We start from the raw sequence: 72089 nt of genomic DNA, 5'->3' as shown, positions 1-72089 counted from the left end.
GGTAGGGAAATTGGGACTGCATTGTTTAAAGATACAAACTTGGAACTGGTAGATAAATCCTGAAGATCTAATGCACTGCATACTGATTAGAAAACAATACTGTATTATAAACTTCAAAGCTGCTAAGAGATTAGATTTTTTTTTAAGTTAAAAAAATTATTTATTTTTGGCTGCACTTGGTCTTCATTGCTGCTCATGGGCTTTTTCTAGTTATGACAAGCGGGGGCTTCTCTTTGTTGCAGTGCAAGGGCTTCTCCTGCTGCCGAGCACAGGCTCTGGGCACATGGTCTCTAGAGCACAGGCTCAGAAGTGGCGCTCGGGCTTAGTTGCTCAATGGCATGTAGAGTCTTCGCGGACCAGGGATTGAACCCATCTCCCCTGCACTGGCAGGTGGATTCTTTATCCACTGTGCCACTAGGGAAGTCCTGAGACTAGACCTGAATTGTTCCCACTATAAAAAAGAAATGATAATCATGTGAAGTGATAGAGGTGTTACTTAGCTAAATATTCATATTTAGCAACATCCTCCTGAAAAGCATCAGAGAGGTTGTCAGGATTTATAGGTCAAGCGATAAAAAGGGTCAGGTTGTTCCCAAGTTTACCTGTAGGTGACACTGTAAGAGTAGTCAAGGAAAGACCTACATTAACCTACCAGGCTTATTATAGTGATCACAGTCAACCATCAGGATGTTGTCATTGTCATCTTCATCACTGTGGTCATCTTTACAGCCATCATTAGGATTGTTCATTTAGGAACTCATTGCACGTGGCATAGACCTCTATTCCATATTCCACCATTCTGTAGTCACGGACCTCTGCTCCAAGGGAGGTTTATCTCGCACATGTATGCATTTAGCTCTGGGAGTCTCATCTCTGAACCTTGGCTCCGGTGAAATCTCTTGGCTGGGATGTCCCACCATGCCCCTCCCTGCATTTTTATGAGAAGGTGTTCATCATGAGTCATCACTGCTCCACTCTGGTTCCTGAGATCCAGCTCAGAGAGGGCTTCTGTCAACCATACAACCTTCATCTAAGAAACTGTCCTGCTTCCCTATTTCTTATCTTAGTAAGGTCTTTGCATCTCCCTTCTAAAGTTGGAGTTCACTTCACACTGGTCAGAATGGCCATCATTAACAAATGCTGGAGAGAGTGTGGAGAAAAGGCAGCCCTCCTATATTATTGGTGGGAATGTAAATTGGTACAGCTAGTAGGGAAAACAGTATGGAGGCTTCTCAAAAAGAATCAAATAATGCCATTTGCAAGATCATAGATGGACCTAGAGGTTATCACACTAAGCGGAGTAAGTCAGAAAGAGAAAGACAATTACCATATGATATCACTTATAGGTGGAATCTAAAATATGACACAAATCAACATATCTATGAAACAAAAACAGACTCATAGAGAACAGACTTGTGGCTGCCAAAGTGTGAGTGGGGCATGGGAGGGAAGGATTGGGAGTTTGGGATTTGAAGATGAAAGCTAGTTTGTATAGGATGGATAAACAGCAAGGCCCTAGTGTATAGCACAGGGAACCATATTGAATATCCTGCGATAAACCATAATGAGAAATAATATGAAAAATATATAACTGAGTCACTTGGCTGTACAGAAGGCATTAACACAACATGGCAAGTCAATTATACTTCAATAAAATTTTTTAAAAAGTCAACATCTAAAATAAGTTGTCAGCAACTGTCTCCTGGGGCTTCCTTTTCTCCACCCAGCTCTCCAGAGTGGAAGCTACCTCCTGGCCACCTTTGCCCATTCTTTGACTGCAGTCACCTGCCCTTCCTCCATACACAGAGTGCTTTCTATGGTCGCTCACTTGATATCAGTTGTGAGCTTCTAGAATTCAGGGACTTTGTCTTTTTATTTTTGGTTATATCTCCAGTTGGACACATGTTAAATTCTCCACACATATTTGGTGAATGAATGAATGAAAGCAGGAGAAGATTGGGTAAAAAGCCCCATAATGCACTTTCTTAAAGGCAGGGATGCAGAGAGGAATAGAAATTTCCAGTCTTCCTCTCACTAAAAAGTTTTACCTTAACTTTGAAGATCTCTTGGGGGAAGGAGGGAGAAGCTACAAGAAAGCCTCTTTCTAGAAAAGAATGTTATTAATATATTATCCTCTCTAGAGCTAGGCATTTTGGATAACAGCCCTCAGAAATTCCCACCCTTCTCTTTGTTGTTAGAGCTCTGAATTTGTGGGTCCATCCTGATCCCAGATGTCAATCATGATGAATTTAAGTGACAGTCTCAATCACACTACTAGGGAATGGTTTAGGCTTGAATTCTGGCTAATGAGATCTGAGGTATCCTACATGGAGAGTCTGTGAAAGATTTTCCTCACTGAAGAAAACTGTGGAGGAAAAACACTTAGTCTTGACTAGATGTTGCTGTTGCTGGATTAGTGTGTGACATCTGGAACATCTGCAGCCATCTTGTCGCCCAGAGGAGAGACTTCACTCTCATGCCTGTGAAATGCAAGGCCCCTGACTTTTGAGGACATCATGGATTTACCTAGAAACATCTCCCCTCTCCCTCTCCAGACTTACTGTAAAATAGTAAATCCCTATTTTAACTTCTATCAGTTGGGTCTACTATTTCTTATAGTCCAAAATATCATAATTGACACAGCTCACAATCCAATTTTAGTATATGTGCTGCCGAAGCGAGCACTCACAATCCTTCTATAGTATTTTTCTTGTGGAATGTGCTGGATAGCTTCCCTTTGCCCTTTCAGGTAAACTTTCAACTCCTGCTTTCCATCCCGCTTTCTGCTCTGAAAGTGAAAGGAAAGTGAAGTCTCTCAGTCGTGTCCGACTCTTTGCGACCTCATGGACTGTAACCTACCAGGCTCCTGCGTCCATGGGATGTGCTGGATAGCTTCCCTTTGCCCTTCCAGGTACACTTTCAACTCTTTTCCATCCTGCTTTCTGCTCTGAAAGTGAAAGTGTTAGTCATTCAGTCATGTCCAACTCTTTATAACCTCATGGACTGTAGCCCATCAGGCTCTGCTGTCCATGGGATTTTCCAGGCAAGAATACTGGAGTGGGTTGCCATTTTCTTCTCCAGGGGATCTTCCCGACCCAGGGATCGAATCTGGGTTTCCTGTATTGCAGGCAGATTCTTACTGTCTGAGCCACCAGGGAAGCCCAGGCTGACCTCTATCTACTGTCTCTGTCCTCTCATCTTATCAACAAGGATAATAACCAGCATCTTTTTGAGTTTGCAAATTATATCAACATATTATTTCTTCCAAAAAACTTCTCATCAAATATCATGTTACCTACAGTTTTCTTTTTAATTTTGTCCAAGGTTGAATCCGAACTCTGTGACTTATAATTTGATTCCATGTGCCAGTCAGGGTCCTAACAAGACACAGATGGTTTACTCAGATTTGGGTAATTTGGGGAAGTTTATTTTACAAAGGTGTGGGTGGGTGGTGGCAACCATAAGGCTAGTCAGAGTTAGTCAGCCACATTCTGTGCCTGAATCCACTCAAGCAGATTTAATCCAAAATCAGTTAGAAGCCTAATTCTTTGCAGAAGAACATTTGTTGGATCAAATGTTGCCTTCTCCATCAACACCTCCTCTCAGCCAAATTTTCTTTTTCTTCTAGAAGGATTTCAGGTTACACTTTTTTGGGAAAGCTTCCCTGTTCTTGACTAAGCAACACTTCCTGAGCCTTTACTTAGAATTACATCCCATTGTTATTAATGTTTAGAATATATATTGGAGTTCCTTGAGAACAGAGAACACACCTAATGCTTATAAAACCTATCTCTAAACTGAGTAATACCACTGTGACACATTTCACACTTTATGATTGCTTTTATTTTGGTAAAATACATGCAGCATAAAATTTACCATTTTTACCAGTTTTATGTGTGCATTAGGTGGCTCAAGTAGTTAAGAATCTGCCTGTCAATGCAGGAGGCTCAAGAGAGACAGGTTTGATCCCTGGGTTGGGAAGATCTCCTGAGAAGGACATAGCAGCCTGCTCCAGGATTCTTGGCTGAAGAACCCCATGGACAGAGGAGCCTGGCAGGCTAAAGTCCATGGAGTCACAAAGAGCTGGACGTGACTGAGCACGTGGGCATGCAGCAGCATTAAGTACATTCACTTCGTTGGGCCACTGTCACCACTGTTCATCTCAAGAACTTTTTATCATCCTCAACTGAAACTCTTTGCCCGTTAAACAATAACTCCCATCCCGCTCCAGCCTCAGCTGGAGCCTCAGCCTCCTGCTTTCTGTAGTCCATACTTTATTCACATTTCCTCAGTTTTTATCTAATGATATTTTTCCTGCTCTAGAATTACATCTAGGGTACCACAGTATATTTATTTGTCATGTCTCTTTAGGTGCCTCTTGGTTGTGATGTTTAGACTCTTCTTCTTTTTGATGACCTTGACAGTTTGGAAGAGTACTGGCATTTTGGAGGATGCCCTTTTATTGGAATTTGTGAAACACCAGTGTAATTTTTATAATTGTTTTTTGTTTTGATTTTTTTTGTCACAGACTTTAAGGAGTTAGTAGAGTTATAAGTTATAAAAACATTATTTATAAGTTACAAAAATAGGTCTTTTTTTTTTCCTCTAGTAAACTAAGAAAAGGGCTATGATGAAATGATTAGTCTATGCATGTAAATAGAACAAATGCATTTGTTAAAAAATGCAAAACTTATTTTTTTGTGTGTGATTATTCTCTTCTGATATTATTTCGATCTCCAAGGAATGTTTTTAGATAATTTTTGTTTGCCTTCCCAAAGATGGTCTTTAAGCTAGAGATATGAGGAAAACTGCTGTATGAAATTTTAAAACTTCAAGTATTCTTGCAATAGTGATGAAATGAGCACATCTTTTTAGCCTGGATGGAACAAAGCCACATGACCATTGATTTATACTACGCACTGCCATAACCATCGAGAGCTCTGGAAGCACTCCTGGTGTTGAAGGATGCGGCAGATGGGGTGTCCTAAAGAACAACTAGAGAGTTTATTTTGGCCTCAAAGCTGGTTACTATTATAAGAGACAGCAAACTGGGCAATAGCAAGCTGCAGCAGAAGGGCCTCAACAGATGAGCCTGATATATTATTTTAAGAACTTTCCTCCAAAGTCATAACACCTTATTGCTTTATTTGCAATAGAAAACATGTTTTTTATTATAGGACTTGCTTTCCTTGAAAATGGCAAAAGTAAATTGCAAAAACTTAGATCTTATATAAAAATGGTGGAGCTCTTGATTCAATGATATGATGAAACATTACATCTTTGTTGTGTACCCTGTTGGTACAGCCATCTCTCTACACAAGTATCATTCCTTAACTGGTCCCTGGTTCATTTTATACATTCAGTTGTATGGCGAGCCAGCAGTATTCAACAGATAATTCCATGGCCACCGCTAATTCTCAACCCCCCTTATAACTGAGTTGGGACCAGGTGCCTAGATTAAGGCCAGTGGGTCATGAGCTAAAGGGACTTTGGTCACTTTTGGTCAAGGGAGTTAAAGAAGTCTAGGTTTTCATAATCTTCTTCCTTTTGGTGGTGAGTATTTTGACATGGAGGAGTCACAGAGGGAGGTGGTCTCTATTACTGAGTCACCATGTCAGGACAGCAGCTCTATTAGACATTTTGTAAATAGGAAAGAAACTTTGGATTTGAGAAGTCACTAAAATTTTGGCATCTGTTTGTTACTGTAGTTCAGTCTAGTGTGATGCTGATTCTTTTAAGTCCTGCAACCATGAGAGAATTGGGAACTACTAACCCATTCACTGGAGAAGGCGATGGCACCTCACTCCAGTACTCTTGCCTGGAAAATCCCATGGATGGAGGAGCCTGGTGGGTTGCAGTCCATGGGGTCGCTGAGAGTCGGACACGACTGGGTGACTTCATTTTCACTTTTCACTTTCATGCCTTGGAGAAGGAAATGGCAACCCACTCCAGTGTTCTTGCCTGGAGAATCCCAGGGACGGGGGAGCCTGGTGGGCTGCCGTCTATGGGGTCGCACAGAGTCGGACACGACTGAAGTGACTTAGCAGCACCAGCAGCAACCCATTCACCACTTGCAGTGTTGAGATAATCCCAGAGGTGGGAAGGTTGATATCTGACGTGGACCTGGGCACATGGTGGAGTTCCTGGGGGCCCTCTTTAGGGTTTGCTCATTTGCTGCCACACTCTTACTGCACGAGGAACTTTGACAACAGAAACAACAACAACATGATCTTAGCCATGAATCAGTTAAGTCCAAGGATGAGTAACACACACGTTTTCCCCCCAGTAAACTTGCAGCCTGGTAGGAGAGCTTTAGAACAGATACCAAGTAATTAAAATCCAAGGTAGAGTGATAACGTTTTCTAGACTTGGGGAGATTATAAATTGTACATTATAACTTAGCTAGTGAAGACATGTCACCCACCTTAACTCAATGGAAGAAAACAGCATGCAGTCCTATGTATTCATGCATGTGTTTGCATGTGCTAGGACATAGTCGCAGTATGGGAATTTGGAGAGTAAAGATAGTGTTATGGGGTTGAGTCTATTTGAAGGGTAATTTGTATTTTTTATGTACAGAAAAGTTCAGTTCAGTTCAGTCGCTCGGTCGTGTCCGACTCTTTGTGACCCCATGAATCGCAGCACGCCAGGTCTCCCTGTCCATCACCAACTCCCGGAGTTCACTCAGACTCACGTCCATCGAGTCAGTGATGCCATCCAGCCATCTCATCCTCCGTCGTCCCCTTCTCCTCCTGCCCCCAATCCCTGCTAGCATCAGAGTCTTCTCCAATGAGTCAACTCTTCGCATGAGGTGGCCAAAGTACTGGAGTTTCACCTTTAGCATCATTCCTTCCAAAGAAATCCCAGGGCTGATCTCCTTTAGAATGGACTGGTTGGATCTCCTTGCAGTCCAAGGGACTCTCAAGAGTCTTCTCCAACACCACAGTTCAAAAGCATCAATTCTTCAGCGCTCAGCTTTATTCACAGAAAAGTTAACATTGTGCTTTTATCCCAGTTTGGTGGTAAAATCTTTAGCCCTTCCCTTTCCATCTTGGCAATGAGAGCCACAGATAATTTTTGGACCTGTGATATTGCCTCACAGTGATGGCAGATCTCCACGTATCCGTCATCATAACTGGTCCTGAAAGCTTCCACCAGCTTAGCCAGAGCTCCTCTGTCTTCTAGGTTAACCTGTGCAAAGTGTCTTTCTTTAGACGTGACATCCTAGTCTGGTTTATCCCTTGAGAATGAACTTGGGAACTCCTCTTTTAAGGCCCAAGGCAGGCAGGCCACTAAGGGTGGTGGCGTGCATCTGTGTGCCATTTCCACCAGCTGAGCCTTCTTGTTCTTCAGAAGGTGGGGACAGTGTTAACACCTGCTTGATGGACCGGCAGGCTCAGTGGGGTCTTCCCCTTTGTGCGCAGCTTTCTTCTCGCTGGGACAACAGCTTCTGCTTTTGTTTTGACTCTGGGCTGGGACTGTAGGTAGCTGAAGCAGTTGAATAGCTCTTTGGCTTCCCCAAGGCCTGGGTGAACTGGTGGGGAGCCTTTCAGATAATCACAGAGGCGAGCCTTTGCCCCTGACGATGCAGATGGCATGGGTGGTTAAGTGCCCTATTTTGCAGGAAATGATAATTGCCTTTTGATTTAGACACTTTAAGATTTTGATAGTGTTTAAAGATTCCGTCAACATAATACATGGACATGTTTTATTTTATTTTTATTGGAGTATAGTTGCCCATGTACATGTTTTAAATCAGCAAGCCCTATGTCAGGCCTTTGGCCACCCTGAATCACATGATGGTTTACACTTGTACAGGGATTTTTCAGATTATTCCTAGAGCAATAAATCTGACCAGTCAAGGGCAGGCTAAGTCTGTACTTCTTGAATTCAACATTTGTAATAAATGACTGCAATATTGAGTGTTTCCGCCATAGTAAATTTTTTTCTTAGAAGGAATAGATCAATTTTTATCATTTTTTTTTGCTGAGAAAAAATGAATTTTTCATGTGCTCTAAAGACAGCACCAGCCCATTTGTCCCTTCTTGACTAAAGGTATGATGTTAGCTATATTATGAAATTTATCCTCAGGATTCTGTAAATAATTATAGTAAAAGACTGGTCTTTTGCCTCTGTTTCATTTAGCTCTATTGCTATCTCTTACCCCAAATTTTATTACTCTACTAATGAAGAGATAGAAAAGAATAAAAATTGGGTTACTAGACCGTATGTATGTAATATAAATATACATATATATAATCTACCTATCTATTTATATGTGTGTATATAAATATTTATCTACATAATATATATGTATATATAAAAATCTGTCTAATATGCTTTTCATAAAAATTGTTGTTACAGGATTGTTTTAAGTGTCCATTATATACCCTTTGAACCAAATTCTCTAGTTTTTATTATATTTTCTCCTGGAAAGATAGATGAGGCACTGCATAGTGGAATAAAAAACAGATTTGGCTTTTGGGAGTTGGGAAAGTTCTGGTGAAATGCCAAGTGCTGAGCTGCAGGTTTTCAAAATTGTTTATTTTCAAATCTACAGATGTAGGAAAATATCACATAGAGCCTCATGTCATTGCTGCTGACAGGGAAATAGGTCAGCTGCCCAGGTGGCATCTAAGGGAAAAAACCCATGGAAATAGGTAATGTGTAAATCTTGTTTTCAGCTCAGGCTCTTTTTGCTTTGTAAGAGGCTCTGTAGGATTGAAAATCATACGTACCATTCCCTGTTTATTGTCTCTTAGTCTTGTGGTCTGACTTTTATGATTGTGGTCATAGTTCTTTGAAAGATTTTTTTTTTTTAACTTTGGACATTCTAAATTAATTTAGTCCTGATATATTCATGGAAGCCTGTAAAAGTAACTCTTGTTCCCAAGGGGCACAGGCCTAGATTCTTTCTAATAGGAAATCAGTGTGGAATTCTAAATACCATTATTCCAGCTTCAGTTCATATGATGAATGAACTGAGTGCCCATCATGTGGGAAGCGGTAGCGGTACACCCATAGGGAGGGATGAAGATTTTTAGATCTAAAAGATGCTGAGTAGAAAAGCATGGGAGGAACTCTGGGAAGCATGAATCCCCCACACTTCCCCAGAGATGGAGGAAAAGCTACCTTGGTTGTTTTTTCCCCAGTAGGGAAAACGCATTTCATTAGCAGAACTGGTGGTAGCTAAATGTTCTTTTATCTTGTAGATGGATGATGTGCTGTGAGGTGAATTTGCTAGAGATGGGAAATGACACTGATTTTGGAACCACTCTAATTCATAATAAGTAGTCATGGGGGAAGTCACTGTAGTCAGGAGGTGCCCCAACCATCAGGTATCTGGAGGAGAACGAGGTCAGAGAGGCAGTGGGGGTAGATTCTAAAGGAGATTCTGGGGTCAAAGAACATCTAGGGTTGACCCTGAAAAGGTAAGTCCTCAGTACATAGGGAAAGGGTTTCTGCAGACAAGTCTCTTGCCCCATCTACAAAGCTACCTAAAGTGCCCTGATAAGCTACAGTTTGGAGTTCGATATGTCTGTTTGGAACTCCATTCAAACACACATTTTACTCCAGGGGAGGCAAAGCTTGAGAGCCTAGTATCTTAGTGATTTAAACTAAAGTGTCAGAAACTTCTTAGACTTTATGTTTCAGAATACAGTCTATATTCAAAATATAGAAGTTAAAAAAGGGGAAATGTTCACAATGAAAGAAATCTCATTAATTATAAAGGAATCTACCAACACAATTAGTGCATAGGCTAGCCTAGGCTAGAATGCTACATCACATATTCTAAATATTCCTCACAACATCCAAATGTTTTTGAATGCTAGCAGGATTTTGTTCACAAATTCTTATGGCTCAGATGAGGCACAGAAAATTCTCATTCTTTTTACAAGTCAACTAACTACAGCTCAGAAGGATCTGCAGAAGAAAAGACTGTCCCATGTTATAAGATAAAATGAAAAATAAAAGATTAAAAATAGATTTAACTGCATTATGCTTTGCATAACATTTAAAAATGGCCAACTGTTTTTGTTTTAGAAATGTGTCCCCATTGAGTATATCAGGTAATTCTCCAAACTAAAGATGCTTCAAGGGAAAAGAGATAAGAGAGAAAATCAAGCAGATTTTATCTTAAATTTTTGTCTGATTTCAATTTTTTTAAAAAGCTTACTGGTACTAATATTAATAATTTTTTGTTTTTTAAATTGAGGCGTAACTTATATAACACCAAAGAATACAAATCTTAAGTGATTAGCTCAGTGAATTTTATACACCTATGTAACCACCACCTAGATTAAGTTGGGACTATTTCCGGCATACTAGACAGCTTTCTGTCTTTGTGTCAGTCAGCTATCGCTGCCTAACAACCTCAAAATCTCAATGTCACACAGCGATAAACATTTATTTCTTGCTCATGAATTTGAGGCAGCTGAGTCAACTGTTTTATGTTCCAGCTCAGTGAGGATATCTCTGCACCAAATGGCTCTCATCCTTCTGAGATCAGCCAAGGCCCGTTACCTATCAGTGATGGAAGAATAGAGAACAGGCTTCAATAGGTAACCACATGTCTAGTTCCTACTAATATCTCTTTAGCTAAAGCAAGTCACATGGTCACATAGAATGTCAAGGGGTGGGGAAGTTCACACCACCTTTTGTGTAGCAGTAACTTCAAAATCACATGACAAAGGGCATAGATATAGGGATGAAGGAAGAGTTAGGACCAATAGTTTTATCCACTGCATTCTTGTACGCTAAGCCTTTTGGTTGTCATGCATATATGGTATGTACCAGAATCCATCTAGATTATATAAGGTTCCAGCAAAAGGTATAGTGTAGTCTTTTTCTGTTTCTTCAGAATAAATTACTTTTCATAAGTATAGTAGGGTCACAAATTCTGCTCACACTGTTCTCAGATGTTTCTTAATTTTCTTCTATAGCTATCTAGTCTTTCTCATAAATATCACCACATTAAGGAGGAGAGGAAAAACATGGTCTAATCTAGTAAATGTAAACAGGTTCTTTAGTAAGTCAGTGTTTTAGAGTGTGTAGCAAGTTGGTGTTGCTTGTGTTTTTGCTGTTGTTTATTTCAGTGCTGTTCTCTGCCATCTAAGATGGCTTCTGGATACATGGAGCATGGATAGTGACTAATACAGCTTGCTCAGGTGTAAGTTTCCCTGGTGGCTCTGGTTGCCACACACCCTCCTGGCATCTGCATCTACAGTCTTGGTGGGAACTAATGTGTTAAGTTGTTCTCACAAATAACATAGAGCCTAGTAGCCCTCCCCTGTGACCTGGCCTTGGTTCTTACTGGTGTTCTAAGCTCTGCTTTATTGACTATGCCAAAGCCTTTGACTATGTGGATCACAATAAACTGTGGAAAATTCTGAAAGAGATGGGAATATCAGACCACCTGACCTGCCTCTTGAGAAACCTATATGCAGGTCAGGAAGCAACAGTTAGAACTGTATGTGGAACAACAGACTGGTTCCAAATAGGAAAAGGAGTATGTCAAGGCTATATATTGTCACCCTGCTTATTTAACTTATATGCAGAGTACATCATGAGAAACGCTGGGCTGGAAGAAGCACAAGCTGGAATCAAGATTGCCAGGAGAAATATCAATAACCTCAGATATGCAGATGACACCATCCTTATGGCAGGAAGTGAAGAGGAACTAAAAAGCCTCTTGATAAAAGTGAAAGAGGAGAATGAAAAAGTTGGCTTAAAGCTCAACATTCAGAAAACGAAGATCATGGCATCTGGTCCCATCACTTCATGGGAAATAGATGCGGAAACAGTGGAAACACTGTCAGACTTTATTTTTGGGGGTCCAAAATCACTGCAGATGGTGATTGCAGCCATGAAATTAAAAGACGCTTACTCCTTGGAAGGAAAGTTATGTCCAACCTAGATAGCATATTCAAAAGCAGAGACATTACTTTGCCAACAAAGGTCCTTCTAGTCAAGGCTATGGTTTTTCCAGTGCTCATGTATGGCTGTGAGAGTTGGACTGTGAAGAAAGCTGAGTGCCGAAGAATTGATACTTTTGAACTGTGGTGTTGGAGAAGACCCTTGAGAGTCCCCTGGCCTGCAAGGAGATCCAACCAGTCCATTCTGAAGGAGATCAGCCCTGGGTGTTCTTTGGAAGGAATGATGCTAAAGCTGAAACTCCAGTACTTTGGCCACCTCATGCGAAGAGTTGACTCATTGGAAAAGACTCTGATGCTGGGAGGGATTGAGGGCAGGAGGAGAAGGGAATGACAGAGGATGAGATAGCTGGATGGCATCATCGACTCGATGGACATGAGTTTGAGTGAACTCTGGGAGTTGGTAATGGACAGGGTGGCCTGGCGTGCTGCAATTCACGGGGTCTCAAAGAGTCGGACACAACTGAGCGACTGAACTGAACTGAACTGAAGCACACTGCATCTCTGCATTGGCTCCCTGGTCGGGAGTCCACCCCAGGCCTCTGTTTCTCATTGTTCCTCTTCTTACCATGGCAGGCCCATGGCTGCTTTTAACTCAGCTGCCTTTTGAGTCCTCAACGTAGGGACTGTAGGAACTTCTTGGTTCTACCTACGCCCCTGGAAGCCACAAGAAGCTTGGGGAAGCAAAGTACCAGGGTGCTATTTTGGTGAACCATTCTATCAGCCAGGGTTCTCCAGAGAAACTGAACCAAGAGGAGACAATCCTCATGTACAAAGGGAGATTCATTACAAGGAACTGGCTCACAGGCTTGCTGCCGGCAAGCTGGAGGCTCAGGAAAGCTAGTGGTATAACTCAGCTAAGTCTGAAGATCTGAGAGCCATGGTGTAAACCCCAAGTCCAAGAGTGGAATAAGATTAGATGAAGGGTCCCAGTTCAAGCAGTGAGGCAGGAAAAAAAGCGGGGGGGGGGGGGCTATTCTTCTTTTCCTACTTTTTGTTTTCTTCAGGACCTCAGTGGATTTGATGATGGCCACGTGCATTGGGAAGGATGATCTGTGTCACCGAGTCCACGGATTCAAACACTCATCTCATTTGGAGATAGCCCACAGACACATCAGAACTGCTTTTAATCTCCAGGGAAGATCCCCTGGAGCAGGGCATGGCAACCCACTCAGGAGCCTGGCGGGCTACAGTCCATGGGGTCGCAAAGAGTCAGACATGACTGAGTGACTAAGCACCCCATGACCAGTGAAGTTGACATTAACCATCGCAACCATGTTGTTCTTCCAGTTTCACTCTTGTGTCCACACCCCAGGCTAATGCAGGACAACTTGTTCAGTGGCCACTTTTCACTGTTCAGAATGAAGTAAAGGGGTAACCTTCGCCCTACCCTGCCTCCTGCGACCTCTACAGGAGACCTCAGTGAGTCATCCCCAGAATGGAGGGGGGACTCCCATTCTCCCCGTGCCCTGGGGGGACGTGTGTGGCAGCCCTGGTCAGCAGTTCTAGGCAAAGGCAACTGGAGACTCCATTCAGGCCTCTGGGATGTGCTTCAGCTAATTTAGTTTTCCCCAGAGAGCCTTGCCTTTGGGACGTTGCTGGGCATTGTCCAAGACATTCATAAAGCTGATATTTTGACGGTTGGTTCTTTCTGTGATTTAGGTTGGATCACTCAAATGCTGACATTCAACCATTTTTTTGAGCTAAGAATAACAGCAATTCCATATGGTTCAAGCCACGCGTCAACGGATGGAATCCCCTGAAGAGATGGAGAGTGACGCGTAGGGCCCCCAATGTCCCCTGACCCTGTCACATTTCACATTCAGAAGGTCTGGGAAATTGCTGGCAAAGGATGTTTTAACAGAGCCTGGAGGAAAATGGAACAAGCCGAATGCTGTCAGAATTGCTGATGCGAGCAGCGCAGGGTCTGTAAGAGAGTTGGTGCATTGACCCTCGGCTCCATGAGCCGCAAGACCTCCCTGCATGTGCCCCGTGGCCTGGGGGTATTCAGGTGGGAAGAAGGCCCTCCAGCGCCATCCAGGAGGCCTGGCTTCCCCTCGGGGTGGAGGTGACACACTGCTTTTCAAGTTTGGAGGGTGCAGACCATGGCGTGTGGTGTGCCAGTGCGCATGCGCACGTAGGGTAGATGGTGGGCCGTCCTGAAAAGCAAAAGCCCCCTGCTCCCCGACTCCCTGCCCACAGACCTTAGTGCCTGCTTGATTCGCTCCAAGGTTTTGAGGACTCAAGGCCCCAGCGCAAACCCAGTTTCAAAGATAGCTCCGGGCGGTCAGGGGGAGGGAAGGTGGGTCAGGGCACGTCTGTCCTCCAAGGAGGAGCTGAAATATCTCCCATCCCTGCCCGGTGATGACGTAAGAGAGAGAAGCGGAGCAGACACGCTCCTTTTTTTAGTTCTTTCTCAGAGGGTTTTCAGGTCTGGGAATTACAGTTTCTAAGAGAAACAGTGCCGTGGCTTGTTGCCATCCAATACAGCTGCTGAGGTGTCTCTATGTAGTGTCCAACAGCGCTTGATCTGCAGCTCACAGTGACAGAGGGCAGGAACACCTAGCTCAGCGGGGGCGTGGAGAGGCCAGGGAGACCTTGTCTTCATTCTGAACAACAGACTGTCTTATAGGAGGTGCAGTGTGTAGTGGTTTGTTTTTCAGGGTTACAGAGAGACTTGGGCTGTGCCCAGAGCCACTGTGAGTAGAGGGCTTGTTGCACCTTCTCCCCACTTCCCTGCTGTGAAAACTGCTCTGGCACTGAGGGTGGGACGGTGGGCCACAGGTCCACCCTTCACCCATGGCACCACCTGGATTCCCTTGACTGGTGGCTGCTGGTGGAGGCCAGCAGGGAGAGAGGGAGGGAGAGAGCGATGGGGGAGGGAGAGGGGGAGGGGAGGGGAGATGGAGGGAGGGAAGGGGTAGAGAGGAGGGGAGGAGGAGGTGCAGGGAGGGGTGGAAGGGAGGGGAAATGGAGGGAGGGAAGGAGGGAGGGGGAGATGAAGAGAGTAGGGGAGGGAGGGAGGGATGGGGAGATGGAGGGAGGGGGAGGAAAGGGGGAAGAAGGAGGAGGTGCAGGGAGAGGTGGAGGGAGGGGGAGATGGAGAGAGGCCGGAGGGGAGAGGAAAAAGGAGGGAGGGAGAAGGCAATGGTACCCCACTCCAGTGCTCTTGCCTGGAAAATCCCTTGGGTGGAGGAGCCTGGTGGGCTGCAGTCCATGGGTCACTAAGAGTCAGACACAAGTGACTCCACTTTCACTTTTTACTTTCATGCATTGGAGAAGGAAATGGCAACCCACTCCAGTGTTCTTGCCTGGAGAGTCCCAGGGACAGGGGAGCCTGGTGGGCTGCCGTCTATGGGGTCACACAGAGTCGGACACGACTGAAGTGACTTAGCAGCAGCAGCATGCATACAGGGAAGGTGGAGAGAGATGGAGGTGGGGAGAGGGGAGCGGGGAGGTCCAGAGGCTGTGGGCAGAGGGAGGACGGACAGGGGAGAGTCAGCAGCAGTTCCGCCCCATCTGGCCGTCTCTGAAGGGCTGTGCCTTCTCTCCCAAGGCCCCACGTGGACGGGCCCCTCTTCCAGTCTTTGTCCCCGGGCCCTGGAGAACCTGATCCCCCTTTTCCAGTATGCCCAAGGGTGGTAGTGGCTTCCTGCTGTTTCAGTGCCAGGTTCTTCACCTTGGCCACTTTCCTGTAAGTCTGCCCCCAGCCTTCCACATAGTCTCTATGAAGCTCTCTTTGGATCTGCCATCTGTTTCTGCTGGAACCCTGACCCTGGAACCCAAGGGCCTCCTAATCTTCTAATCACCGGGACATATTTCCATTCTGATCTTCAGCACCAGGAGGTGGACATCTCTGCATGTCCTCTCACCAGGGCCCCACCTCCTGGCAGCTGGCGGTCCCCATGATGGGTGTCATCTGTGGGCACCACCTCATTCACCTGCCCATCCCTGCATGCCTGCACGGCTCTTTTTCTGTTTTTAGGCCACACCGAGCAGCTTGCAGGACTTCAGTGAAAGTGCCTAACCACTGGACCACCAGGGAATTCCCTCTTTTCACTGTCTGTTCTCCCCTTGGATGACCTCAATCACACCTATGCTTCAACTTAGAGGAGGAAATCAGCTTTACTGAGTAGTCTGTGCATGAATACCAGGTGCTTTATTGTCTCCAGTGTGGCAGGACTTGTCTGGGGTTCAGCTTGTGTTATCTCTGACTTTTCACAACCAAGTCGCTACTACTGTTTCTCTTCTATAGATGATGATTCTGAGCTGCAGGCAGGTTAAGTAACGCACCCACCTGAGATAGAGCTGGGACTAAAGTCTGCTCCCCTGCCTCCAAAGCTGGAGTTCTTCCTCCTGTATCGCAGTGACAATCGAACGCCTCTTCTTTATACCATTGAACTCGAGTTGAACTTAGCAGAACCCTTATAGATTCTAAAAACAGCAGAGTCTGACTTTGGGGTTTGAATTGAACTAGAACAAAATTTTTTTTGCTAACTCATTCATCAGAGACACATGCCTTACTCTGACTTTGAGGCTCTGCATGCTCTGTAATTCACTGTGATTCTAAAAATTACCTCTGGCTCCCCAGGGGCTCTATTTTAGAATCTGGTGTCCTGACAATACAGGATGACTTTAAAGTCAGAGCGGGAGGATTTATTTGAGAGATCTCTGCTCATAATAGAAATTAGAAATAGGCATAATTGTTGGCATTTTCTTCTGCCCTGAAAGATGACAGTTACAGCTCAATCTTTTCTGTGTTTAGGCTCTGGGACACTCTAGACTGCCGCTGTAACATGGGAATAATGGAGCTGAGAAAATAGAATGTGGACAGTTGGCAGTGCTTGGTGATTTGGGTCCTAAAACTTTGGCGAGCCTTTGGTAGAGACTGCAAATACTACTTTGCAGATCTGAATTACTGGGGCTGAGGGGGGAGCCCACAGGGAGAATGCCTCCATCAGTCTCCCATCACATACTCTGTTGGAAAGCAGAGTGCTCGATGGCTCTTCAACACCCGCATACAGAGCACTGGACCTTCTAAGAGAGCAGGGAACTAAGACCCTAACCTCTTGTCCCAAAGAATCGAGGTTCAGAACACTCTTCTGAAAGGTCCAGGGGGACTCCAAGCAGAGACAGGCTGATGAAGATGCTAAAGTAAAATTACCACTAAGGTAGAAAGACGTGTGACCCCGAGGGTGGTGGCCAGCCTGCAGCCCTGAGCTGGTGAACAGCACAGAGTCCAGGTGTCTCTTGGTCCCCCAAGAAGCCAACCTGCATGCTACCTTCCCCTACCTGGCCCTCCCGAGGGCAGAGTTAGACCTTAGAAAAAGCAGCTCAGAAGAATAATCTAAAAGGGAGTTCCGTCCAGTTTGGGGTAAAGTTTTTTACTGATGGTTTTAGCCTGAGAGGATGGAGTCAGTGGGACTACCTGGAAGCCCCCTGCACCCCCCCCGCAGAGTGGGGATCCGGTTGGGGAGCACTTTGCTGGTGGGAGGGGTTGGGGTGGGGCGCTGGACTTCCTGCTGGGCAGGGTAATTGGGCTGACAGCATTCCAATTCGGAATAACACTACTGTCACATCAGTAACCGGTTACAAATACGAAGCTCTAAGCACAGTGCCTGGCACATAGTAGGCTGTAAAGAAATGGTTGGTAGTTATGAGCATCATTATATTATTACTGGAGAGATCCTGATGAGGAAAAGAATGAGCCATCTGAGCTGAGGGGATGAGGGCGTCGGGGGTGGGAGGATGCTACTGCATCCCGTGACATAACCTTCTTGGTGTCCCGCCTCCAGTGGCTGTCACCCTGGGCAGGGGTGGAAGTGGCCTGTAGAGTTCCCTCTGTACTTTACCTCTAGGGGCTGTCACCCTGTTTCATCACCCAGAAGCGTGGCTGAGAGAGATTTAGGTATTGCTCAACTCTTGAAAGGAATATATATCTAAGAATCTTGGAAGGAACCCAGAAGCCACCTATTGGTGGTTATCAAACATTTGAAAGCAGTAAAGCCTGTTTTCCTTTTATATGACACACTGATCTGCAAAACCAGTCAAATGAAATTTGGCTATTAAGATGCCTTTCTAAGTTGAAAGGTATTGTGTTGACTTATGTTAGCCTCAATCAACAAGAAGAGTAAAGCAATTCCTGTGTGTGCGTGTGCTCAGTTGTGTCGGACTCTTTGCAACCCTGTGGACTGTAGTCCGCCAGGCTCATCTGTCCATGGGGTCTCCAGGCAAGAATACTGCAGTGGGTTACCATTTCCTCCTCCAGAGGATCTTCCCAACCCAGGGATTGAACCCACGTCTCTTGCACCTCCTGCACTGCAGGCAGATTCTTTCCCACTGAGCCACCACAGGAGCCCAAGCAATTTGGAAGAATCCAAAACTCATATTTGGTGATTTCTGGTTTTGCAGTCTTCTGTGAGATTTAGTTAACATGCATACAGTTCAAATCAAAATGCAAATGAAATCTTGGGAGTGTCCCATGATACTCAGTATACCTCTAATCGAGCATTGTATCAGCCACAGCCCCAACAGGAAGCAGTTGGCACTCTCAAATTAGGGTGCTTCCAGGAGACTTTGATTTTATTAAAGCATTTACGAGAGCGGAGGCAGGCTTGGGGAGCCACACAAGGTGGTGGGATGCCTCAGGGCTGCTGACAGTGGAGTTGTAAGCACCAGTAGACCTGAGGGTGAGCTGAGCGAGCGCTTGGAACCTGGAGGATGACTGTGTAGGTGGTGCTGTCTTGAGAGGGCAGAGACTTTCAGGAGAGGGGCTCCACCACTCCCAAGAGACCCTCCAGGAAAAAACGAGTATATACCCAGTCTCACTCTCCTTTCTCCTACTGCCTTCCAGTGAGGCATGAGATAGATGGGCCCCAGACTAGGCATTTACAACTGGCCTCCTGTTTTTATTTATTGAGGCAAGAAAAAAATACGGGCTTCAGGTCTGACACTTAAAACTAGCCTCCTGTTTGCATTTCCTGAAACAGGAGATGGGTGGGCTCCAGGCTCCAGGTTAGATATTTACAACTGTGCAAGTAACAACTGAAACAGAGGAAATCGTCAGGCTTTGTCTCCTGTGGAGGCTTTAAGATAACAACAGTCTTGGCAAGAACAGAGAAGGGCTAAACCTTTTCTGAGTAAGTGATCCGAAGGTCATATATTTCCCATCCTTGGGGCAAAGGGAGACAGTGCACAGAAAAGCTCCTTGGGGGTGAGAAGGGAGGGGGGCACCACCCCATTATATATGAGGCTAATATGTGATCCTGTACACCTCTGGGCTGGAGTCCATCTTGGAAAAAGTTGTGCATGCATGTTGGGGAGGGTCCTAGGATAGATCAGGTGTGGACAACAGATAATTGGCTGCTGCTGCTGCTGCTAAGTCGCTTCAGTCGTGTCCGACTCTGTGCGACCCCATAGACACCAGCCCTCCAGGCTCCGCCGTCCCTGGGATTCTCCAGGCAAGAACACTGGAGTGGGTTGCCATTTCCTTCTCCAATGCATGAAAGTGAAAAGTGAAAGTGAAGTCGCTCAGTCGTGTCCGACTCTTAGCGACCCCATGGACTGCAGCCTACCAGGCTCCTCTGTCCATGGGATTTTCCAGGCAAGAGTACTGGAGTGGGTTGCCATTGCATTCTCCAGATAATTGGCTAAAGGTCAACAAAGACCCAGAAAAACTGCCCTATATAATGACTTACCCGCTTCTTCACTGTGCTCCTCACTAGGGGGTGGACGCCCATGCCCTTCGTCTCTGGGTGTGCAGCTTTGCTTCTATCTTGTTAAGCTGTTTCTCTGTGTGCTCGCCCACTTATGGTTATCTCTAATAATAAGCTGGGTATGCGCATTTACAGTTTTGGCCTCCATGAGAAACACATTTTTCAGGGGGCAAAGATAAAAAGCTTCCAGCCTCTAGCCCTTGCTGGTCTGGTGGCTAGGATCCCAGACTGCGCTGTGCTGTGCTTAGTCGCTCAGTCGTGTCCAATACCCCATTGACTGTATGTAGCCCGCCAGGCTCCTCTGTCCATGGGGATTCTCAAGGCAAGAATACTGGAGTGGGTTGCCATGCCCTCCTCCAGGGAGGATTCCAGGCTCCCCAGGTTCAATTCCTGGACAGGGAATTAAGATCTTGCTTCACATCGCCACTCACTGCTGCCTCATTGAGATCACCAAGAGCACCCGTTGGCAAATTCCCAGCCAGAATCTAGAGAGTGAAAGACACTTTGTTGTCATTCCTACAGGTCAGCCTCTCAAGCTAGACAGCAAGTTGGAGCAGGGTGCAGAGTGAAGCCAGAGGAGCCAGTGAACACCCCGTTCCTGTTTCTAAAGACAGTGAGAATGCAGGCTTCGAGTTCAATTGACTTGCCCAAGGTTAAGGACAATGATAAGAAACCAAGTCCTCCGGTCCCGCTTCAGCCCTCTTTCCATCGTGCTTTTTCATCGTTCTAGTCCGAGGACAGTTCTTGATTCAGAAATGCTAAGGTTTTTGTGTATGGCTGAGTCCCTTCACCTGAAACTGTCACAACATGGTTAATTGGCTATGTGCTCAGTTGCTTTAGCTGTGTCTGACTCATTGCGACCCTGTGGACTATAGCCCATCAGGATCCTTGTCCATTGGATTCTCCGGGCAAGAATACTAGAGTGGGTTGCCATGCCCTCCTCCAGGGGATCTTCCCGACCCAGGGGTCAAATCCATGTCTCTTAAATCTCCTGCATTGGCAGGCAGGTTCTTTACCACTAGTGACACCTAGGAAACCCCCAATACAAAATGCTTTTGGTGTTGAAAAAAATTAAATGGTAAGGTCATCCATTGGACTTTGGATTCTGGTTAAAGGGGCAGGCTTAGCTTTGACCAGTAATTTCCTCTGTTAGGGTCATCTGTGATCCACTGTTGCTGTGTGGCTCTTCACAGGTCTAAAGACAGACCACAGCTATTTAGGGGAATAGGAGAGCGTGAAACTCTTTGGAACTTTTTACCCTACCGTCTCAGGTCAGCTACTTTCTCAGAAAGGGCAGGAAGAATGTCAGCCGAACGGCATAAGGGAGCTAGCTCACAGAACATGGGTGCTAATTCTGGCCCAGAAATATCCAAGAGGATTCATGTCTTTGAAAGCTGAACAGCTGCAAGCCAGCTCTTGGATCCCTGGATCCCTCTTGGATCACAAATATAGACATTTGTGCTATATTCGGCTGGCCTCCCAAAGGTTCCACGCTTGGCCTGCTTCTCATAGAACGTTCTCTTCAATGAGGTGGATAACAGTTGTTGCCTAGCACTCCTTGATATGGTTTGGGGGTAATGGTGAGTATCCCTTGACCCATTTGCAATTTAAAATAGGTCATGTGTGGTGGATATCTTGTAATTTCTTTCATTTATTTAGACACTGTGGATAAGCAAGTTTTATGATGAGGTGAGGGCTATTTACTTATTATTGGTTTAGAGTAGTGGTCCCCAACCTTTCTGGCACCAGGGACAAATTTCATGGAAGACAGTATTTTTTTTTCCCCAGGGGTTGGGGAGATAGTTTCAGGATGATTCAAGTGTATTACATTTATTGTGCACTTTATTTCAAACCTCATGCCACCACCGATTGGACAGAGATAATGGTCCATGGCCCAGAGGTTGGGCACCCCTCGTTTAGAGTGTAGCAGTCAGCTTACAAAGAAACCACGTGACCCTGAGCGTCTTGGGTATTCCTCACCACAGGTAACTCACGTGGCTGCTGCAGCCAGCTTTACTCGACTTGCCTGGGGTGTGTATGTTCTCATCTCGTCTGCCAATTACATCCCTCAACATGGTTGTCACCCCTCTCATGTTGTTGGTTGACTCCTTCAGTTTATTGACGTCCTGTCCATCTTTTAAAATGGTATTTGTGGGTGACCAAGGTATGTAGACATAAACTTTCATGGAGTTGGGTCCCAGTGCAGTGTTATATGGAAGCATTCTGATTCACCACCCTGGAAGCTCTCCAAACCCCCTCCTTTGGGGTTTTTACAAAAGCTTGGTTTCATAGGCACAGTTGATTAGGTCAATGGCCATTGGTGATTGATTCAACCTTCACCCCCTCTCACCTCCCCAGAAACCAGGGGGTATGACTGAAAGTTTCACCCTTCTATTCATGGTTGGTTCCCTTGCTGCTTTCCAAAAGTCACTTCGCAAAGATACGTGCACCCCTATGTTCGTAGCAGTATTATTTACAATAGCTAAGACTTAGAAAAATCTATGTCCATCAACAGATGAATGAATAAAGAGGATGTGGTACATATATACAGTGGAATATTACTCAGCTGTAAAAAGAATGAAATAATGCCATTTGCAGCAACATAGATGCAACTAGAGATTATCATACTAAGTGAAGTAAGTCAGAAGCAGAGAGACAAATACCATATGATACCACTTCTATGTGGAATCTAAAATGTGGAAGAAATAAACCTGTCTACAAAACAGACTTGCAGACAGAGCACAGACTTGTGTCTCCCAAGGGATGGGCAGGGAGAGGGACAGACTTGGAGTTTAGGGTTGGGAGATGCAAACTGTTACATGTAGAATGGATAAACAATGAAGTCCTGCTGTATAGGGAACAACTCCCAATCTCCTGGAACTGTAATGGAAAAGAAATAGAAAGGAATGTGTATATATGTATTATGTATGTATGAATAACTGAGTCACTTTGTTTGCCCATCAGAAATTATCTGTACATTGTAAATCAACTATACTTCAACTAAAAAAACAGAGACTAAACAAAAGTCATCTCATTAACCTCATTAAGCCCATCTCATTAAGCCCAGTTGTGGTGGAAAGGACTTATCAGGAATAGCAATATACCCAGTTCACCTTTTTGGCTCTGAAGCTTTTTAGGAGTTGGGAACTAGAGACCAAACATTGTAATAAAAGACACTACCGTTGTCTTTTCACTCAGAAAATTCCAAGGGTTTGAGGCGCTGTGGGCCAGGAACCATAAATAAAGACCAAACACAAACAAGAAATATAGCTGGCTCATCTGAATGACCATATCTGTATTTCTTATAAATTACAATATTGTGGACTTACCTGGTGGTATAGTAGATCAGAATCTTGCCTTGCCAATGCAGGGGTTCAATCCCTGGTCTGGGAAGATTTCACATGCTGTGAGGCAGCTAAGTCTGAGCACTGCAACTACTGAAGCCAGTGTGCCCTAGAGGCAGCAAGTCACAGTTCCTGAGCCTGCCTGCTGCAGCTGCTGAAGCCCGGGCATCGAGAGCCTGTGCTCTGCAGTAAGAAAGTCACTCAGTCGTATCCGACTCTTTGCAACCCCCTGGACTATACAGTCCATGGAATTCTCCAGGCCAGAATACTGGAGTTGGGTAGCTTTTCCCTTCTCCAGGGGATCTTCCCAACCCAGGGATCGAACCCAGGTCTCCCGCGTTGCAGGCGGATTCTTTACCAGCTGAGCGATGGGGGAAGCCCACTGCAAGAAGCTCGTGCGCTGCAACGAGGAGTAGCCCCCATTCGCCATAACTAGAGAAAGCCCGAGCACAGCAACAAAGACCCAGCACAGCTAAAAATAAATTTAAAAGATTACAAAATCATACCACTGTCCAACACTGTCCTCTTTCTTGCCCCTTTTCTTTTTATTTGATACTACACCACCATACTTCTCTTGTTAAACCTGCACTTCCTGCTCATGTTGGGAAAGTCAGACGACTGGCAAAGTTTTGCCACTACAAGTATATCATCTCCAACCACATCCGAACTTTTTTTTCTCTTTGTATATTTATTTTTATTTATTTGGCTGCACTGGGTCTTAATGCAACATGCAGGATCTTCAGTCTTCCTTGCGGGATGTGGAATCTTTCATTGGGGCAAGTGGAGTCTAATTTCCTGACCAGGGATTGAACTTGGCACCCCTGCATTGGGCGTGTGGGGTCTTAACCACTGGACCACTGGGGAAGTCCCCTGCGTCCATACTTTAACACGTGCTCAGCCACCCACCTGAACCACTGCACAGGTTTGTCTCTTCTTTTCTGCCACAAATGTTATCAAAACATCTTTACTCCCCTCAAGGCCCCGTGTGCCCCCCTGACTCCCAGCCATGCCCTTGCCCTCGGCAGGTACCATGCACTGGTCAAGTCGGCTATGACACACCTCCAGAAATCTTCTGTATCTGTTCATGTCCAAGGCATTTGAGATAATGTAGCAACGTCTCGGAACAGTGATTTTTCAAAGCATGGTTCGCTGGACCCGCAGCATCAGGTGTCACCTCATTGGAAATGCAGTTCTCATGGCCCACCCCAGATGCATGAAACCAGGAACTCTGGGAGTGGGCACGCTCCTCCTGTTTAACAAGCCCTCCACGTGGTTCTGCTGTCACTAAATGAGTGCGAGAACCATTGCCTTCAAATAAGACACAACTTCTGCTTCCTTTTTCAGCCTCTTATCTTGCCAGTGTTGCCAATTTCTCCATTGTATTGTGCCCTCTGACCAAGGGGCACTGTGCTGCTGAGTTCCCTTACCCGATCAAGGTTCCTCTTGGTTCTGAGGCTTGCAGAGCTGCTACCTCGGCTTGGCAGTCCCCCTGCTATTTATTCCCCGTCACCCTTCATCTCTCAACCTGCCAAACTTTAAGGGACTTCCCCCTATCCTGCAGCTAATGTCTGCGTAGACAGAATGGGACATGTCTCTCACATAATCAGCAGGGACCTTCCAAGATTTTCAGATTAGGCACCCCATATATATGTGGGGTGTCAGCTCTAGGTGTGCTGACTTACCTGTCTAACAGGTGACTGGAAGGTGAAGCCGCTATTAATATGAACTGTGTCTTTTCATTATCGTTTTGCAACCAAGGAAGGATAAGTTACAACCCAGTCTGTTTCCAGTGTCCTGTTCAACTTGCACATCTTGCTCTTGTTGTGTGAATGGGTTATCAGCTTGGTTCAGAGAGCTTCGGGCTTCCCTGGTGGCTCAGCTGGTAAAGAATCTGCCTGCAATGTGGGAGACCTGGGTTCGATCCCTGGGTTGGGAAGATCCTCTGGAGAAGGGAAAGGCTACCCACTCCAGTATACTGGCCTGGAGAATTCCACGGACTGTATAGTCCATGGAGTTGCAAAGAGTGGGAAACGACGGAGTGACTTGCACTCACTCACTCACTCAGAGAACTTCAGATCGGGTTGGGGGAGGGGGCAGGGCAAGCTTTGTCTGGGTGACCTAGCTGCCCCTGTGTCCCCCCTTTGTAATTTCACAGAAACAGCTCTCCCCAGTGTACTGGGCCTTCCTGAGCTACAGGGCACCTTGTGTCATTAGAGTTAATTCTGATAGGAAGAGGTCTGAAGGTAGAAATTAATTTGAGGTGGCTCACCCCCATGGGGTAATTTATCCTTTTCATGTAGCCAAGCAATCAGCCAGAGCTAAGAAAATGACTTCCAAGTGTATGCTTGAATTTGAAATAATGACTCCGCTTATGTGGGGAATGCATTTAACTCAACCTGGCCATGCTGTAGAACCAGGCCCATCAACTTTCAATGGTCACTCACCGGGGATTTTCAATTTGATTCATTCCCAGTGGTTTCTACTCAACTCTAAGCAAGGCCAAGGTTTTGTTGTCTCTTGAACATTGTTTTTGGTTCTCTCTAAGTGTGAAACATACCTGTGTTAGAACCTGCCGCATTCCTCAGTGTTTCCTGTACTGTTTTTAGATCTAGTGAGGAGGTAACCTGAGACCTGGCCGCCAAGAAGAACCAACATTCATCACAGCCACTGTGACCCATTACTTGGAGCTGAACTCATGATTTTTCAGTTGTTCTAGTTTCTGACATCACATGATCTTCCGACATTGATATTTCCTGTAATAGCGTGAATATTTCAGAAGTTTTATGATAGCATTATCTATAAACTGTAGAAAAGGATCAATGGGATTTTATGTTTCGACTTCATAACTGGGTGCAGGCTTTCTCTAGTTGTGGTGAGCAAGAGCTATTCTCTAGTCACGGTGAGGGGGCTTCTCATTGCAATGGTTTCTCTTGCTGCAGAGCATGGTCTTTAGAGCACGTGGGTTCACTAGCTGCAAAGCCCAGCAGCATGTGAAATCTTCCTGGACCCATGATCGAACCCATGTCCCCTGCACTGTCAGGCAGGTTCTTAGCCACTGGACCAGGGAAGTCCTCCGATTTTTCTTAAAATGTTACTTTTGTATCATGATACTTCCTCAGATTACTTTAAGCCTAATCTTATAATTTTCTTCTGTTTAATGCTAAAGCAGAATAAAGTTCAATAGGTTCTGCCTTCACTGTGAAAGTTGGAATTACATGTTTAGATTTTCGGTTCCTTAACTACTCTTTCTTAATCTGTCAGTTATTGAGAAGTTATTTGTTAAGTTTAATTCCTCCTAGTAATTCCTACTTTTGCTATGCATATCTTAAGGCAATGTTATTCAAGCACATACAAATTCAGAATTGTTATAACTTTGGGATTAGGTGTTAACCAGTTTATCCTTTATTTAGTTGTTTAGTTGGGCTTTCCAGGTGGTACAGTGGTAAAGAATCTGCCTGCTAATTCAGGAGACACAGGAGATCGGGTTTGATCCCTGGATCAGGAATATCCGCTGGAGGAGGAAATGGCAACCCACTCCAGTATTCTTGCCTGAAAAGTTCCATGGACAGAGGGGCCTGGTGGCCTACAGTCCACGGGGTTGCAAAGAGTCAGACACGACTGAGTGACTGAGCACGCAGGCAGGTGTTTAGTTTGTTCAGTTGGGTATAAAGTATTTTTAGAGTAATACAGTGGTATTAGATTTATGCTTCCCTTATAGCTCAGTTGGTAAAGAATCTGCCTGCAATGTAGGAGATGCCGGTTTGATTCCTGGGTTGGGAAGATCCCCTGGAGAAGGGATAGCCTACCCAGTCCACTTTCTTGGGCTTCCCTTGTGGCTTAGCTGGTAAAGAATCCACCTGCAATGCGGGAGACCTGGGTTGGGATTTGTAGTACTACTGCAACAAATTGTTACAAATTTAATGGTTTAAAACAACTTCTCTCACACTTCTGTGTATTATTAGAAATCTGACATGGGTCTCATGAGGCTAAAAGTCAGCTTTTATAGGACTGTGTCCCATTTTGGAGGCTCTGGAGGTGAGTCTCTTTTCTTGCCTCTTCTGGCTTCTAAAGGGCTTGCCAGGTGGCACTAGTGATAACCCTGTTGCAGTGCTAGAGACATAGAAGACCCAGGTTTGATCTCTGGGTAGGGAAGATCCCCTGGAGCAGGAAATGGCAACCCACTCCAGTATTATTGCCTGGAGAATTCCATGGACAGAGGAGCCTGGCGGGCTGCAGTCTACAGGGTCGCAAAGAGTCACGACTTAGTGACTAAAGGGAAAGTCGCTCAGTTGTGTCTGACTCTTTATGACCCCATGGACTGTATAGTCCGTGAAATTCTCCAGGCCAGAACACTGGAGTGGGAAGCCTTTCCCTTCTCCAGGGGGTCTTCCCAACCCAGGGATGGAACCCAGGTCTCCTGCAGATGTTGTGTTCAGTGACTAAACAACAGCGCAGAAACCCTACACGAAGCCCCTCCCCGTGCAGATTTTGTAGACCTGAAAGATTTTGGTTCAAGGAATTTGCCCAATTTTTCCTTGGCTTGTCTTAGTAAGCCAGGTTGGAAACTCATTTGCAAAACTTAATGGTAAATTTTACGGTGAATCAATTGTAGTATCCCATAGTTCATCTATAGTAATATGAATTAATTATTAAAGGAAGACTACTGCTCCAAAATCTGTCAGATTAGAGTGTTGGGGAAAGGACCAGGGTACTTCCAATCCTTCCATTTAGTGTCTGTGTAACAGTTGAACTCTTTAAGCCTCAGTTTGGTGCAATGACTTCCCCTCTTGGGGTTGACATATGTGATTTCTAGAACATGCTATGACAGAACAAAACAAAAAATCAAGGCAAGTTAGAGTTCCCTCAAGACAAGTTGAAGCATTATATAGTACTATGATACTTTTCTTTAATCTGCAGTTATGCTGTTGATTTAAATCAGATTGATTATGAAATCAGTCTTTAGCAAGAGCCACCAAGGATCTGGACCTTTTAGGAAACTCAACAAAGCTTTTTTGGATGGATTCGCTGTGGCTGTCATTTGCATGTGAAATTGCGGCACTGATACCCCCTCCCTTGGACTCTCTGGTAGCAGAAGCAGACTGCTGCAACTCTCAGCCAGCCTCTCTGTGACATACGACTTGTACAAACAGATGCTAAGACTTAGGGGCCCAGCCTGGGGTCACGGGCTGGAATAACTTCAGCGGGGAGTCAGCCGCCCACCTGCTGGCCTTTTCCTCATTAGCATTACTGCTCTCGTCTCATCTGGACTAAACAGTGCCCATCAGCTAGTTTTCATGCTAGAATCCATAGAGCTGCTGGACCCACCACAGGCGATTATAAACAAGGTTTATTTTTCTTTGGGTAGAATTCTAGCAAGACTGACCAATTAAAAAAACAAAAACAAAAAACCTCCCGCAGCTCAGTTCAATCAAACCAAGGATTAAGTGAAAATGCCAGCCAACAAAATCAATAAATCATCAACTGGAAGAGACCGGTAGAGGCCTGTTGCCTGGCCTGCTTTGCCACGTGACAGGAGGTTCAGTGACTTGTGATATAGGAGGAGAGTCGGTAGTGACTTCACGGAGTGTGAACTCGTGTCTCTTCCTCGAGCGCTGAGAGCGAAGGGCTGGTAGCGATGCTCTGTCACCACCTAGTGATGCATTCACGCACATCACCTCCGAGGCTCAGCCAGCTCGAGACCGACCTGGCGTTTCCCGGAACAAAATCGGGTGCATTGTGGTGAAAACCAACTGCAACAAATCACACGTGACAGATACCTAAATACAGCGTTTCCCTGCCCTCTGATTTCCATGCCTTGATTGTGCTTATCTGGGGAAGGAAGTGAAGATATCTGGGAAATTTGTAATTTACTTGGGGAAGTTAGGATTTACCTGCTCAGGAGATCACAGGTGGCCTTCCCAGGTGGCGCTAGTGGTAAAGAACCCACCTGCCCATGCAGGAGGTATGAGAGAGGTATGAGAGGTGTGTTTGATCCCTGGGTTGGCAAGATCCCCTGGAGGAGGGCGTGGCAACTCACTGCAATATTCTTGCCTGGAGAATCCCCATAAACTGAGGAGCCTGGCAACAGTTGGACACGACCACTCCAGTATTCTTGCCTGGAGAATCCCAGAGACGGAGGAGCCTGGTGGGCTGCCATCTATGGGGTAGCACAGAGTTGGACACGACGGAAGCTACTTAGCAGCAGCAGCAGCAGCAGAAGCAACTTAGCACTCACACACAAGGTGAAGGGAAGTGAGCCAGGGGAGGGAAGATCGGAGAAGCAGGGGGATGGTGCTCAGGAACCATTTCCGAAAGCCCCCTTGATGTTTGGTTTTTGGAGAGAGACAACAATGAGAGACTTAAGGGAGATGGGGGGGTTAATAGGCGTATTTAGAATACTTTGCTATTTTCTCATCGTGGCTTTTTGTTTTTCTACTTGTAATGGGTCTCAGACCTAGATCTCAACTCAGTAGCAAGCAGGTTACATTTCTTTTGGGTTACACACAAAAATACCACACCTCATATAATTATTTTGACATTTTAGGCAGTGACTCCATGGACTGTAGCCCACCATGTTAAGGATTAGAGGGAATTAAGCTATTCTATGGAGAAGGCAATGGCACCCCACTCCAGTACTCTTGCCTGGAAAATCCCATGGATGGAGGAGCCTGGTAGGCTGCAGTCCATGGGGTCGCTAGGGGTCAGACACGACTGAGCGACTTTACTTTCACTTTTCATTTTCATGCATTGGAGAAGGAAATGGCAACCCACTCCAGTGTTCTTGCCTGGAGAATCCCAGGGACAGGGAGCCTGTTGGGCTGCTGTCTATGGGGTCGCACAGAGTCAGACACGACTGACGTGACTTAGCAGCAGCAAGCTATTCTAAGGATGCTGAGATGCTATTGATAAGTACTGACAAATATCTATCAGGCTTTCCTTATGTATCAGGCTCCCTTCTATTAATAAACTGTGCTCTGATGGAAGAGAAAGGTGCGACATTGTGAAAGGCTGGGGAGAAGGGGGAGCGAAATGAGGTGGAAAGGGATAGGTTGAGGTCACAAAGCAGCTGAAGGAGACCCTGAAGGAAGTAGAAAGTTATGAGCCAGGAGCCCTTGTCATGGACCACTGGCCAGCATCTGCTTCCTCACTGCTCCCCTCGGCCCTGCTGGTATCACAGTCGGAAGGGTAGGAACACTTTCTGTAAAGCAGTATGAAGTTCTTTTCCTGGGACTTACAAATATATGTCCTGTGTAAGATGAATAAGCTGTTGTTTTTGTCTGTAGAATTATATTGCTATTAAATAGGCCCACCATCCTTCCCACCTATGGGCTCATTGTCCATCCATCCATCCATCTGTTCACCCATCCACTCATGTATTCATCGTTCATTCAAGTATTTAGGTCTGGGTCAGTCAGACAGTGTGTGAAGTATTAAATATTCACTGATGCTCAGTATTCCAGGGAGTTCTTCCCGTGCCAACCACACTCTTCTAAGCTCCAGAGAAGATGTTTCCATCTGTACTGGGAGGGGCCATAGCCTTGCAGAGCATGGGGCCGCTGGTGGCCCATGTCACTCATAGAAAGAGCAGATGGCTCCTCTTTCATTATTTCTCACTCTCATGCCTTTTGCTCATTACCTCCGGGATTTCCTCATCATGGCTGAGGCAAAAAAACCTTCAGGACTTTGCATGGGCTTCCCCAGTGGCTCAGCGTTAAAGAATCCGCCTGCCAGTGCAGGAGACCTGGGTTCCCGATCCCTGGGTTGGGAAGATCCCCTGGAGAAGGGAATGGCTATCCACTCCAGTATTCTTGTCTGGAGAATTCCATGGACAGAGGAGCCTGGTGGGCTACAGTCTATGGGGTCGCAAAGAGTAGAACAAGACTGAGCCATTAACACACACACATATTTTTGTATTATACATTTTTCTAAGGATAGAATTATACTGGGCCACTCGGATTATTATTCTGCCTATGCCCGTGCTCAGTTAAGAGGTCAAATGAGTGGACCCCAAGTGTATTAAGTCTGGAAAACCTTAAACTGAGGGGCTTTCAGCGGGAGCATCACTGTTGAAGCCTCTTATGTCCGATGCCTAGTCCAGGGAATTTTATGAAACGGCAAGGAAATGGGGCTAGAAGAGTCAGCCACTCTCTCAGTCGTTTCTGTAATTACTGAGGGAAGGAGAACCCGCATCCTCACAGAGAGCCATGTGTGCTTTCTGCTGTTGGGGGACTTCACTGTGCTTTCTTTGGTACCAACTTGAGGGTCACCGAGGGACGTGGGGTCTTCCTTGTCTGCCATCTGTGGAGGACAGAGTGCATGGCTGTCATTCCAGCGGGCCCAGCCCTACTCCTCTGTCTCCTGGGCAGGCACACAGACCCTTCCTTTGGGGGAACAACCCTTCTTTTGTTCTCAGTTCGTAGTTCATGAGGGACTCACCCCACCTGCTGAAACTCACCTGTCCCTTGCCGGTAAGGGTGTCCTGTCCATCCCACGGGCGCTGTAATCAGTTCAAAGATGGACGTATGAAAGTCTTGCCCAGGAATCTGGAAAGAGACACTCTCTTTCTACCTGTGTGGCTAATTGGTGTGTGTAAGCCTCCTGTAGCTGGGACCCTACTGTGAACAAGTCCTGCCCGTGAATGAAGTCAGAGAAAGTCGGTGCTGGGACATTAGAGGGTGAGGCACCTGCCCTGACATTCTGTGTGGAGCCAGTGAATTCAGGCCCTCAGACTGAATAGCTATCCCAAGAGCCCGTCAGTTCTCTGTTTTGAACTGTTTTTTAAACAATTCTCTCCGAGCCAGTTTAACTGGGTGTCTGTTGATGGCACCTGTGAGAAGAGTGTCCAAAATAGAAAGTGTCTTGATTTGGTAACTCAGGTTATTAGCATGGTACCAATGTGACCTCAGTGATGAATTTAGTTACTGCATTGTTCGGGTAGCATTGCTGAGAGAAAGCTACGCTCCCTGAACATCTTTGGCAAAGACAAGATTTTGAGAGAGCAAAAATGCCTAATTACAGACCCTTCTTCACAGCGAGCAGAATAATTCAGTGCATTTCCTACTGATGATGGATCAGCATTGCCAACCGAATATACACAGAATTGAATGTTCTGGAAAGAATCTCAGGGGCACATTTGAAATGATAATAACTTATGTTTTCAAAGGAAAAAAATTTTTGACACTTTAGCCAACATCTGTCCTGAATTGTATTAGAATAATTGGTGTCACAAAACTGCTAAGAATACTTAAAAGTGATTGAATTGTAAATATCAAATGGATTATGGACTAAATATATTTTGCAAAATCATAATGAGCTTTTAAAGGGAGGAGGGATCCAAATCTTTCAAAAGGAAGTGAGATTAACACAGAAAAATCATACCTGATAGTAGTTTATTTTCCTGTAAAGTAATTGCAACAATAAATGGAAATCTTTCATCAACATCTTTTGGTATGAATAGTGCCCAGTACTAATCCAATTTTAGAATTTGTCATTTTTAAACAGTTTATAACAGAACCAATTTCAGTGATGCATTTTGATACAATATGTTGTAAGAAGAAGGTGAAACTTACGACACAGAGGAGGTGTGAAATGTGCTCTATGAATAAACTGGAAGCGTATCTGCTTAATCTGAAGACAGATTGGGACATCCATCAATAACATGAGAGAAACGTTCCTCCCTGGCCTCATCTTCAAGCCAAATTGTCTAATTTATGTTTCCAGGATGTGAGGGCTGTCAATTCTGACAGATTTTTAAAAATCAGTATTTCACGTAGAGTTTGAATTGGGGTCCTGAAACAATTGTGTTTTTTGAGAACCATTAGGATTCTGATAGCATTAACAGTGGAATGCCACATAACTTAAACATGTGTTGAAGGGAGATTACATTTACATATAAAATATTCTCAAAGAGCCAAGCATCTCTTTGATCATGATACATAAATTGCTCATCTCACACCAACAACCTTTTTTATCCTTCAGCAACTGAAAAGTAACTCATTCCTTTCTTTAATATCATATAATCATTGTGTAGTGAAACGCATTTAAACTAGGAGCCCCTCAAGGACTTTGATGACAGGTATACATAAAGTTTATGATCCCAGAAGTTGCAATTCAAGTGGTGTTAATGACGTTGTTTGAATAAAACACCCAGGCAATTAAACATTATTTGGTCTGACTTTGCTTTGGAGTGCCTTAAGAGAAAACTTTTGTTGTAGTTTATCTCATTAATTATGCTTAATTTAGGTGGGCATAAACACCAAGATCATTTTCCTTCTTAAAATTTTTGTAGGGTGGACGCTGAGTTCCACATGGTCTTGGTGTTTTTGGGCACACTACCTACATTTTTCCAACTCTTGGGTAAATTGGGTACATTTCTTGTAGACCACTATTTCTATTACTGTTTCTCAGCTCACATAGTTACTAGGTACAATTTCATTTACTTACTTAATAAACACTTATTGGGCACCCATGGAGCATGACATTATTTGAGATCTCAAGGACCTCACAATCTAGTGGGCGTTTAGATAAATGAACTTCCAATGATAGCTCAGTTTCAACAGTGTTTCATTGCACAGGCAAGTCATATCTATTTAGAGGACAGAAGGAGGAGAAAAATAGAGACAAAGAGGGGGTGATAGGGAGGGAAAAAAAGGGGGAAAGAGATAGTAGAGAATGGAAAGGGAGGAAGAAAGGGAGAATGAAATTTATTAGAGACCACACCCTAGAAAAGACACATCTTTTACAGAAATGAGCTGATCTAGAGAAAACTTAGATCTAACTTCCTTTTGGCCAACACATATCTTGCAAAAAAAAAAGAATCCCTAGGACTTTCTATCTACAATGGCTCTTTTATACCTAAAATTCTTAGTAACATATTACAATATCATTGAGATATAGGAAACGAATCCCTAAGCCTGAAACCTTGCCAAGATGATGGGATTGGTGGATTTCCAATCTCTTTCTGTTCTGGGTGTTGGAGTCCAGGCAGATGGAAGAGTAGGAGTGGGTGTAAGGGATGATAAGACAGAGGAAGACTTCATATTTTCTGAGTCTTTTTGTAACATTTTATGCTTTATAGCCCAAAGAATTTAATACTTCCTAGTCAGACATGACTGAAGCGACTTAGCAGCAGCAGCAGCAGCAGTGAATAAACAATTGTGTGTATAGCACAATGTTTGGTAAAATTTCCTTTATTTTTAACTTTGCTTTATTTCTATTATAATATATATTTGGTTTGGTATATGAGAAATTAGCAGGCCTACATGATAGTGAAAATAAGAGCAGAAAAGTGAAAAAGGATACACATTCAACTATTTGTTTACCCCATGTGGTAACAGTAACGGTATGACTGCTCTTTGGAATCAGCTGATTTTTGAATGAACTATTATTAGTTATACCCATAATAAAGCCACAGTCTAACACTCTCCTCACCTTGACTAACTCTTGTGGTTTTTAAGTGCATAGATTCTTGCTCTAACTGTACTGTCTAGCATTTTAAATCTTGAGTCTGGTAGGAAAACTGATGAGAAGTCTCAAACCATTAGCCTTTGGCTAGGACTGCCTTCTCAAAAGTTAAAAATAGTCTTTTTTCGTCCTATTTATTTCTTGGTGTTGTGTTTACTCACCAAGAATTGTCAAGGTTTCCTCTTGTCCCCATTTTTCATAAAAACCTGTTCAGATGCTTCATTCACACCCCAGCAAACATGAACCCAGAAAGGTGTTTGAACAGTGACAAGAATTATAGCCTGTGTCTAAAGGAATGGAACAAATGTAAAGTAAGATGTGTGACAAAGATAGCAGAAAAGATGGGGGGGGGGATGGAATTACCCTGTCATAAGGTTGTTACACTTCAGGGGATGTGATATTATATTACTGGAAGGTAGGCTTTGTGTGGAAGGAAAGTTATGACCAACCTAGACAGCATATTCAAAAGCAGAGACATTACTTTGCCAACAAAGGTCCGTCTAGTCAAGGCTATGGTTTTTCCAGTGGTCATGTATGGATGTGAGAGTTGGACTGTGAAGAAGGCTGAGCGCCGAAGAATTGATGCTTTTGAACTGTGGTGTTGGAGAAGACTCTTGAGAGTCCCTTGGTCTGCAAGGAGATCCAACCAGTCCATCCTAAAGGAGATCAGTCCTGGGTGTTCATTGGAAGGACTGATGCTGAAGGTGAAACTCCAGTACTTTGGCCACCTCATGCGAAGAGTTGACTCATTGGAAAAGACTCTGATGCTGGGAGGGATTGGGGGCAGGAGGAGAAGGGGACGACAGAGGATGAGATGGTTGGATGGCATCACCGACTCGACGGACATGAGTTTGGGTAAACTCCGGGAGTTGGTGATAGACAAGGAGGCCTGCTGTGCTGTGATTCATGGGGTCGCAAAGAGTCAGACACGATTGGGCGACTGAACTGAACTGAACTGAGGCTGTGTGTGGTAAGTTATAGATGCATAGTGTAAACCCTAAGTCAGTTACTAAGAAAATGAAATGAAGACATATAGCTAACAATAAATTAAAAAAATAAAGTCATAAAAATGCAGTTCATCCAAAAGAAGACAGAAAAAGAAAAAGGGAGCAAAGAACAGATATGACAAATAGAAACAAATATCAAGATAGTAGATTTAAAAACCACCACCACATCAATAATCACATTAAATATAAATTGTCTTACCATCCCATTTAAAAGGCAAGGATTGTCAACTGATAAAAAATAAAATAGCAACACAAGATCCAATTATTTGCTATCTATTACACAGCTAGGTTTAAATAAAAAGGATAGAAAAATATATTCCAGGTAAACATTAATAAAAAGAAAGTTGAAGTGGCTGTTAATATCAGACAAAGATGATTTCAGAATCTTGACTATTTCAAGGGATAAAAAGATTCATTTCATTATGATAAAGGGGTCTGTTCATTAAGTGGATATAATAGTTAAAAGAGAGGTTATAATTGTTCTAAATGTTTAGGTACATAATAGCAGGGTTTCAAATATGTGAAGCAGAAATGGACAGAACTGAATAGATAAACAGACAACTCCACAATTATAGTTGGATATTCAACACCTCTCTGTCAATATAATTACTGAGACAAGTAGATAGAAAATTAGTAAGGATATAGATACTTGAAAAACATCATCAGTCATCTAGATCAAATTAAAATTTTTCTAAATTATTTTGGCACTTTATCCACAGCAAGACAACACAATTCTTTCTGGGTGTGCACAGAACACTAAAAAAATAGATCACACTTTTTGCCATAAAATAGACTTTAACAAATTTAAAAGTGCTGAAGTTATATAGCATGTGTTCACAGACCATACTGGAACTCAGCTAGAAATCAGTTCCAGAAAGAGATCTTGGAACTGTCTAATACTGGAAACAACATCTTTGGAATAGATTTGGAAACTTTGGAATAGCCAGTGGGTCAAAGAAGAGATCATAAGGGAAATAAGAAAATAGTCTGAACTGAATGAAGATGAAAGCATGACATTATTATTTGTGGAATTCTGTGAAATCAGAGTTAGAGATTTATAATATTAAATACTTATGCTAGAAAATAGAATAACATATGATTAATTTTCTAAGCTTCCACATCAAGAAAACAGAAAGAAAAGGAAATTTAATTGCAAAGTAAGTAAAAGAAAGGATATAAAAATCAGAGCAAATGTAAATGAGATATTTAAAAAAAGAATAGTGAAAATCAGTGAAACAAAGATTCGTTCTTTGAGATTACTAAAATGAAAAATTTCTAGTAGAATAATCAGGAAGAGAGAGAACAGAAATTACTGATATCAAGAATGAGAGAGGGAACATTAAAGAAATTAAAATAACATTGAAAGGATGGTAAGAGAATATTATTAACAACTCTACTCCAATGAATTTGATAAGTTATATGAAATGGATAAATACTTTGAAAAACTGCTGCTGCTGCTGCTAAGTCGCTTTAGTCGTGTCCGACTCTGTGCGACCCCATGGACTGCAGCCTACCAGGCTTCTCCGTCCATGGGATTCTCCAGGCAAGGACACTGGAGTGGGTTGCCATTTCCTTCTCCAACTTTGAAAAACAACAGCTACCAAAGCTCACTCAAGAAGTAATAGATAAACTAAATAAACCCATATTTATTACGTAAGTTAAGTTGTAGCTAAAAACCTTTCTAAAAGAAAATTTCATGTCATGACAGAGTGGTTTTGTTAGTGATAAATACCAAACACCTAAGGAAAACGATAATGTATATTGTAAGCAAATTTTTCCAGAGAATAAGAAGGAAGAAATCTTTCCTGACTCATTCTATGGGTACAGAATTTTCTTGAAAGAAAGTCAGTACAAGAAAGAAAGCTATAAGCTAATATCCCTTAAAAATTTAGATAGAAAAATTCTAAAACAAATTTTAGCAAGTCAATTCACCAATATATTAAAGGGATTATACATCATGACCAAGTAGGGTAAGATTCGTTTAACATTTGAGAAGCAACTTATTAACAGAATAAAAAGATTATGGGAAACCTGTGTATCTTTCACACAGTTTTGCTGTGAACCTAAAACTGCTCTAAAAAAAATAAATCCTACTTTTAGGATTTATTTTTTTTAGAGCAGTTTTAAAGAAGAAAAGGAAAAAGAAATCATATGGTCATTTTAATAGGGAGAGAAAAAGCATGTGACAAAATCCAATATTTATTCATGATTAAAACTCCCAGGAGCTAAGAATTGAAGGCAACTTTTTCATTCTGATAAAGAAAATTGTGAAAAAACCATAGTTAACAAAATACTTAATGAATATTCTCCTCCTAAAATCAGGAAGAAAGCAAGGATGTCTCCTCTCACCACCTTTATTCAACCTTGTATTGGAGATTTTAGCCAGTACAAAAAGGCAAGAAAAAGAAATATTAATAAAAGGTAAACAGATTGTAAAGGAAGACATAAAATTTTATTTTATTCAAATAAAATATCAGTGTAGATGAGGATTTGAAATTCTAATACATTGCTGGTGGGATTAAGAACGATACCACCATTTGGAAACAGGCTATTTCTTGAATGTTATATGTATACCGATCACTCAACCTAACAGCTTCACTCCTGGGAATTTACCTAAGAGAAAAGTAAGTATTTACAGTATCCAGGACGTGGAAGCAAACTATATGTCCATTGACAGATGAGTGGATAAAGAGGAATGTGGTACATATATACAGTGGAATATTACTCAGCCATAAAAAGGCATGAAATTGGGTCATTTTCAGTGATGTGGATGGACCTAGAGTCTGTCATACAGAGTGAAAGTCAGAAAGAGAAAAATAAATATCATATGTTAATGCATATATATGGAATCTAGAAAAAGGGTACTGCTGCTGCTGCTGCTAAGTCGCGTCAGTCGTGTCCGACTCTGTGCAACCCCATAGACGGCAGCCCACCAGGCTCTCCTGTCCCTGGGATTCTCCAGGCAAGAACACTGGAGTGGGTTGCCATGTCCTTCTCCAATGCATGAAAGTGAAAAGTGAAAGTGAAGTCACTCAGTCGTGTCTGACTCCTAGCAACCCCATGGACTGCAGCCCACCAGGCTCCTCCATCCATGGGATTTTCCAGGTACAGATGAACCTATTTGCAGGGCAGGAATAGAGATGCAGACGCAGAGAAGAAACTTGTGGGCATAGCAGGGGAAGGAAAGGGTGGCACAATTTGAGAGAGTAACACTGATATGTATACTATTTGTAAAACAGATAGCTGGTGGGAAGCTGCTGCATAAAAGAGAGAGCTCAGCTTGGGGCTCTGTGATGACCTAGAGCCGTGGGATGAGGGGGAGGGAGAAAGACTCAAAGAAGGAGGGGATATGTGTATACATAGAGCTGATTCATCTTATTATACAGCAGAAACACAACATTGTGAAGCAACTATACTCCACTAATGAAAAGACTTAAACATGCTTATTTGTACCAGCTATATTTGTAATAGCCAAATACTTGAAATTCAAATATTTATCAAACGGTGACTGGATCAACAAACTGTGGCATATCCCTACAGTGCAGTGAATGTGAATGAAGTGCAGTGAAAGTCGCTCAGTCATGTCCGACTCTGTGATCCCATGGACTATATACAGTCCATGGAATTCTCCAGGCCAGAATACTGGAGTGGGTAGCCATTCCCTTCTCCAGGGGGTCTTCCCAACCCAGGAATCGAACTGTGGTCTCCCGTGTTGCAGGTGGATTCTTTACAAGCTGAGCCACTAGGGAAGCCTAGTTTGTTGTTCCTTATCAATAAGGAGCTCCTTATCAATTAATAAGGAGCAACAAAATATTGATAAATATGACAACATGGAAGAATTTCAAAATCACTATGCTCTAGTCTGGGAAGGCTACATACTGTATGATTTCATTTTTATAGAATTCTAGAAAATGCAAACTGATCTCTATTGACAGAAAGCAGCATGGTGGTTACCTGGCGATGAGAGGGGGAGGAGAGGATGAAGCTGGCTTAGGTGTATGAGGAAACTTTTGGGGATAATAAGATTTCCTTATCTTAATTGTGGTGATGGTTTTTTTGGTGTGTGCATAAGCTGAAGCTCATGGAATGGCATTGCTTATTAAATATATGCAGCTTATGATACATCAACTGCACCTCAATAAAGCTGTTATGAAACCAGCATTCATAAAGCAGAAGGCAGAGCAGGATGTTCAGTGTTTCCTGATGCTCCTGGAAATTTCATCAAGTCGACTGTTACCTGGACTGCCTACATGCAAGTATGGCTCTATTTGGGTGTAGAAGAATAGCTAATTAGAGCCCAGGTTTCCTGTTTGGGAGACTTCTGAACATGCAATGTGTTTATTTCAGATGGGCTAAGTATTTCCACATCACCTTCCTGTACCCAGTCCTCAGGAGAAACTGACAGTAACTTTGGAGTTAAGTTCCTTATTCAAATACCAGGGGATCAGGTGTGAGGCAGCTTAGAGCTCTTAATTTTAATCTTATTTCTCCCCCAAATGAAATATATACCCTGTGTTGATGCTTTGGAACATTGAGAAGAACACAGATGGTAAATTGAATTTGGGGAGGAGGAATGTTCTATATAACTCCTAAATGCCAACTTCAAAACACTAGATGGCTCCTCTAATGTGTTTTAGATTGGAGTTAAAAATAAGGCTCCTCATCAGAATTATTGAGAAAGATGACAATCATTTTTCAAGCGATGGGTTCATCCATATGGGCTGTAGCTGATGCAGAAAAGGAAAATGCAGTGTAGACTGAATAAAACACTTTTAGAGATTTGCATTTTTGGCTCTTTCTTTCTCATGAAGGCTAATACACACCATGTAGAACCTAGTGGCTTTGTTGCTAATGAAAAATTTAGGAATATGTTTCAAAGAAATAAACATGTATTATTTCAGAAAAGAAACAAAGAATATAGAAAAAAATTAAAAACATGTATTGACAGCTGGTGTGGAGAGTTGCAGAATACACCACCCCCAAACATGACTGTAGGAGTTCAGGGTGTGCCTCCCCTAAATATACCACCCTGGTATACTGGTTAATTTGGGCCAGACTCACTAGAAAAACAGCACATGCAGGAAGAGGCGTTCTATAAACTCACCCACCTGCCTGAAGACCAGTCCTCCAAAAAGAACTCAACTGTCCTAGTTCAACTCTCTAGGAGTTTTATCAACTAGGGGAGACTGACTTTTGTTTCAGAAGGGGTTACCAGGAGTTGACCCCACACCCAGACCAACTTCTTCACAAACTATCATACCTCCTATCTGTTCTTCCAAGGGCTCATTCATCTTTCCTAAACATCATTCACTCTCTGCTTGAGAGACCTACATCCTGCCCTGCCTTCTCTATTAAGAGAAGGCGGTATTATTTAAGCCTGAATTCTAAACCACCTTGGAGAGTCACTCATTGTTTCCTGGATATTTTCTGTATATGCATGAGGAATCAGTTTAGTTCAGTTCAGTCACTCAGTCGTGTCCGACTCTTTGAGACCCCATGAATTGCAGCACGCCAGGCCACCCTGTCCATCACCAACTCCCAGAGTTCACTCAAACTCATGTCCATCGAGTCAGTGATGCCATCCAGCCATCTCATCCTCTGTCATTCCCTTCTCCTCCTGCCCTCAATCCCTCCCAGCATCAGAGTCTTTTCCAATGAGTCAACTCTTCGCGTGAGGTGGCCAAAGTACTGGAGTTTCAGCTTTAGCATCATTCCTTCCAAAGAAATCCCAGGGCTGATCTCCTTCAGAATGGACTGGTTGGATCTCCTTGCAGTCCAAGGGACTCTCAAGAGTCTTCTCCAACACCACAGTTCAAAAGCATCAATTCTTCGGCGCTCAGCCTTCTTCACAGTCCAACTCTCACATCCATACATGACCACAGGAAAAACCATAGCCTTGACTAGACAGACCTTTGTTGGCAAAGTAATGTTTCTGCTTTTCAATATGCTATCTAGGTTGGTCATAACTTTCCTTCCAAGGAGTAAGTGTCTTTTAATTTCATGGCTGCAGTCACCATCTGAGTGATTTTGGAGCCCCAAAAAATAAAGTCTGACACTGTTTCCCCATCTATTTCCCATGAAGTGATGGGACAGGATGCCATGATCTTCGTTTTCTGAATGTTGAGCTTTAAGCCAACTTTTTCACTCTCCACTTTCACTTTCATCAAGAGGCTTTTGGGTTCCTCTTCACTTTCTGCCATAAAGGTGGTGTCATCTGCATATCTGAGGTTATTGATATTTCTCCTGGCAATCTTGATTCCTGCTTGTGCTTCTTCCAGCCCAGCGTTTCTCATGATGTACTCTGTATAGAAGTTAAATAAGCAGGGTGACAATATACAGCCTTGACATACTCCTTTTCCTATTTGGAAACAGTCTGTTGTTCTATGTCCAGTTCTAACTGTTGCTTCCTGACCTGCATACAGATTTCTCAGGAGGCAGGTCAGGTGGTCTGGTATTCCCATCTCTTTCAGAATTTTCCACAGTTTATGGTGATCCACAGAGTCAAAGGCTTTGGCATAGTCAATAAAGCAGAATACATGTTAATAAACTTCAGAGTGTTTTTCTTTTGATAATCTTTTATGATTATTATTTTCTTTAAAAATTATTTTTATTTATTTTTAACTGGAAATTAACTGCTTTACAATATTGTGTTGGTTTCTTCTATACATCAACATGAATCAGCCATAGATATACATTTGTCCCCTCCCTTTTGAGCCTCCCTTCCATCTCCCACCTCATCCCAGCCCTCTAGATTATCATAGGGCACCGGGTTTGAGCTCCCTCGGTCATACAGCAAATTCCCACTGGCTATCTATTTTGCATATGGTCCAAAGTCACTGCAGATGGTGACTGCAAGGAGTGTACTGCCTATATTTTCCTCTAAGAGCTTTATTGTTTCTGGACTTACATTTGAGTCTTCAATCCATTTTAATGTATGGTGTTAGGAAGTGTTCTAGTTTCATTCTTTTACACATAGCTGTCCAGTTTTTCAGCACCACTTATTGAAGAGGAGGTCTTTTCTCCATTGAATATTCTTGCCTCCTTTGTCAAAGATAAGGTGCCCATGGGTGTGTGGGTTTATCTCTGGGCTTTCTGTCTTGTTCTGTTGGTCTATATTTCTGTTTTTATGCCAGTACCATACTGTCTTGATGACTGTAGCTTTGAAGTATAGTCTGAAGTCAGGAAGCTTGATTCTTTCAGCTCTGTTTTTCTTTCTCAAGATTACTTTGGCTATTCGAGGTCTTTTTGTTCCCATAACAAATCGTGAAATTTTTTTGTCCTGGTTTTGTGAAAAATACCATTGGTAGTTTCATAGGGATTGCACTGAATTTGTAGATTCCTTTGGGTAGAATAGCCATTTTTACAATATTGATTCTTCCAATCCAAGAATTGTTATATTTCTTGTTATATAACAAGACATGTTATTTCTCTCTTTGTATTATTATTATTTTCATTTTTGGTCATGCTGTGTGGCCTGCAGGATCTTAGTTCCCCAGCAAGGGATTGAGCCAGGCAGTGAAAGTACTGCATCCTAACCACTGGAAAGCAGGGAATTCCCAATAATCTGTCTTTTATTATGGGGGTCTCAGAATGGTAGAAGGAAATTTATTCTTCCTCTCCTAAGTGTGAAACTAATAAATACTATTAACACTAAAAGCTGAAATGACCACTCTTTAACTTCTCCTGAAATACGGAGGGTGTTTTACAACCAAGATTGCTGAATTTTCTGAAGAGCCAGACACATGCATTGGCTTAAAGTTTAGAGAAACTGATAAAGAAGACAAAGCACAGACTTTGGAATTAGTCTTCTCAGATATTGTTAAATGTGTGAATTTACCTCTTTTTTCCTCATCTGTAAAATGGACATTCAATAAAGGTTTGCTTATCCCCACTAATGAGCGGACTTCACGCTCTTTGTGTGTATGTAGTAGAAAAATCTATACCGAATCTACATTTGCATGGTGCCTTACAGTTCATAAAACATTTTCATATTTATGAGTAATCTGTACTTTTTTCTTTTTAAAAAAAGGAATGTACATTTTCTTGAAATACCACACAAACACACAATATGTAAGCAGATATAAAAGTGGGTTTGTTCTGGTTGAACAAGGGGTGGATTTTTAACACTTCCAATGCCCACACCCACATCTACACCTTTTTCTCCCCTCATGTGGTCCCTGCCTGTGTAGCACAGTTGAAAACCTCACTGTTGCATCATTTCATTTGATCAAATTTAGGACTCAGATAGACATTATATGTAATAGAGAATCTTAGAAGCCAAAGAACTGTGTTTTCACTAAGATCACACACACATATATATATATATACTTCTTAAGGGGCTTTATTCTAAGAGAATAAGGTCTGAATTCAGGACATAAGCTATGGTGATGAGCAAAGGGATTTTTTTCCCAGCTGGTCTACTGATTCATTCTCTCTCTCCATTTCCCTGTCTCCAAAATGCTTATATTAACTAATAGCAACCTCCCTTCTGTTTTCAATGATACCAGCAAAGGGATTCAAGTTCACTGTGAATCATTATGCAAAGCCAGAGAGAAATAACAAACCTAATTTGAAAATGGATATGGGTAGAGAAATTTTCTTCTATCTTAGACAAGCCAACACTTTCCTTGATGCCAATTTTTATATAAATCTTGGCTTAATGACTAATAATGGAGTTATCTAACTTTGGGGGTTGGATAAAAAGAAATTGTTAGTGGGATGGCTCCCAGGGGCTTCTTCTAAAGCCACTGAACCCCCTTTTTCCAGTAGAAGCAGTGTTGTCCCCTGCTTCAAGCACTGTGGGATGCTCTTCCTGGAAAATGGTTTTGGTGCAAGCTTCTTAAAACTCCACAGGGACAGGCAGATTGCATACAAACTTATGATCTTTAGAGCCACGCTAAGCCTGCAGGTGGCTATGCTCCGAGAAATAAGTTATTCATACAGGAGACCTTCGGTGCTTTCACTCCTGACACCTGCTCCTGTTCATTAGAAAATTCAATTCAGGATTTTGGGTCTGGTGTGTGAGGTTCTGACTGGACACCAAGTCTCACTATGGGTTGGGCTACAGAGAAGTCTTGTTTTCAAGGCTCTTGTTTTCCAGGAGATGGATGAATCAGTCTTGGGTCTTTATCTCCTCCCTTCTGTTGCCTAAACTTAGTAACTCATCAAGGAGAGGAAGGGAAGGTGCACAGAAAAGCCTGTCTGTGTTGGCAGCTCCAGCAGGAGATTTGGTGTAAGATGGACGTGGTGGGACCTTTTGGTTGTGACAGTTTCTGGGTGAGGAGGTGATTTCAGGTATCCAGTTTTTTTTTTCCCCTATATATTTCAGACTCTGGGAGGAAGTTGTCAGTATATTCATCTAGGATAGTGAATTCCAGACTTTTGAATTTTTATGGACCAGAAAAATTTCTAAACAACTTTAGGGATCAACAGAAGTTGCTGGCTTTCTGTATTTAGCTGAATAAGGCCTTTTAAAAAACTTCTTTTGCCATGTAGATATTAATGTTAATCTCCCGATGTTGATGGTTGCAGTTTGGTTATATAGGAAGATTTCTTTGTCTTAATACTAAAGTACTTAGGGCTTCAGGTCAGCAACTTAGTCTCAAATGGTCCGGGGGTGGGGGGAAATTGCTTATCGTATCCTTGTAATATCAATAACCTCAGATACGCAGATGACATCACCCTTATGGCAGAAAGTGAAGAACTAAAGGGCCTCTTGATGAAAGTGAAAGTGGAGAGTGAAAAAGTTGACTTAAAGCTCAACATTCAGAAAACAAAGATCATGGCATCTGGTCCCATCACTTCATGGCAAATAGATGGGGAAACAGTGGCAGCAGTGACAGACTTTATTTTTGGGGGGCTCCAAAATCACTGCAGATGGTGACTGTAGCTATGAAATTAAGAGACGCTTACTCCTTGGTAGAAAAGTTATGACCAACCTACACAGCGTATTCAAAAGCAGAGACATTACTTTGCCAGCAAAGGTCCATCTAGTCAAGGCTATGGTTTTTTCAGTAGTCATGTATGGATGTGAGAGTTGGACTGTAAAGAAAGCTGAGCACCAAAGAATTGATGCTTTTGAACTGTGGTGTTGGAGAAGACTCTTGAGAGTCCCTTGGACTACAAGGATATCAAACCAGTCAATCCTAAAGCAAATCAGACCTGAGTGTTCATTGGAAGGACTGATGCTGAAGCTGAAACTCCAATACTTTGGCTACCTGATGCAAAGAACTGACTCACTTGAAAAGACCCGAATGCTGGGAAAGATTGAAGACAGGAGGAGAAGGGGACGACAGAGAATGAGATGGTTGGATGGCATCACCAACTCAATGGACATGAGTTTGAGCCAGCTCTGGGAGTTGGTGATGGACAGGGCAGCCTGGCGTGCTGCAGTCCATGGGGTCACAAAGAGTCGGACATGACTGAGCGAGTAAACTGAACTAATACTTGTAACTTTTCTATAAGCTTCTGAGTTTTAAAATTTATTGAATTGAAAGATAATTATCTACCTAAAAAAAGACTTTTGCATCACCATTTCATTAAGAAACTGACATTTAAATAGCCCTACTTTTTCCTATGATAGAAGGATTTAATTTATGACAAAAAGGCAAACTTTTAAGTTTAGTTAAGTTTGACCCTGTGCAACCCCACAGACGGCAGCCCACTAGGCTGCCCCATCCTTGGGATTCTCCAGGCAAGAGTACTGGAGTGGGGTGCCATCGCCTTCTCCATCAGAAACTATAGAGTTCCTATATAAACTCATCACCCCAACCAACGATTTCCCCTGTTATTAACATCTCGCATTGCTGTGCTGTGGTCTAAAAGTTTGTGTCTCCCCAGAATTTATGTGTTTAAAATCTAATGCTCCAGGTGATAATTTTAGGGGGTGATTAGGTCATGAAGAGCTGAATGGAATTAGTGCCCTCATATAAAACAGGCCCCAGAAAGATTCTTTGCCTCTTTAACTGTGAAAGAGAGCATCACCGATTGAATGGACATGAATTTGAACAAACTCTGGGAGATAGAGAAGGACAGTGAAGGAAAGGAAAGCCTGGCGTGCTGCAGTCCATGGGGTCACAAGGAGACAGACACAACTGAGTGATTGAACAAGAACAACAAAGAGAAACAGTAAGTCTGCAACCGAAAAGAGGGCCCTCTCCTGACCATGCTCGCTCCCTGATTTTGCACTTCCAGCTTCCAGAACTGTGAGAAATAAATTTCTGATGTTTATAAGTCCCCCAGTATCTGTGATACTTTCTTATAACAACTGAGTTGACTGAAACAGAATGGTTTATTTGTTCAAATGAATGAACGAATATTCATATATTACTAACTAAAGTCTGTGGTTTATATTAGGGTTCACTTTTTGTGTTGTTCAGCTCTACGAGTTTTTGCAGTTGTATAGTGACATGTATCCACCATCACAGGAGCACACAGAATAATTTCATTGCCCTTAAATTCTCCCCTGCCACACCTGTATGTCCCTCCCTCCTTCCCCCCTGAACTCCTGGTAACCACTGATCTTTTCATTATCGCTGTAGTTTTGCCTTTTCCAGAATTCCATGTAGCTACACTTATAGAGAATGTAGTCTTTTTGGAATGACTTCTTTCACTTAGCAATATGCATTTAACTTCCTCCCTGCCCGAGGCCTTTCTTTGTTCGCTAGATCATTTCACTCTTTTCATAGCTTCCTTTCCTCCTTCACTCTTTCTTCCTCTCAGTTGTTTTCAATTGTGGTAACATGTCTAGTGGGTTCCCTAGTGGCTCAGCGGTGAAGAGCACGCCTGCCAATGCAGGAGATGCAGGTTTGATCCCTGAATCGGGAAGCTCCCCTGGAGAAGGAAATGGCAACCCACTCCAGTGTCCTTGCCTGCAGAATCCCATGGACAGAGGAGACTGGTGGGCTAGGGTCCATGTGGTCACAAACCAAACAACAACAATAACATATCTGTACCAGAAAAGTTTCTGTCATAACCATCTTGAAGTGGACAGTTTAGTGGTATTAAGAACTTTGACATTGTTGTGCAACCATCCCCACCGTCCCTTTCCAGTAGTACCTTTGTCTTGTAAAACTGAAAATCTGTAGCTGTTGAAGTCCAGCTCCCCATATCCGCCTTCTTCTCGGCCCCTGGCGACCGCCATTCTTCCTTCTGTCTCTGTGCGTTTGACTACTCCAGGTACTGCACATGGGTGGAGTCATATAGTATTTGCCTTTTGTCTGGCTCATTTCACTTAGAATAGGGACTTCCCTGGTGGCTCAGACAGTAAAGAATCTGCCTGCAATGCAAGAGACCTGGGTTCGATCCCTGGGTTGGGAAGACCCCCTGGAGAAAGGAATAACATCCCACTCTAGTATTCTTACCTGGAGAATCTCATGGACAGAGGAACCTGGTGGACTACAGTCCACGGGGTCTCAGAGAGTTGGACACAACTGAGCAGCTAACACTTGTTTGACTTATTGCACTTAGCATAAAGTCTTCAGTGTTCATCCGTAAACGTTGTATGGATAATACCATGCTTTGTTTATCCATTCCTCTGAATGGACACTTGGGTTGCTTCCATCTTTTGGCTATGGAAAATAATGCTTCTGTGAACATGACTGTGGACTTATCTCTTTGAGACCCTCATGCCGAGTCACACAGTAATTCTGAATATATATATGAGTATGTGTGTATATGTGTGCTTAGTCACTCAGGCGCGTCTGACTCTTCATGACCCCATGGACTGTAGCCCACCAGACTCCTCTGTCCGTGGGATTCTTCAGCCAAGAATACTGGAGTGGGTTGCGATTTCCTTCACCAGGGGATCTTCCTGACCCAGGGATTGAACCTGGGTCTCCTGCATCTCCTGCACTGGCAGGCAGATTCTTACCACTGTGCCACCTGGGAAGCCCATGCGTATGTATGTGTGTGTGTGTGTGTGTGTGTGTGTGTGTGAAACTGAAAGTGAAAGTTGCCCAGTTGTCTCTGACTCTTTGCAACTCCATAGACTACAGTCCATAGAATTCTGCAGGCCAGAATACTGGATGGGTAGCCTTTCCCTTCTCCAGGGGATCTTCCCAACCCAGGGATCATACTCAGGTCTCCCACATTACAGGCAGATTCTTTGCCAGCTGAGCCACAAGGGAAGCCCAAGAATACTGGAGTGGGTAGCCCATCCCTTCTCCAGTGTATCTTCCTGACCTAGGAATTGAACCGGGGTCTCCTGCATTGCAGGCAGATTGTTTACCAACTGAGCTAGGAGGGAAGCCCTGTGTGTGTGTGTGTGTATATATATATGTGTGTGTGTGTGTGTGTGTGTGTGTGTGTATTACATAGTGTGGAGAAAAGGTAATTATTTATTTTTGAATCTAAAAAAATTGTAATTCTATTTTTTTTGAGGAATCATCATACTGTTTTAGTGACTATCTCACTTTATACTCCTAACAAAAGTGCATAACGTTTCTGATTTCTCCACATTCTTACAAATAGCTGTTATTTTCTTTTATCGTTTATTTGTTTGTTTATTTAACAGTAGCCATCCTCGTGAATGAGAGGTTGTATCTCATTGTGGTTGACAGCTCATTCTTTTTGTTTATTTTTCCTGAATAATACCCCATTGTGTAGGTGTCTCACAGTTTGTGTATCCGTTCACCTATTGAGGGACATCTTGGCCGCTTCCAGGTTTTGGCTCTTAACGAACGAGGCTGCTGCAAATGTTTGTGTGCAGGTTTTGGTGTGGACAAACATCGTCAGCTCATTTGGGTTAATACCAAGGAGCGCCATTACTGGAGCATATGGTGAGATTCTGTTTAGCTCTGTAAGAAACCACCAGAGTACCTTCCAGAGTGGCTGTCCCATTTTGCACTTTGCACGATTATTTTTGAATGCATTATTCTTGTTACCCACGTCCCTTGACTGTCCTTGCTCTTAGTTGCTGTGTCCTGGGGAGACAAAGCTGCAGATGGATCACTGACAACTGGCAGGATCTTATTTTTATGCTCCTTTAGTACAGCCTTCAGTCAGCCAGCCCTCTGGAGAGTGAGGCTGGACTGAACGGAGGCAAAACCTGCTTGGCTTTGGGTTCTGGCTGCCAGAATTCATTTTCCTTAGAGATTAAAGCATATTAAGGAAATTAAAATTTTGAATGCTCCCCAAAATGAAACTCAAAATGCTGAACCTAAGGTATAAATTACTTAAGTGTTGATATTCTTCTCAACTACATTTCTTATGTAATTAATACTTGGATACATTTCACTGTTGGGGGCGCTTTCTTCCACAGAGATCTGTTTCCTTTCCAGATAAGAAAATATGTGAAGGACCTTTCCTAGGGGTTTAGATCTGGAACACAGAATGTAAAAGTACTAGTCTCTTCAAGAATATTCAGAGTGATTTTATAGGTAGAATCTCCAAATTAAAATGGTTTTTACTAGGTATAATCCCAACAGAAACATACATGTTTGTCAAATATATGTTCATATTGTTGTTGTTTAGTCATTAAGTCGTGTCCAGCTCTTTTGCAACCCCATAGACTGTAGCCTGCCAGGCTCCTCTGTTCATGGGATTCTCCAGGCAAGAATATTGGAGTGGGTTGCCATGCCTTCCTCCAGGAGATCTTCCTGTTCCAGGGTTCAAACCCACATCTGCTGCATTGCAGGTGGGGTCTTTACCCACTGAACTCCATATATGTCCATGTATGCTCATCAAATGATATATCAAAGAGTGTTTTCGTATCACTGTGTGTAATAGCCCAAAAGCAATCCCAATGTCCATCAACAGTAGAACGGATAAAACAAATGTATTCTTCTACAATGGAACCCCATATGGCAATGAGAATGATTGAACTGTGACTACATAATGCAAATGAATAAAGATGATATAATCTTGAATGGAGGAAGACAGATGCAAAAGCTTACATGCTATATGACTGCAATTTATGTGAAGTTCAAAGCCAGGTAAAACTAAGTCATGGTGTTAGAAGTCAAGATGGTGGTTTCCCTTTGGGTGTGTGAGGGAGCGTGGGTAATAGGTGTTTCTAGGAGGCTGGTAAGGTCTGGTGTTTTGATCTAAGTCCTGAACACACTGGTGTATTTACTTTGTCAAAAGCCTTCAAGATATTTGATTAGTGCCTTTTTAGGGATGTATGCTGCACTTCAGTGCCAAGTTTTAAAAAAATGGTCCCTCTTCATGTGTCAACACACACATGAAGAAAATGCCCACAAATTATTATCATTAGAGAAAGAAAGAAGATGACTCAGGATAAAATGCATCCAATAGTTTGGATTTATCATCAAGAAGGTTGACCCTGTACCTTACTGTGAATTGATTTGGTGAACCAGTGAAGGAAATGGACTTCACTGATAAATACCATCCAGAGGAAGACCATCAGAAAAGGGGATGAACCGCTGATGGCTTGAGAATTGTCTCCAAAAGCTCTGTCCTTTTGAAGCCAAGTAATCAGCATTTATACAAATGAATTCAAAAGAAGGAATTTCTGTGGTTATGAAAACTTCACACTAGGGAGATTTCAGTTGATGCCAAAGCCATGCCTCGGCATTTGCATGGCAGGGGCATTGAAGATGAAAGTGGATTGTTTTGTTAAGAGTCCCATAGCAGCAGCACGGGAAGGTCATCTTTTCTGGAGGATGTTTTCCGTTTAGTGAGGTGACCTCTTTCATCTGATGGACTTTGGAGAAAATGTGATGATTTCTCAAGGTAGTAGACAAGGGCTTCTTGGGAGGCCTTTGAGAAGAGAATGCAAAGAAAAAATGTGAAATAAATTCTACCTCCTGCTGGGTGAAAATGCCAGACTCATTGAGAGCTGGATTTCTGCAGAAATCACTGTACATATGTGGCTGGGTTTTTCAGACGATTATTGGAAGTTTGTTTTCTCTACATACTCTACATTTCTTTCCCCTCTTAACCATGCTGCCCAGTGTCCTATTCCCTCTTATTCAAGTTTATCTGCTCTTTACCTCTTTGGACAGACCTGCTGTTACTTAGGGTTGGGCAATGGTCTGTGGCAGAGTTTAGACATGGTAGGAGGCCATGCCGGGTTAGTCAGGGTCAAGCTTTGGGAACAAGATGATGAGTGAGATATGTGTGTGTAGTAGTCAGAGGCCAAGTAGGTAAGTTCATTCCACTAGACACAAAGCAAAGAGCAGAAACCAAACGTGCAGTCAAGAGTCAGGAGCAGCAAATACTGAACACTGATACACTCAGTAATGTTCCTGAAGCTCTGAACATTGATGCAGGAGGTCAGACATCAGATATGACAGACAGTTGATATAACTTCTTCTCACTTGACATTTGAAAACTTTCTATAAATACTTTATTTATAGTAGCATTATGTGGCAGGTGCTGTATTAGTCAGCATTTGCTGCATAACAAATAACCACAAAATTTCTGCGGCATGTAATAATCATTTATTCTTTGTTCCTGGGTTTAGGCCTGTGGGTCATGTTCAGGTTAGTTCTGTGTATCTCACTCTGAGGCTCAGACTGGATGATCAGTGGCTACCTGGAGTGTGTTCTCACAAGGGATTTTGGAAGCACAAGAAGGTCAAGGCAATCTGCGCACACACATTTTAAACCTCCGCTTATATCATGCCTGCTAATCTCTCACTGGCCAAAGCAAGTTACACGGCCAAGTGTGAAGTCACTGAATGGGGAAATATACTCCATTTGCTTCTCCCATGACAAGAGTAAGAATATGTAATTTTACTATGGGAGAGTGAATAATCAATATACTATAGGTTTTATGCTAGGTGTAAGAGATAACTGTATGATTAAGACACAGTTCTTGTCTTGAAGATACTGTGTATGTGAGGAGAGTAATGTTACTGAAGCTCTGTCTGTTGATTTTTTTCCCCACTCTTCTTCCCCGTCCCCCCTCCTTCTTCTATGTGTAACAGTTTTTCTGTTTTTACTGCCAAGGATCTCCTGAAAGTGCTAAGAATTTGTACTATGTAATAATGGCCCTCCCCCCATCCATTCAACAATTATTAAAAGACAGTGAAAAGTAGGTAATAACATAATAAGTAAATTATTTGATAGGTTTTAAAGATAATAAAGACTATGACAAAAAGAAAAAGGTAAGGCAGAGGAAAGGGGTGTGCCAATTTTGGGAAGTTGCAGCTTTGCTTTTATTTATTTATTTAAGAAGGTTTTCTTTCTTGGATGTGCTGCACACAACAATGTTAGTTCCTCTGACTGGGGATTGAACCCTAACCCATGCCCGGGCCCCTTGCACTGGGAGTGTGGGGTTAACTACTGGACCACCATGGAAGCCCCCAGAAGTTGCAGCTTTAAATGAGAGGAGAGTGAAGTCTCACGGGGAAGGTGAGTTTTAAGCAGTGTTGAAGAAGCTAAAGGAGTCCGCCAGGAGGATAACTAGGGCGAGAGTGTTCCAGACAAAGAGAGGAGCCAGCGGTAGGGCCCTGAGGTGAGAGCACTGGGGGGTTTGTAAGGAACAGGGACATGTTTGGGCCGAATGTGTGGGGACAGAGCTGGGCGAAAGGAGGTTGTGGAAAGGATGGGGATCAAGCAGAGTGCCCACTGGACTGTTTTAAAGACTTTGTCCCCTACTCTGGCTCAGGCACGAATCACTCTGAGAGAGGGTTTCCAGAGAGGAGTGACATGATCTGACTTCTGTTTTATAGGGTTTACTTGAACTCTGTTGTGAATGGACCAAGGAGGAGTCTTACGTAGAAGCAGGTACACCACTTAGGGGGCCGATGCCTTTCTGTAAGATGACACTGTGCAATTAAAACAGGGTGTGAGCTATAAATTGATCCATATAAGCAATTCAGAATTTTCTGGTAGTCCCATTAGAATAAATAAAAAGAAATAAGTAAATTTATTTTTTAAGAAAATATTTATTTATTTGGCTGTGCTGAGTCTTACTGGCAGCTCCCAGGATCTCCCTTGCCCATGCTGGATCCTTAGTTTGGTGTGTGGGATTTTTTTAGTTGCGGCATGTGAAATCTAGTTCCTCAACCAGGGATGGAACCCAGGCCCCCTGCATTGGGAACGTGGAGTCTTAGCCACTGGACTGCCAGGGAAGTCCCAGGTAAAATGATCTTTAATTATTTTGGTTAACCCAATATTTCAAAATACCATCATTTCTATATGTAATCAACAGAAAGTGATTACTATTGAGATATTTTACATTGCTTTTTCGTACTAAGTTTTCAAAATCCAATGCACATTGTATACCTAGCGTGCATGCTAAGTTGCTTCAGTCAAGTCCAACTCTTTGCGACCCCATGGACTGTAGCCCGCCAGGCTCCTCTGTCTAGGATTCTGCCAGCAAGAATACTGGAATGGGTTGCCAGGCCCTCCTCCAGGATTTATACCTAGAGTGTGTCCCAATTCACATGAGCTACATTTTAAGCACTCGGTAGCCAAACGGGGCTAGTGGCTACTACGCTGGGCAGTGCAGACTAAAGAGATCATTACTTATGTTGAAATCACTGAATCCAGCCTGCTTTGAGCAAACTCCGGGAGATGATGAAGGACAGGGAAGCCTGGCATGCTGCAGTCCATGGGGTTGCAAAGAGACAGACATGACTTAGCAATTGAACAACATCAAGCCTGCTTTCCATATCCTTCCAAATGTTTTGTTAAATAACATTAGATTATGAAGCAGTTGGGAAAAAAATAAAGGTAGTTTCTTCTAAGTTCTTCTTATCCATAAAAGAAGAATCTGAAATTGAGTTATAAAAATTAAGAAATCCAGTGCATTGTAAAAAGGTCTCTCGTTTGGCAGTAAAATACTGCTTTGTCACATAAAACAAATAGGAGGCTTTAGTGTGTGCTGAGAGTTATTTTCTATTAAAAGAAACAGCTTTGTTATTAAACAAAAATTTTATTATACAGTATTTAGACAGATATTGTTTTATTGGGAAATCTACGTGCAGAAATAATCCCCAGCAAGTGGCCCATTGTGGAAATTCCTAAGTGTTCTCTACTGTTGAAATCTGACATTTGAATAGGGGAAAACTGTTGTTACTCCCCAGGTACAAACATCTGGAATTGAGAATAATTTTTTGCACTGTGCACATATCATGATGCTTTTGTGTGTGTGTGTCTCATGCAGTATGCAGAATTGTTAGGATTTAGACAGAAGCAGACAGAATTTGGTAATAATGTGTAGTTTATGTCATCATGCCTTTGACTTGTGGGTTCTTTGGGAAGATAGGAGGGGTGGAAAACACACAGAACTGGAGGGCAGAGAACCTGTTAGATTTCCGACTCTACCTGCATTTGCTGTGCAATCATAAAACACATTAAGTCTCTCTAAGCCTCAATTTTTCATCTGACAAAAGGAGATAAAAGCATTCTTCACAGATTTCTTGTGAATATTGAATTAAATAGTATATATCAAGAACCTAATGCAATGCTTAATATTGGTGGTACCAATAAAAGGTGCCATTCTCATAAACGAGATTCGCATTCCTGAAGAAAATGGCAAATAGATTCCACAGTGCAGCAGACTCACCTTAAATCAGGGTGGTGTGTTTGCAGCACTGCAGTTGCCCAGAGAGCTTTGTTCTCAATTATTTTAAATGCTAATGAGAGGGTGCTCCAAGATCACTTTATGGTGAGGAATACTGAACTTTCTGAATCTTTCCCTTTCCCTTTAAGGGAGACAGAGACATATTGGAACAGAAAATATAGGCTGAAGGCAAAGATCTATAGAATAACTTGAGAGACAGCCTTCATTTTTGCTTCCACTGTTTCTAAAGACGTCCTCTGTCAGACTCACGATGGTTTTTTGTGATGGTAGGAAATGTACCTCTGATTTTTTTTTTCTTCAGCTGTTTTTAAGGTTTTTCTGTGTGCTTGGTCTTCTGCAGTTTCACAATGATATATCTAATTAAAAAAATTTTTTTTTTGAAATTTACTTCAACTTGGAGTTCTGTTGGTTGGTGGTGTAGTCACATCTGAAAATGTCTCAATCTTTATAATTTCAAATAGTTCCTCTATTCCACTCTCTCCCTGAGTCTACTTAAACAAAAGTTCAAGTTTGCCTGGATTGGCAAGTAATTTTAGAGCATAAGTGGCTTCCATGTCAGTTTAGCTCTCCGGATATGCAATTTTATTTGCTTTTAACTCAGTAATTCCATTCTATCTGTTGCTCCTTGATGGAGTTAATATCTTAAAATATTTTACCTGGCATATTTAGCTGTTTCCTGTGGGAGAGTTTGAATAACCTAACTCACCATTACCAGAATATAAAAATTTACAGCCATTTAAATCTTACTCTATTTGGAATCAATTTGGGGCTGCCGAGTGAAGAAGCAGGAATCTAACTTTTCTTCTAAATACATGGTCAATTTCCTGATCATTATATTTTGAGAGGTACCCAGTTTCCAAGTCCATCTAACATGCCACCTTTTTCAGATAACAAAATCCCATTTGTACTTTGTAGTTTCTGAGCCCTTATATCTGTTTGATTGATTTAAGTAATTAAAACCAATACCACCGTGTTTTAATTACTGAAGCTTCATATCATATTTATGTGTCTTCTAGAAAAAACTACGTGCATTAACTTCCTTTAAGTCTAGGAGTATATAATAAATAGTTACAATCTTAGTATTCTTTATTCTAGTTGTGACATTGCCATTGCCATTCATTCTAGGCATGTCTGTATGTGTTATGTATGACTTATTTTTCCGGGTGCTGGGGATATAGAGACGTTTAAAACAAAATGCCAGCTATGGCAAACTTTACATTACTAAGCAGAACAGGTATATTGTGAGAAAATTAGGGAACTACACGCATTCAATAATAAAGCCAAACAATAATAGGAAAAGTGTTTCATAAGACAGTGACAAAGCAAAGCAAAGCAAGGCACATTTGGAGATGAGGGGCAATAAGTTAGAAACTGGCACAATTTGTTTTTTTTTTGGCACAACTTTCATTGTATAAAGCCTTGCTGGGAAAATACAGCCAGCCCTCTGTATCTGCCAATTAGGCAACCATAGATCAAAACTATTAAAGAAAAATTCCAGAAAGTTCCCAAAAAGCAAAACTTGAATTTGCTGTAGTACACTGGCAACTGTAAACATAACATTTATATTGTATTTACAACTATTTACATAGCATTTACCTTGTGTTAAGTATTATAATGATGTGAAGTATATGGGAAAATGTGTGTAGCTTATGGGCAAATACTGGAAGAAAGTGAAAGTAGAAAGTGAAGGTTGCTCAGTTGTGTCTGACTCTTTGTGACCCCATGGACTATACAGTCCATGGAATTCTCCAGGCCAGAATATTGGAGTTGGGTAGCCTTTCCCTTCTGCAGGGGATCTTTCCAACCCAGGGATCGAACCCAGGTCTCCTGCATTGCAGGTGGATTCTTTACCAGCTGAGCCACAAGGGAAGCCCAAGAATACTGGAGTGGGTAGCCTATCCCTTCTCCAGAGGATCTTCCTGACCCAGGAATCAAGCTGGGGTCTCCTGCATTGCAAGCGGATTCTTTACCAACTGAACTATGCCATTTTATTCAGGCCTACTTTGGAGATATTATGGGTTTGGTTGCAGACCACCCAAGTAAAATGAATTTAGCAATAAAGTGAGCCACGTGAATTTTTTTGGTTTCCTGGCACATATAAAAGCGACCATTACACTATTCTGCAGTCTATTAAGTATGCAATGGCATTTATGTCTCAAAAAACAAGTGTACATACCTCAATTTAAAAATAATGCTGCTGGGGGCTTCTCTCTTCCCTGGTGGCTCGGTGGTCAAGAATCCGCCTGCCAATGCAGGGAACACGTGTTCCATCCCTGAGCAGGGATGATCCCACATACCGTGGGGCAACTAAGCCTGTGCACCACAACTATTGAGCCTGTGCTCTAGAGCCTGGAAGCTGCAGCTCTGGGAGCTCTTGGACCCTGGAGCCCATGCCCGGCAGCAAGAGAAGCCACTGCAATGAGAAGTGGGAGCACCGCTCACTACAACTAGAGAAAAGCCACGTGACAACAAAGACCCAGCACAGCCAAGAATAAATAAACAAATAAAGTTATGTATATATAAAATGATGCTGTTGGAAAAATGGCATGAATAGACTAGCTTGATGTGGGCTTGCCCCTTGCTTCAATTTGTAAAAAAAACAAACAACGCAGTGTCTGCACAATGCAATAAAGCAAAGGGCCAAAAAAATGAGGTCTGTCTGCCTTAAAGGATTGAGCATCTACAGATTTTGGTATTCACAGGCTGGGCCGGGGGGCGGGTGTCCTGGAAGCAGTTCCCTATGGACACTGAGGGATGAATGGAGTAGACAGTGGAGAATGCACACAGTGTTTCTTTGTCCATATGTCCTGCTTTTCATTAAAAAGAAGTGATAATACTGCACCAAGATAAAATCTTAATTTAACATACCTTCAGAGGCAGTGTAGGTAGCTCAAACAGTAAAGAATCAGCCTGCAATGCGGGAGACCTGGGTTCGATCCCTGGGTGGGGAAGATCCCCTGGAGAAGGGAATGAGCACCTGCTCCAGTGTTCTTGCCTGGAGATTCCCCATGGACAGAGGAGCCTGGGGGGCTGCAGTTCAAGGGGTCGCAAAGAGTCAGAAATGACTAAGTACAGTACAGCATGAAGTTTAATAAATACATTTTAACATGATAAAATTCAATTATTTCTGATATACACATCACATCTACAATAATATTTATGTTGTGGTATATTTATGTGCTTAAGTTGTATAATCTATTTTGTTATATACACCCTTTTGAAATGTTATTTTGTATATAATGCTTAATATATAGAAAACTGCTAATCATGCACAAGTTGAAGGCTGTTTCTCACAATAGAAAGGGAGTGAGCCAGATTCAGGAGGGAGAAAGAAGTCCAGTCATTCAGATAAAAGGAAATATACACCATATATAAAATGAAGAGACAGAGATTAACTGCCATGTTCTGAAAGCAATAATAGCATAGCACTCAGTAAAGGCTTGGTGAAAAATTTCATTTTGTCTCCTGAATAAGCATCAGATCCACCAGATGGGGCTCTAATATTCTTTTGGTTCTGCGGCTGAAAATTCCAAACATTGACTGTTTCCTTTAGAGAAAGAAAATATATTTCCAATATTAACATCCAAGAGAATTTGCCTGAGATAGGGTTATGCCTCCATAAACATCATCACTATTTAATGTCTTTTAATACTCTAAGGTGACTTTTAAAGAAAGTGGCCAGTTAGCTAAAAACTGAAGCATCTAAGTAGCTGAATTAAATCAGTTCAAGGAGTTCTGAATTAAATCCTTTCTCGAGTCTTCTTTTAAGGAAGCATGACATATTGATACACAAATGGGTGCATATCAGAACAGTGCTGTTCTGTCTTCAGAGTTACTGACAAACGTAAGATCTGCATTGTTTAAACTGATGGTAAATCATGAAATTTATCACAGCTTCAATATACTCAGCCCAACCTAGCTATTTTGATAGGTTCTGCTTTCAGTGCTGGCAATTGAGATTTTTGCTTTTTCAGGGCAGGGATTTGGGTTCTCCAAAGAAAACATGTTGCTGCTGTTTTTCTGAGGTTTAGAGCTGGAAATCTGAGCCTCTTCTTGGCCTCCTTTCTCCATGACTCATAACTTTTGTTCAACCTGGAAAGAATGCCAACTTGGGGAGATAGGTCTGAATTTTGATTTAGAGAGTGGGTGGATCAAAACCATAGATGTGAGAGTGAGCTGGATTCTGTAGAGGATGTCACCCGGTGGAAGAGGCCCGAGTTAGGATGAGGAGTCGTGGTTTACCATCCCGGGTCAGCCAGTCATGAAACACCTCTGCCACCAGGAACAGAGAGAACAGGCAACACTTGCAAAATTTTCTGCACGTTAACTGTTTCACCCTCCCATTGGCCTCGTGGGCCTGGCGGAGGCTCCCTTTGGCGAGGACAGTTCTCCAGAGAAGGTGACAGCTAGCACCCACCAGTGACACAGCAGCTGTGGGTTGACCCACAGCCAGGCCTTCTGTGCACCTAGGGTCACCCAGTTCTGAGGGCCACATACAGTAACACATGAGCATTACCTCCTGGTGCTGTGCAGGACTACAGCCCTGTTTATATTAATCTTTCTAAATAGGGAACATGTTCTAAATTGTAATAATTAGCAGACTTTTATTTCCAGCATATGAATTCTAGGAAAATTCTAAGTACATATACAGGATAAATTGGCCCCCTTGGAGTTAGTTGTCCTTCCCGCCCCCCATCCTCCAATCTGTATCTAAAACATTAAAAGTATTAGAATCTACATGCTTGCTCAAAAAATCAGATGTATTTGTCATATCCGGTGCCAGGGCCAATGATGCGAGGGCTTTCTGAGCAGACCACAAGGGGTGAGAATACACAATCCTGTCCACCTTTGAAGTGGGGCGGGCCAATCAATGGCTGGTGAGAGACCAGCCCGGAAGGTCAAAAGCAAGTCCCAGAAGACATGATGATAATGACGACTAGCGGTGGGCGCCTCTCAGAGGTTGGAAGCCTCGGTGAGACATGCCTTCTGGGGATTCCCTCTTGTGTGTTCACCATCAGAGCAAGCATCATCAAACCCCGTTTACTAGAGAGGATGTACGTTTATATGGCCAGGATACTGGACAGGCATTTAGCATTGTGGGTAGAGTTTGTGTTGGGAAACAAGAGGGTCCTCATGTGAAAATGAGGATCCTAGGAGCTGACAGCACCCAGAGGTGCTGCACCCTTCCAAGAAGGCAGACAACCTCAGGGAATCACTTCAAGGTCATGACAGAGAAACTAATTACATTTATTGGGCACGTGATGTACCTGATGGGCTTCCCAGGTGGCGCTAGTGGTAATAACCTGTCTGCCAGTAGGAGACATAAGAAATGTGGGTTTGATCCCTTGGGTTGGGAAGATCTCCTGGAGGAGGGCATGGCAACCCACTCCAGTCTTCTTGCCGAGAGAAGCCCATGGACAGAGGAGCCTGGTGGGCTGCAGTCTATGGGGTCACAGACACGACTGAAGCAACTGAGCACACGCACACACGTCCCTGACACACACAGCACAGCATGTGTGTGCCAGGAGGGACACACGCTCGGTGTGGATCTGATCGCTGGAATTCGCGTCTTGTTTCTGTCATTTCTCAGGCTGACAATTCCGAGTAAATTATTGAATCCTCTCTAAAGCCTCTAACTCCCAGGGAGCACTTCAAAGGATTAATTGAGAGGATTGGCAAAAAGTGCTTATTTTACAGGTCAGACGGACCCACTTCCCCAAGTTCGAGAGCTGGCGAAAGGTGAAGAAGGAATTCCCACGTGGGCCTTTCAGAGTCTAAAGCCCTGGTTCTTCCAATCGCTATACCCTGTAGAGAAGAACCCAGGATGAGCTAGGCTGAAGGGTGGGCCTGTGTCATGCCCGGCTTCCACCTCTCTTCTGACACCTCTCCCACTGTTCTCCTCCTGCTTGACTTGGCTTCAGCCTCACCAGGCTCCCTCTAGCCTTCAAAGGTTGGCATAGCTGGAGTGCAGATTGGGATTCCATTGCTACGTGGAATTCCATTGCTCTAGCTACTGCTTAACTCATTCCCTTCTTAATTCACTGGAATGCCATCTCCTTATTGAGATCCCCCTTCACCACCTGATATAAAGCTGTATTCTCACCACCACCACATCCTCAACACAATTTTTTCTTTCAAAAGCTCCATGACACAGATATAGAGAACAAATGAATGGATACCGAGAAGGGAAAGAGGATTGCTGATGTTGTTGTTTAGTCCCTAAATTGTGTCTGACTCCTTTGCAACCTCATGGACTGTAGCCCTCCAGACTCTTCTGTCCATGAGATTTCCCAGGCAAGAATACTGGAGTGGGTCACCATTTCCTTCTCCAGGGGATCTTCCTGACCCAGAGGTTGCACCTGTGTTTCTTGCTTGGCAGGCAGATTCTTTATCAGCTGAGCCACAAGGGAAGCCCAAGAATACTGGAGTGGGTAGCCTATCCCTTCTCCAGGGGATCTTCCTGACCCAGAGGTTACACCTGTGTTTCTTGCTTGGCAGGCAGATTCTTTATCTGCCTGATAAACTGAACTGAGGTCTCCTGCACTGCAGGTGGATTCTTTACTAACTAAGCTATGAGGGAAGCCCATAGCTATGAGGGAAGAGTTATGAGGGAAGCCCATAATACATAAAGGTGTTCAGTTCAGTTCAGTTCAGTTCAGTTGCTCAGTTGTGTCTGACTCTTTGTGACCCCATGAATCGCAGCACGCCAGGCCTCCCTGTCTATCACCAACTCCCAGAGTTCATTCAAACTCACATCCATTGAGTTGGTGATGCCATCCAGCCATCTCATCCTCTATTGTCCCCTTCTCCTCCTGTCCCCAATCCCTCCCAGCATCAGAGTCTTCTCCAATGAGTCAACTCTTCGCATGAAGTGGCCAAAATACTGGAGTTTCAGCTTTAGCATCATTCTTTCCAAAGAAATCCCAGGGCTGATCTCCTTCAGAATGGACTGGTTGGATCTCCTTGCAGTCCAAGGGACTCTCAAGAGTCTTCTCCAACACCACAGTTCAAAAGCATCAATTCTTCGGCACTCAGCTTTCTTCACAGTCCAACTCTCGCATCCATACATGACCACAGGAAAAACCATAGCCTTGACTAGACGGACCTTTGTTGGCAAAGTAATGTCTCTGCTTTTCAATGTGCTATCTAGGTTGGTCATAACTTTCCTTCCAAGGAGTAAGTGTCTTTAAATCTCAGTTAATTAAACTGCCTCATGAGATCGGATTCCACTGTCGGCGAACTCCAATTTCTGCTGAGTTGCTTAGCATTGAACTAGACTTTATAGTGTTCCCAAGCGAACTAGGACTTTATAGTCTTCCCAAGTGAATGAGGGTTAGCCACAGGTTTCAAACACTGACTTGCATTTTTTTTTAATGTATTCAGTTGTTTTATGAACATGCATGCTCAGTCGTGTCCAACTCTTTGTGACCCCATGGACTGTAGCCTACCAGGCTCATCTATCCATGGGATTCTCCAGACAAGATTACTGGAGTGAGTTGCCATTTTCTTCTTCAGGGCACCTTCCCAATTCAGGGAACAAACCTGAGTCTCCTGTGCCTCCTGCATTGGCAGGTGGGTTCTTCACCACTGAGCCATACGGGAAGCCCCGTTCAGTTCTTAATAAATATTTATGGGCACTTCTGTTCTTCAGGCACTGGGCTGGTTACTGAGACCCAGGGATGCAAAGACGATAACTGTACCCCCTTCATGGAGCTCAGTTTAGTGGAGGAAATACGTAATTACAGGTCATTACCTTAAAAATTAAAGGTAAGTGTGGTGACAGAGGTGCATAAGGATTGAGAGTGTCCTGTGACCAAGGGTTGATAGCCGAAGGCGGCAGAAGTTGGTGCTCTGAAGAAGTCAAAAGTTGTCTTTATTTCACACTGATATCTTTTAAGAATTTACTCAAGCATGTCTCAGTGAAGCCCCAGAGACACAGATGTCGTCTTAATGAAGTTATTTACAAAACCAGATTGATGGACTGGTTCATTTCCATTGGCCCAAGTGGAGAAAATGTTTCACACTTTTTCTGTATTTTTTTTTAATCTCGTTTGAATATCTTCTGCAATTTTCTAAACAAAACACCTTTCTGAAAGGTAGGTAAAAGCATTTAGACTTTAGATAATAAAATATGTGACTAATTCTCAACAGGACTTCCTTGGCAGCTCAGCTGGTAAGGAATCCGCCTGCAATGCAGGAGACCCTGGTTGGATTCCTGGGTCGGGAAGATCCCCTGGAGAAGGGATAGGCTATCCGCTCCAGTCTTCATGGGCTTCCCTGGTGCCTCAGATGGTAAAGAATCCACCTACCATGTGGGAGACCTGGGTTTGATTCTTGGGTTGGGAAGATCCCCTGGAGGAGGGCATGGCAACCCATTCTAGTATTCCGGCCTGGAGAATCCCCGTGGACAGAGGAGCCGGGTGGGCCACAGTCCACAGGGTCGCAAAGGATCAGACGTGACTGAGCGACTAAACAACAACAAATCAGTAAGGCCTAGGCAACTTGGCTGATGCGCCCTAGTTGGAATCTTTCCATGTTTTCTTTGAGCCTCAGCTTTGTTGCCTGTAAAATGGGCTTAATAGTTGAAAAGATTGTTATGAGTACAAAGTACAGTTTGTGCCCGTTTTTAAGTTTTGTTTTTAATTGTAAAAACTACGTGGTCAAACATTTACCATTTTAACAATTTTAAGTGTACAGCTCAGTAGTGGTAAGAATATTTACATTGTTGTGAAACATCTTTGGGACTTTTTCATCTTGCCAAACTGAAACTCTGTTAGACAACCCCTCCCCTTTCATCTTTCCCCCAGCTCTAGAAATCACCATTCTTCTTTCTGTTTCTATGAATTTTATTTCTTTAGATATTTCATATTAGTGGAATCATACATATTTGCCTTTTCATGACTGGCTCATTTCACTTAACGTAATATCCTCAAGGTTCATCCATATTGTAGTATGTAATAGGATTTCCTTCCTAAAAGGCTGAAGAATATTCTACTATATATGTTCTACCACATTTTGTTCATCTATTCATCTCTTGATGGACACTGGGGTTACTTCCACCTCTTGGCTATTGTAAATAGTGTCACTATGAACATGAGTATACAAATATCTCGTTGAGACTCTGTTTTCAATCCCTTGGGTATATTCCCAGAAGTGGGATTACTGGATCATATGGTAATTCTATTTTTGATATTCTATCAATATTTTAAATTTCTTGAGGAATTCCATACTGTTTTCCACAATGACTGCATCATTTTACGTACCCACCAACAGTATACAGTGTTCCAATTTCCCCACATACTTGCCAACACTTGTTATTTTCTGTTTTTTTAGAAAAGTTTGTGCCAGTTTTAGAAATCATGCCAATAAGAGTTATTAGTATGAGACACAGAATTCTAAAAGGAGTGTAAATATTTACATACATTTATTTTGTGGGAAATATAAGTGTATATTTAAATAAATATGAATATGTGGATAAAATAGCATAGGAGTTAAGACAAATCTGGCATGGGTGGCCACTGGAAGCATATTTTCAACATCATCAACCACGATCATTGAGTACTTGTTATATATAGGGTAAAGAATTATGCTATATTGTAATTATAACACATTTAAAAATTAGAAAAATCCTATGTTTATGTAAAAAAAAACCCAACAATTTAGAATCATCTGAAACAGCAAAAATCTTCAGTATACTCTTCACTTATTCTTGTCTTCTGCTGTCCTTCCAGATCTCCACTTCCTAACAGTAGGTTCTGAACAAAACTTTGCTGCATCCTTTTAGATGTCTTCTTGGTGAAAGTGAAAGTGGAGAATGAAAAAGTTGGCTTAAAGCTCAACATTCAGAAAATGAAGATCATGGCATCCGGTCCCATCACTTCATGGAAAATAGATGGGGAAACAGTGGAAACAGTGTCAGACTTTATTTTTCTGGGCTCCAAAATCAGTGCAGATGGTGACTGCAGCCACGAAATTACAAGACGCTTACTCCTTGGAAGGAAAGTTATGACCAACCTAGATAGCATATTCAAAAGCAGAGACATTACTTTGCCAACAAAGGTCCGTCTAGTCAAGGCTATGGTTTTTCCTGTGGTCATGTATGGATGTGAGAGTTGGACTGTGAAGAAGGCTGAGCACTGAAGAATTGATGCTTTTGAACTGTAGTGTTGGAGAAGACTCTTGAAAGTCCCTTGGACTACAAGGAGATCCAACCAGTCCATTCTGAAGGAGATCAGCCCTGGGATTTCTTTGGAAGGAATGATGCTAAAGCTGAAACTCCAGTACTTTGGCCACCTCATGTGAAGAGTTGACTTATTGGAAAAGACTCTGATGCTGGGAGGGATTGGGGGCAAGAGGAGAAGGGGACAATAGAGGATGAGATGGCTGGATGGCATCACTGACTCAATGGACGTGAGTCTGAGTGAACTCCGGGAGTTGGTGATGGACAGGGAGGTCTGGCGTGCTGCGATTCATGGGGTCGCAAAGAGTCGGACACGACTGAGCAACTGATCTGATCTGATCTGATCTGATACATATATCAATATATTCCTTTTTTAAGTTAGATTGTACTATACATAGTTTTCATGAACAATTTATTAGTTAATTAAAAATATTTTCCCCAGATTTCTTCTTAGCTTATAACTGACACATAACATTGTGTAAGTTGAAGGTGTACAATATGATAATTTGGTCTGTGTTTAAACTGTGAAATGACCACCACATAAGGTAGGTTAATATATCCACCACCTCACACAGTTACCGTTTTATGTGTGAGTGTATACTGAGAATATTTAAGATCGACTTTCTCAGCAAATATCACGTATACAACACAGTATTATTAACTTTAATCGTGCTGTTCAATAGATGCCCAGAATTTACTCATCTTTTTTTTCAATGACAAAAAAATTAAATTGGAATATAACTGCTTTACAATGTTGTGTTAGTTTCTACTGTACAGCAATATGAATCTGCCATATATATATATATTTCCTCTTTCTTGAGCCTCTCTCCCACCCCCCCGACCCCCGCATTCCACCCATTTAGGTCATCACAGAGCACCAGGCTGAGCTCCTTGTGCTATATACATCAGCTTCTTGCTAGCTATCTATTTTACATATTACTCATCTTACGACTGAAACTCTATACCCTTTGACCATCATCTACCCACTTCCCCTATCCTTCAGTCTCCACTTGATTTCTATCAGTTTGGCTTTTTTAGATTCCATGTGTAAGTTAGAAGATACAGTATTTATCTTAGTCTGACTTACTCATTAAGAATTTAAAAATGTGAATATTTAATCCAGTTGAACTGATTTTCTGATTAGAGAAGTGGTTATCCATGTTGCATTCGACTGTTATTGCACCTGTGTTTATTCCTGGTAGCATTTGACTCTGCCTGGCGGCTGAAACCTTGTACAGCAATCACTGCTGATCCCTTGACAAGAAGCCACAAGTCATGGCTGCTTGCCCCTGATCACGTGGAACAGTCAAACAGATAATCACAGAGTCATTCTAACCATTTTTTTATGATGTGCCATGGTTGGGATAGGTCCTTTTCTGGCCAAGGGTTCTGCTCTTGTTTTAATGAGTGTACTGGTGAAAATTTTATGTTTTAATATAAGGAGGAGATGTGGGTTTAAGTTCTGGTTCTTTGTAATCTCTTTGGATTACCCATTCATTCATTCATGAGTGCCTGCTACGTGCCAGATTCTGTTACTCTGAAGATAGCATAGAGGGGGAAGCAGAAGTAAAGTCTGTTCTCATAGACCTTATATTCTAATGTGGGGAGACAGACAATAAACAAAATGCAAATCAGATTTTAAGCTATAAAGCACAATTCAGATGTTGAGTGTAATGTTTGATTATGGCTTTGATGGTGGCTGTTTTCCTAGTACAGCATAAAAATAATATCCCCCACATATTCTTTTTTTTAAATTTTATTTTATTTTTAAACTTTACAATATTGTATTGGTTTTGCCAAACATCAGAATGAATCCACCACAGGTATACATGTGTTCCCCATCCTGAACCCTCCTCCCTCCTCCCTCCCCATACCATCCCTCTGGGTTGTCCCAGTGCACCAGCCCCAAGCATCCAGTATCGTGCATTGAACCTGGACTGGCGACTCGTTGCATATATGATATTATATGTATTTCAATGCCATTCTCCCAAATCATCCCACCCTCTCCCTCTCCCACAGAGTCCAAAAGACTGTTCTATACATCAGTGTCTCTTTTGCTGTCTCGTATACAGGGTTATTGTTATCATCTTTCTAAATTCCATATATATGCGTTAGTATACTGTATTGGTGTTTTTCTTTCTGGCTTACTTCACTCTGTATAATAGGCTCCAGTTTCATCCACCTCATTAGAACTGATTCAAATGTATTCTTTTTAATGGCTGAGTAATACTCCATTGTGTATATGTACCACAGCTTTCTTATCCATTCATCTGCTAATGGACATCTAGGTTGCTTCCATGTCCTAGCTATCATAAACAATGCTGCGATGAACATTGGGGTACACGTGTCTCTTTCAATTCTGGTTTCCTCAGTGTGTATGCCCAGCAGTGGGATTGCTGGATCATAAGGCAGTTCTATTTCCAGTTTTTTAAGGAATCTCCACACTGTTCTCCATAGTGGCTGTACTAGTTAGCATTCCCACCAACAGTGTAAGAGGGTTCCCTTTTCTCCACACCCTCTCCAGCATTTATTGCTTGTAGACTTTTGGATCACAGCCATTCTAACTGGCGTGAAATGGTACCTCATAGTGATTTTGATTTGCATTTCTCTGATAATGAGTGATGTTGAGCATCTTTTCATGTGTTTGTTAGCCATCTGTATGTCTTCTTTGGAGAAATGTCTATTTAGTTCTTTGGCCCATTTTTTGATTGGGTCATTTATTTTTCTGGAGTTGAGCTGTAGGAGTTGCTTGTATATTTTTGAGATTAGTTGTTCGTCGGTTGCTTCATTTGCTATTATTTTCTCCCATTCTGAAGGCTGTCTTTTCACCTTGCTTATAGTTTCCTTTGTTGTGCAGAAGCTTTTAAGTTTAATTAGGTCCCATTTGTTTATTTTTGCTTTTATTTCCAATATTCTGGGAGGTGGGTCATAGAGGATCCTGCTGTGATGTATGTCAGAGAGTGTTTTGCCTATGTTCTCCTCTAGGAGTTTTATAGTTTCTGGTCTTACATTTAGATCTTTAATCCATTTTGAGTTTATTTTTGTGTATGGTGTTAGAAAGTGGTCTAGTTTCATTCTTTTACAAGTGGTTGACCAGTTTTCCCAGCACCACTTGTTAAAGAGATTGTCTTTAATCCATTGTATATTCTTGCCTCCTTTGTCAAAGATAAGGTGTCCATATGTGCGTGGATTTATCTCTGGGCTTTCTATTTTGTTCCATTGATCTATGTTTCTGTCTTTGTGCCAGTACCATACTGTCTTGATGACTGTGGGATTGTAGTAGAGCCTGAGGTCAGGTAGATTGATTCCTCCAGTTCCATTCTTCTTTCTCAAGATAGCTTTGGCTATTCGAGGTTTTTTGTTTTTCCATACAAATTGTGAAATTATTTGTTCTAGCTCTGTGAAGAATACTGTTGGTAGCTTGATAGGGATTGCATTGAATCTATAAATTGCTTTGGGTAGTATACTCATTTTCACTATATTGATTCTTCCAATCCATGAACATGGTATATTTCTCCATCTCTTAGTGTCCTCTTTGATTTCTTTCACCAGTGTTTTATAGTTTTCTATATATAGGTCTTTAGTTTCTTTAGGTAGATATATTCCTAAGTATTTTATTCTTTCCATTGCAATGGTGAATGGAATTGTTTCCTTAATTTCTCTTTCTGTTTTCTCATTACTAGTGTATAGGAATGCAAGGGATTTATGTGTGTTGATTTTATATCCTGCAACTTTACTATAATCATTGATTAGTTCTAGTAATTTTCTGGTAGAGTCTTTAGGGTTTTCTATGTAGAGGATCATGTCATCTGCAAACAGTGAGAGTTTTACTTCTTCTTTTCCAATTTGGATTCCTTTTATTTCTTTTTCTGCTCTGATTGCTGTGGCCAAAACTTCCAAAACTATGTTGAATAGTAATGGTGAAAGTGGGCACCCTTGTCTTGTTCCTGACTTTAGAGGAAATGCTTTCAATTTTTCACCATTGAGGATAATGTTTGCTGTGGGTTTGTCATATATAGCTTTTATTATGCTGAGGTATGTTCCTTCTATTCCTGCTTTCTGGAGAGTTTTTATCATAAATGGATGTTGAATTTTGTCAAAGCCTTTATCTGCATCTATTTAGATAATCATATGGTTTTTATTTTTCAATTTGTTAATGTGGTGTATTACATTGATTGATTTGCGGATATTGAAGAATTCTTGCATCCCTGGGATAAAGCCCACTTGGTCATGGTGTATGATCTTTTTAATGTGTTGTTTTATTCTGATTGCTAAAATTTTGTTAAGGATTTTTGCATCTATGTTCATCAGTGATATTGGCCTGTAGTTTTCTTTTTTTGTGGCATCTTTGTCAGGTTTTGGTATTAGGGTGATGGTGGCCTCATAGAATGAGTTTGGAAGTTTACCTTCCTCTGCAATTTTCTGGAAGAGTTTGAGTAGGATAGGTGTTAGCTCTTCTCTAAATTTTTGGTAGAATTCAGCTGTGAAGCCGTCTGGACCGGGGCTTTTGTTTGCTGGAAGATTTTTGATTACAGTTTCAATTTCCATGCTTGTGATGGGTCTGTTAAGATTTTCTATTTCTTCCTGGTCCAGTTTTGGAAAGTTGTACTTTTCTAAGAATTTGTCCATTTCTTCCACGTTGTCCATTTTATTGGCATATAATTGTTGATAGTAGTCTCTTATGATCCTTTGCATTTCTGTGTTGTTTGTTGTGATCTCTCCATTTTCATTTCTAATTTTATTGATTTGATTTTTCTCCCTTTGTTTCTTGATGAGTCTGGCTAATGGTTTGTCAATTTTATTTATCCTTTCAAAGAACCAGCTTTTGGCTTTGTTGATTTTTGCTATGGTCTCTTTTGTTTCTTTTGCATTTATTTCTGCCCTAATTTTTAAGTTTTCTTTCCTTCTACTAACCCTGGGGTTCTTCATTTCTTCCTTTTCTAGTTGCTTTAGGTGTAGAGTTAGGTTATTTATTTGACTTTTTTCTTGTTTCTTGAGGTATGCCTGTATTGCTATGAACTTTCCCCTTAGGACTTCTTTTACAGTGTCCCACAGGTTTTGGGTTGTTGTGTTTTCATTTTCATTTGTTTCTATGCAAATTTTGATTTCTTTTTTGACTTCTTCTGTGATTTGTTGGTTATTCAGCAGCGTGTTGTTCAGCCTCCAGATGTTGGAATTTTTAATAGTTTTTCTCCTGTAATTGAGATCTAATCTTACTGCATTGTGGTCAGAAAAGATGCTTGGAATGATTTCAGTTTTTTTGAATTTACCAAGGCTAGATATATGGCCCAGGATGTGATCTATCCTGGAGAAGTTTCCATGTGCACTTGAGAAAAAGGTAAAATTCATTGTTTTGGGATGAAATGTCCTATAGATATCAATTAGGTCTAACTGGTCTATTGTATCATTTAAAGTTTGTGTTTCCTTGTTAATTTTCTGTTTAGTTGATCTATCCATAGATATGAGTGGGGTATTAAAGTCTCCCACTATTATTGTGTTATTGTTAATTTCTCCTTTCATACTTGTTAGCATTTTTTTTACATATTGTGGTGCTCTCGTGTTGGGTGCATATATATTTATAATTGTTATATCTTCTTCTTGGATTGATCCTTTGATCATTATGTAGTGACCATCTTTGTCTCTTTTCACAGCCTTTGTTTTAAAGTCTATTTTATCTGATATGAGTATTGCTACTCTTGCTTTCTTTTGGTCCCTATTTGCATGGAAAATCTTTTTCCAGCCCTTCACTTTCAGTCTGTATGTGTCCCCTGTTTTGAGGTGGGTCTCTTGTAGACAGCATATGTAGGGGTCTTGTTTTTGTATCCATTCAGCCAGTCTTTGTCTTTTGGTTGGGGCATTCAACCCATTTACATTTAAGGTAATTACTGATAAGTATGATCCCGTTGCCATGTACTTTATTGTTTTGGGTTCAAATTTATACACCGTTTTTGTGTTTCCTGTCTAGAGAATATCCTTTAGTATTTGTTGGAGAGCTGGTTTGGTGGTGCTGAATTCTCTCAGCTTTTGCTTGTCTGTAAAGCTTTTGATTTCTCCTTCATATTTGAATGAGATCCTTGCTGGGTACAATAATCTGGGCTGTAGGTTATTTTCTTTCATCACTTTAAGTATGTCTTGCCATTCCCTCCTGGCTTGAAGAGTTTCTATTGAAAGATCAGCTGTTATCCTTATGGGAATTCCCTTGTGTGTTATTTGTTGTTTTTCTCTTGCTGCTTTTAATATTTGTTCTTTGTGTTTGATCTTTGTTAATTTGATTAATATGTGTCTTGGGGTGTTTCGCCTTGGGTTTATCCTGTTTGGGACTCTCTGGGTTTCTTGGACTTGAGTGATTATTTCCTTCCCCATTTTAGGGAAGTTTTCAACTATTATCTCCTCAAGTATTTTCTCATGGTCTTTCTTTTTGTCTTCTTCTTCTGGGACCCCTATGATTCGAATGTTGTAGCGTTTAATATTGTCCTGGAGGTCTCTGAGATTGTCCTCATTTCTTTTAATTCGTTTTTCTTTTATCCCCTCTGATTCATTTATTTATATCTTCTAATTCACTAATCCTATCTTCTGCCTCTGTTGTTCTACTATTTTTTGCCTCCAGAGTGTTTTTGATTTCATTTATTGCATTATTCATTATATATTGACTCTTTTTTATTTCTTCTAGGTCCTTGTTAAACCTTTCTTGCATCTTCTTAATCCTTGTATCCAGGCTATTTATCTGTGATTCCATTTTGATTTCAAGATTTTGGATCAATTTCACTATCATTATTCGGAATTCTTTATCAGGTAGATTCCCTATCTCTTCCTCTTTTGTTTGGTTTGGTGGGCATTTATCCTGTTCCTTTATCTGCTGGGTATTCCTCTGTCTCTTCATCTTGTTTAAATTGCTGAGTTTGGGGTGTCCTTTCTGTATTCTGGCAGTTTGTGGAGTTCTCTTTATTGTT

Source organism: Bos taurus, chromosome 12 (genome assembly GCF_002263795.3).
Source record: "Bos taurus isolate L1 Dominette 01449 registration number 42190680 breed Hereford chromosome 12, ARS-UCD2.0, whole genome shotgun sequence".
Classification (NCBI taxonomy): domain Eukaryota; kingdom Metazoa; phylum Chordata; class Mammalia; order Artiodactyla; family Bovidae; genus Bos; species Bos taurus.
The sequence above is the reverse complement of the archived record's forward strand: the minus strand, read 5'-3'. Positions refer to the sequence as shown.